General features: G+C 42.7%; 1 long non-coding RNA gene across 1 annotated transcript; it reads left to right on the top strand.

Annotated features, from left to right (window-relative positions):
- The first annotated feature begins 56,506 nt into the window (after nt 1–56,506).
- On the top strand, nt 56,507–64,916 carry LOC117046694. The gene is made up of 3 exons (XR_004426608.1): nt 56,507–56,605; nt 62,393–62,496; nt 64,527–64,916. It is a non-coding gene; the product is annotated as an uncharacterized LOC117046694 (long non-coding RNA).
- The last annotated feature ends 7,173 nt before the right edge of the window (nt 64,917–72,089 follow it).

The following is a 72,089-nucleotide window of genomic DNA, read 5'->3' as shown; positions in this document are numbered from 1 at the left end:
GAGCTGGGAACATTCAGCTCTTCATTAAACAGAGAATCAAGGAGCATAGTCAATTGAGTCCTGAGTGGGCTAAGCAAAAGAACTGGAAGAAAGATTTTTGGAGTTCACGAGCACTTGCTTGCTATGAGGCCATGAGGTCGAAACATAGTCTGAGCTAAAGTCAATAGAAGATTTAAGCATTGACTTGGTAGTTTCATTTTTAAATGTCTGAAGAATTTTATCTCAACATAATGCAAAACTGGATTGTGGTGATAGCATGCATTACATTCCTATTTTTTATTTTATTTTTTGCTTCCCACTTTGATTGTGGTGCCTTTATGATTTATGATACCAGAAGTAATTTTAAACCAGCACAACTTTCAACCTCACTAGAACTGTATTTAGAGCAGGGATGGTGGAGAAATGCATTCAATTACCATTTTAACATCAACTTGCCAAATTCACATTTCCCAAACCAATATGTGAGCAGAAACACAGCTCTGCTTCAAAATGTGCATGTCCCTCAAATTTTGTGATGCATTTCCCCAACAAAATAGTGTCTACGAACTTGCAGGTATTAGTCAGAAGTGCTTGCAAAATACATACGATAATGAAATTAATGTACCAAAAAACATTTTGTTAGGAAATGCATATACTAGAAAAATTGCACATAATGAGAAGTGTCCAGATTTCACACAGAAACTGGGGGGAGTATCACAAATGCAGCATTGGGTGAACCAAACTTAAGAGTGGAAACATGAAAAACAGAGAAACCAAAATGACAAATTCACTCCTAATTCTAAGCACCAGGTAAATACAGATTCTATAAAAAGAGATAAAACCTAGCTAGCAAATTCATATATAGCTATATTTTCCCCAAATATTTTTAAAAGTCTGTGAATTTCATCCGCTTTTTTCAAAACTATATTTTCAATTCCCCAGGATAGTGGATGGGGATAAAGAAGGCTCTTTTCTCCTTGAAGCAGATTTGGAGTTCAGTGGTGAGCTGAATTGGACAGCCTCCACATTGCTTTGAACCAAAGCAGGCAGCTTTCCAATGTGCCCAGTCAGGATGTGAACTGCATCCTGTGGTTGGTGCATGCCCCTATTTTGTATGTTAATACCAGCCAGATTAACATGTGAAAATAAACTGGAAAGTAAGTTTGAAACAACAAAAGAAGAAAATGGCTTAGAAAATAAGGTATTTATTTATCTGAGTTAAACTAGCAGCTTATCAAAATTATTCTGTACAGTATCAGTTGGAAACTCAGATTTGGAGGGCTGTTGCCAATTGCGTTTCAACAACTGCGGAAAGTATTATCCTTTGTCCACTGCTGTTTGTGTTTACCACTATGTCAGCACTCATCATCATCATCATAATGTATTACGGTCAAAGAACAGCTCGAAAAGCACAACTGGGACAGCTTTCACAAGAATAAAATATACATTTAAAGCAGTGTACAACAACAGCTTAAAGATTAAAATCTAAGATAAGCACATAAACACATAAAGGCCTAAAAATTTGGGCTACCAAACAAATTGGCTCTGACAAGGCCGACTTCAACTGTTTTCCTAGCAAACTAATTTATTTTGGGGGGTGGTCTGCGCCTGCAAATCTGCGCGCAGAACCTGGCGACCATCCAGGTCATCTTACGGTCTTTGCCTAAGAGAAGAAAATTGAGTTTAGACTCATCCGGAAGGTCAGCACTCATTCTTAGCACTGAACAATTAAACAAAGCAGGTCCAAGGCTGCTTTGTATTCTGTTCTGTGTCTGTTGTTCCTGGCTAGCATGGAATAGTGTATTATTATTGATTATAAGACCAAACAATGTTACATTGTTTCTTAGGAGCAAACTGTACTTTGTCAATAATCTAAATGTTCAGCCACCTCCTATCTCATGTTGCCGCTGCTGGAACATATACAGAACCGATCAGTCTAATTTGTCTTGACTGATGCTCCACTATTAAATTATGTACTTCTTGGGGGAAATGCTTCAGTAGATGTCTCACTGAAATGAAATTAGGTGAAGGTTTATCATTTGAGCATGATGAACAGGCTAAGGGGGAAAGTGCGCTTTCTCATGTCAATCGTCTCAAAAGGTTAGCATCTTAGAGGGAAATTATAGACTTGGAAGAGTTACACCAGAATAAATAAAAAAAAAGTGAAAGCAAAAATTCACTCCACAATTAGAACTGCCCATTTAATTTTAGGGAACAGCTGATCAGACAGGTATGATCCTATAAGCAAGGATGCCACAAAAAGGGTAAGGTCAGATACAAGTTCGATGGGTTGTACGGTTTCAGCCTGCAGGTGAGCGGGTTGGATATTTGAATGCTCTTCTACTAGGAAGGTTCTGACTATAAAGAAATGTGGGATATCAAGTTGGGGCGTTTGAATGAATTTTTTTTCTTTGAATTGCTAGCTTTTACATGCAGGAAGTTCATTAGATAGACAATTCAAACCCCCTGCAGATTGAGGAGATGGCGTCTTAGACATCTTTACTACTGTATTCTACATAAGCTGGTTCTTAATGATGCACATGTGACATGTTTTTGCAATATCAGGGACCCAAGTCTAAAATGTGCTATACTGGTTGTGCATCACCTCCAAATTGAATATTGTCAAGGGGGGGCGGGGCTTGAATCATGTCCCTCTCATGCTTAGTTAAGTAGTGTGAATCTACCAAGATACCAACCAGGAGGAATAACATTTCTAGAGACTTCTGAAACAATATTCTATTATTTTCCAGATCTACAATGCTGGCTCATGATGCCAAAAAGTAACTATTAAAAAATCAAAACTGGAAAGTACTTTTCCAATCAACAAATTAATGGTTTCCTAAAGGTTACTTGTGTACCTCGGGTTAAGCACTTAATTCGTTCTAGAGGTCCGTTCTTAACCTGAAACTGTTCTTAACCTGAAGCACCACTTTAGCTAATGGGGCCTCCCGCTGCCGCCGTGCCACCAGAGCACGATTTCTGTTCTTATCCTGAAGCAAAGTTCTTAGCCTGCAGCGTTATTTCTGGGTTAGCGGAGTTTGTAACCTGAAGCGTATGTAACCTGAACTGTATGTAACCCGAGGTACCACTGTATAGCTTAATCTCTCTCTATCTAGAAACTAATAATCCTCCACAGGATAAATCAACTTTTTTCTTCTCTTTCAGTAAGCTTACGCTCTGCTAAATTCTACAGGTTAATACAAGATTTACACACAAAAAAGGCAGATCTCAACAGCATGACCAAGAAACCCAGATTAGAATGCAACTGTGTTGACAGTTTGGTTCTAAACGAATGGGGTTGGGTGATGGGACAAGAGCACGGAGCAAAATTAACTACTCACAGGTGTGCCAAGAGCATTCCCATATTGCTGAGTGGTTTCTACCCATTCATATGGACAAAATTTAAGCTTTGCATTTGGCAACCAAGCTTTGTAATGGCAACTGGGAGCCTACAGAGGACAAGCTTTACAAATACTACCCATTATAATAATGAGCATTGTTGCAGTCCAACATGACCAAGTATTGGTGGGCAGGGGTATCCAAGCCGGCTGCTGTCTCTGAAAATTCACTGTCAGCCGCACACAAACACCCCCAATCATCTCAGCCATGTTGTCTTAGCTAAAGGATGGAATTGAGTGGGGGAAATGATCCAACCAGGACTTGAAGCTTCTGTTTACTTTCCTCACATTAACTTTAGATTTAACACCAGCTTTAAACCTACTTCTGTAAGAAAAGCATTCAGGGAAAGAATAGAAAACACTTGCCAACCTTCCTCAACCATTTAATTTCATTCACGTTCTTGCTTAGATCTCCACTTTCTTTTAATGGCACTCATCATCTCTTTCTTTCTGCAAAACTATATCTGTTGCTGTTTCGAAGCCATTTAGACATGTAAGGAAATATTCAAGCTTTATTTGGCTCCTGGAATATTCCAAAACAGAAATGTAGCTAAGGCAAAACATTCTATGCTTTTTGGAGCTTTGCTCACTCATTACATATAAAGATTTGATTACTGATTCCCTCTGATTTAGGAAAGAATATATATTCATAGATCCATCATCATAATCTAATCTTTTTTTATGTTTACATAGCCTGATTTATACTTTAAAGCCTTCTAAGTGGTGCTTTTTAATTACTGTATCATAATATATTCCATTTATTTAAATGCTGAAAAAAATAAATGTTTTCAAATGAATCTCTTGGCAAACTCCGTTTTCAGCCATTAATAATGAAGGCAGACCATAAAGCAGTAATCTTCCTTTATTGAACAGTGAATAGAAAAACAGTTCTTGAAACAATCAAAGGCAAAGCAGAAAAAACACATTTTGACCTCTTCAGATCCATTTATAGCTAACTTAACCAAGTGATACCAGATTTCTACAAACCTATCCAATTCAGGTAATGAGTTGGACTAATTTTTAGTAGTTGCAAGCTGGTTCCTGCTCATTAAGTAATTTCACTAAGCTAAGCTCTCCATTCCCCTCCTCAAAAAGACAAGCATGCTTGGAACCAGTACAAAGGTGCCATTCATTCCTTCTCCCTCTCTGTGGGTCACTCTATAATAATACGGATTGGAATTTATTTTCACTAGAGCAAGCTAAATCAATGTGAATTCTAGACCCTTCACCATGCCAAAGAGACGTTCAGGATAGGAGTGGGCAAAAAACACTAGGACATTAGTCTTCGTTCTGGGAAACTTACTTTCTGCAAAGCTTAGCAAGATCTGAAAGATACACACATCACATCCACACTGGCCAGGCCCTATGCCAGCTAGGGGTAGAAGGGTCTGTTTCTCACTCTTCCAATTTTAAATTCAGTTCTCCTGTTGAAAATTCATTGCATTTCAGCGCAAATGTCTCCAAATAAACACATTTTTGTTGCAATTCCCCCTAAAATAATGCATTTTTCCATGTTGTTTTCACTAATATGTGCATTTGATTCACAATGTCCCCTAATGTATGCATTTCTGTAAACATTACTTGGTTGGAAAACTTTGCGAAAGTCAGGCAAGTGTGCATTTTGAAGGGTAGCTGTGTTTTGGTTCACATATTGTTTCGGAAAATCTGAACTGTATATTTTTTCCTTTAAAAGCATACTGAGTTGACTTTCTCCTCCATCCCCAATGCTAGACATGGCCAAACTTGGCCCTCCAGATGTTTTGGAACTACAACTCCCATCATCCCTAGCTAACAGTACCAGTGGTCAGGGATGATGGGAATTGTAGTCCCAAAACATCTGGAGGGCCAAGTTTGGCCGTGCCTGCCTAATGCCAACTGGATATCAGGGTGGAAGCATTAGCTACTGCTATCAGTAGGTCTTTTAACAGTTAAGACAGTTGCTGTTGATGTTATCTCATTCATTTCTGGTGCCAGACATGAAGACTCCTCCACTAGGATATGAGGTCTGGATCAGAAAATCAATATGGGAGAAGACGCTACACATGGCACATAAGAGCCACATTTCTGGAAGAGAACTAAGAAGTGGGTGTTGATGACAGGAAAACCTACAGATAACTGGTAATTGTAATGTGGAGACTCAGAAGTAAGTAGACATTTGCCAAGAGAGTTTAGTAAATACCACTGACATTGCTTTAAGATTTTTTTCCTGACACTGGACTCAGATCACATTGCAAGCATAGTCTACATATATGGAGCCATCCATGCCCTGGTGTGGCTTTTCCTCACAGAGAGCCAGCAGCATTATGTGTATATTTGATTCATTACTTATCAACACCCCATACTGGCTATAGCAAATAGTGCCAGCACCCAGAGTCCAAAATAAATGCATTTTACAATTATAAAATGCAATACACACAACACTGTTACATAAGCTATAAAACTAAATTAAAGCCAATAACTTTCTTAAGCATTTCTACAGGAAATTAGCCCTTTATAACTTTCTACAGTGTTCTTAAAGTAAAACACAGCCTGCATACCGAGTCAAAAATAGTACCTTTCATTGAATACATCCATCAAAACACATCTGTACATGCATTTTTAGAGAGCACTTTAATTTGTTCAAATGTTGAATGGAATAAAAGGGGATATGGAGGCAAACATTTAAAGAGATTTTCTGTGTTTTCCTTTCTGACATTCAGCTTGGATTTTTTGCACCATGGAAAAATGCTTAATCAAGTACATGTATATTTGAAATACAGGATCCTTGCATCAAAAACAACCTGTGCAATATTTTTAAGTGTTGAAAGTTGTCCCCAAATTGCCCCCGTATTTATTTATTTTTTAAAAACTGGAGTTTTATAGCATTAAACTTTTTTCTTGCCCCATACCTTTGAGATAGGGAAACTTCCATGAACTGCATCACATCTGAATGTTGCTAATACAAAATGAGCATGGAGTGGACATGAATTTTTATACCCAATGTTCCCTGTGCTATGTGGCTCATTTCCTTTTCAGATGCCAGAAACTCAAATAATGATTTTTGGAGGAGTTTGGTATAATTTTTGGAAAGGAACACCAACCAAGAGTCAATAACTCTTTTGTTGTGTTCTTAAGATGGCATTTTTACTTATTCATACAACCGAGCTGTGTAGAAGTTGTTGGTATGCAATTGTGTCTTTCCTTACTATCCTTACAATCAGCTGCTATGGAGCTTAAACCAAGAACTGTGTGGATTCTTGTTCCTTGTGCCACCAGGACTGCTAGTCAGAGGAGGGAATGACCAACTGTTATTCCTGTGGCCTTCACACTGTGGGTGGGGGGGGGCAAGGGCCCCTAAAAATTGATAGGCTATCGCTTTAAGAAAATGCTAAGAAACTGAAAAAGCTTTGAAACTTCTGAGAAAGCTTTCGTTATGCAAGCACCCTTTGCAATGGGAAGAGAAGCTGCTCAGAGGCGGAGGAAGCCACTTGGTCACCCGGGGCGGCAAACCCGGGGGCCCGGCAGCAGCGCGTTTGCGCAGCATAGCTGCGTACGATGCACGATGCATGCACGTGTGTTGTACTTAGCGACGCATGCACCGTGCGTACCACGCACGGCACATGTGCTGCTGTGTATGGTGCACGGCACATGTGTGCTGCGCCGCTCCATAGTGGCACCGGTGGGTGGGCCCCGAGCAAGCCGTGGAGCGAGGCAGCCTCGCCCCGCAGCCTGCTCACAAACCTGCTCGGCGGCCTGCGAGCAAGCTGCAGAGCGAGGCCGCCCCACCCCGCGGCCCCGCTATGGAGCAGTGCTGCACGCATGCACAGCGTGCGACGCATGCACCATGCGTCATACGCAGCGACACATGCGCCATGCAGGCAGGCCCCGAGCAAGCCGCGGAGCGAGGCAGACTTGCCCAGCAGCCTGCTCGCGAACCTGCTCGGTGGCCTACGATCAAGCCATGGAGCGAGGCCGCTCCACCCCGTGGCCCGTCACACCCCTGGAACCTGGGGCTCCCCGCCCCCATTGTCCCCACCTCGCTACGCCACTGAAGCTGCTAACATTTTTATTGCAGAACATATGCAGCTATGCACATAGGTTCAACAAATGCACAATAGAAAATGTAACACAATGCTATAAAAATGTAACACAATGTTTCTACACTGAGGCCATATAGATGACAGCAAAACAGCTGGTGCTTATGCTAAGTTTGCACAAGTGCACTAACATGAAATGTATCCAATAACTGAATGAGGTAATGAGAAATACTTCTATGCATATGATTGGAGAAAATTGAAATGCTTTGTGTAAAAACCGCTGAATCGTGGTTGCAGTTTTTGCAGAGCAATCCGACCTATTGCTTGGAAAGTAATAAATGGCTGGACTTTATCTCCTCCCGGCTCCTGAGTTTTATTGGCCACAGACCTAGGAGTTTTTATAACCTTTGGGGGCTTGCAACACCACCACAGCTCTTCCTCTTGGTCGCCACCCCAGGACTCACTTGCTGTCTTCCTCCATTTTAAGCAAACTGCCATCAAGGAATACCACCAGATCCTCTTCGATGCCACCATACTACCTCATTTCTATCTTCCTGCTTGTCACTTCCCTAGGTACTTGCCCAGTCTCAGGCCTGAGTGCCCGACACTTATCAATTTTCTTTCAGAGAGGAAATAAAGGTCTCAATTTCAGCACAGGTTTTCTACACTTCCTCCCTCAGCTCTGCCCTCTGGCAGTTGGTTGCCCAGGCAACACCGCTATTCCCTGAGGACCACCATTCCACAGCACTCTGCTGGCATGCAAAAAGAGGGCTTGCAAAGTGACACCCCCATCTCCTGTATTGGCTTATTTAGATGGGCAGTTTGCCTGAAGAAAATTGAAGCTCAAGGGAAAGTGCAATTGTCTCATTTTTTAGAGCTTGAAAGTAGATTGATTGTGAATGCTGATGTTGAGCCAGTAGAATAAAGAATTTGTATAATTTGACTCTACTGGAGCTAGAATAAAATATTGAAGCTGATGGGCAGTTAATGTTGGAAGCTCCTCCTCCTCCTCTTCTCCTCACATGTTTCATAAGGCAAATAGCAGGCAATGAGGCATAATGGGGATGGCAAAACATACCACACAGTGATCTCACTTCTCATATTTTGTTTAACTGAATGTTATGGGGAGTGAGGAAGAGGAAATGTCAAGCCACAGCTTTGGGCAGAGACCACACATTGGCCATTGAATCCATTGAAAAAGGACTATCAAGTGGCTGTCCTGACATTTGCGCATTCAACCCTACCATGGCACATATTCTTGCTATGGATTATTTTCACTTTAGTTTTCTTAAACAACAACAACTAACTTACACACTTTATACATAAACAGATATGTAAATTAATTTGCAATATATGTTATTTACATATTCATTGATGTATAATTGCCGTTGTCCTTTGCATTTCTGTTTCCAGGAGTGTTGTTTGTTGAAGTTGGTCATTGCTTGAGACAGATTATATGCACTAAGGCTGAGAAGTCAATCTCACAGAATTCAATGGGGCTCGCTTCCCATTGTGAATTTCAAAAAGCAATAGAATGCATTGTGTGCATTATTGCTGTTTTCACATGGAGAGATATTATTTTCGCATGGAGATTACCTTGAATGTTGTATTTCAGCTGACACGCACATGGCCATCTTCTGAATAAAATACATGTTTATTAAATAAATTGTTACAATGGGGGGGAGAGACTTATTTGCAGTCAGTGGCAGAGCTTCATGCTCCAACACCGGGGCGGGGAACAGGCGAGGGCGGGGCTGGCACACATTCTGGGGGCGGGGCGCGTGTTCTGGGGGCGGGGCGCACAGCACTGGTGGGGGGGCAGCCGAGATGGAGCCCTACCGGGATTGCGCTGCCCGGGGCGCCCCACCCCCTACGCCCCGCCCTTCCTACGCCAGTGTTTGCAGTTCAGTGGCAGGAATAATTCATATAATCCAAGATACAAAATGCAAAATATCAGCAGGGTACTAAACTATCCCTCCCTGATGCCCGAGTGAGGGAAATGAAACATTATATCAAGTTAATACTGAACTCTATTCAAGCTATTGAGATAGGCTGCAGCCCTAACCCAACTTAAGATGGGAGTAAACCTCACTGGATTCAGTAGGACTTCCTTCTGGGTAGTCAAGGTTAGAACCATAGATCACTTTGTGATGGGCCACTAACCACTTCTTTAACTTTGTCTTTAATTACCATAAGACTCTGTTGTTTTATGCCTCTGGAAATTCATTAGTGTTGAAAGGGAACACACAGAAGGTAGCTAATTTGTAAATATCTGTTGATGGCTGGGATACGTGTGTCTATTGTACACTATGAGATATGGGGGGGGGGGGAAAACCAAAACATATATTTCTGCATCAGCAGCTGATGAAATGGAAGAAAGACTTGTGCAAATAAACCAATTGCTGCAGAATGGAAAATAGCAGATGAAAGCGTGACTTACTTTTGGAATGGATTGAGTCATGTTTATTCATACATCCATTGCATTGTATCTCATGTGAACCATGTTACCCAAGATCTTAGATTGTGGGCGAGCTCTGATGGGAGAGTAATGGTTTCTACCAATTAGTTTTGTGCTTCTATACGAAAGACATATGTTAAGAATGTTACAGAGAATGCTTTGATATAATTTATTCTAAAAAAAATTTTAGATTTTACTAACACACACCATACATCAGCCTATGAGTTTAAATGTTGTTTCTTTGTGTATATATATTTTAAAGTTTTTGTACGTGATTCTTGATCTTGCAATTTTATATGTAAATGCCTAATAAAGGTTTGATAAGTAAGTATAATTTATTCTTTCACTAAGCCTTTGAATATTGTAGTTAAAATGGGTCAAGAGACAGAAAATAAGGTGACCTTCCCAATGAAAGAGAAACTGTGTAATATTTTTCTCACATATCCTAGGGACAAAGGGACTCAAGGATGTGCTGGTAAACTTGACAGGTATTTTTCTCATTTTAGACCTACCTGGCTATATGTAATTCTAGGCTTTACTTGTAGGGATAATGTAAATGATGATTCAAAGGTAGACACAATGTGTATAATTCTAGGGAATTAAGGTATATTCGTACTCTACTAATAAGGATAACTTCTCTAAAGTATAGTAGCTTATAAAGTAAAGTACCTTTTTTTCTTTTTTTTTGATGAAACATTCTTTCCAGCCTGGCCAGTAGAAGGGAAAAGAATTATTACTTTAATTAGGTGGAATCACTCTTAATTCTTATTTCTTTTACAGGAATCTTAATCCTTTCTCTTGTAACTCTTTATTTCAAGATAGCACAAGCTGTTAAAACCTAATTATTTCTCTGTATCATTACTTTAATTTCAATTTATTCAGAAACCCTTTTAAAATGCTGTGTAATTTGAGCATATTGTATTTTCTATTTTATGATTTTCAGTAAAACTTGTTAAAATTCATTTCTGACCTTGCTTTATTTCCTGGGGAAGTATTTAGCTCTCTGTTCTTCTAACAATAAGAAAGTTCTGAAGACAAACAGTGCTATGGAAATTAAAAGTGCTCATGGGGGCTGCTTTGATAGCTAGGGCTCCTTAGTCACTATAACTTGGTGTTACCACAAGCCTCTCCTATGTGCTTACTCTGACCTCTAGTACCAATGATATATTCTAGAGTCTACAGAGGCATTTTGGAACATTCATCCTCCTTATGAGCAGACACAGTAGCCCATCTGGTCTGTGAGCTGAACATCACCATTCCTGTCTCTGCTCGTCCACAATATCTTTCTACCATTTGAGTTTGTGCCTACTATTCCTTCCACACAGAGAAATCTGTTTGGGGCTGATCCCATTCTGGAATTGCTTTTCCAGAACCATGGACATGGTTTTCCAGAACCTCATCCATGAGAAACATGGGATGGCAAAAGATTTTTCGTGCATGCAATGACAGAACTTCCTTGATTCACAAATGCTCGCTAAAACGTTTTAAACTCATGTAACTATTGTGTTATCTAGCATCACAGACTAGTATACCGAATGCTGTGCATCGTATATATTCATCATATGAAACTCCAGATATCTTTGGGTCTCAGTTCCCAAATCTGAATTTATCATATTATTCATTTACTGGATTTTTAAAAAAGAATATTCTCATTCATTAACCCAAAAAATGGGGTGGGGGGCATTGAGCCAAAACATACCATTTTATCAGAGGCATGTGGAATGAAAACTCTTCATGTAATCAAAAAGCATATTATGTTGTAGAATGTAGAATGCCAACTTAAATTTCAATTGTCTGGATTAAAGCAAAATACTGACAAGTATCACTCATCCTGACTGAATACCTATCACAAATTTAAGCAGATGGCAACACTCTGGATTGTAAATACAGTAAGCCCACAACTTACACTCACTTTACTAATGCGAACGCTACCTTACATGGGCAACCAACCAACCAACCAACCAACCAGCAAGCAAGCAAGCAAGCAAGCAAGCAAGCAAGCAAGCAAGCAAGCAAGCAAGCAAGCAAATAAATAAATAAATAAATAAATAAATAAATAAAGCAAGGGAAATAAGGGGAAATCAAAATATATTGTAGAAGAACAGCAGGAGACAGGAGAGCAGGAAACAACTGTTGGCAATCCCATCAGCCACTGCACTCATTAGCCATTTCACTTACTTTCCACCAATGGTTGGTGTGGTAGAGGCAAAAGTGAGTAGAGCAATAAATTAACATTCTACACTTTTGTATAGTAGGCTAGATTCTTTCCACCTTCCAGCAGGAATGCCTTGCACTCTGGCCCCCTGAGCACACCCCCTCCTGCATCACGCTGGGGGAACGTCCCGGCCATGCCACCACCAGAGGACCAATCCGGTGGCTCTTGGGGGGCATGTCTGGGATTATTTAAACTCCGACGGGAGGCTAGCTCGGCCCCTTTGCCTCGCATCACGATTCTCCCACCCCCCTCCCTTCCTTAGGCTGATCCATTGGCCTTGCTTTGGACTTTGTTCAGTCACCTGTTTTGAAATGGGGGCCAGGTAGGAATTTTTCCATTTGGCAGATTGGCTTGGCCACTTGGTTTTCACCTACCTCTCAGCAATCGTCACAACTTTGTAAGGTGGCGGTTAGGCATTGGCATAGCGGTGTGGGGGAGGGGAGGTACGGCCATCACCTGCCCCTCCATGCTTTAGGGTATTCTGCTAAAGGAATCCAGGGGTCTGGGTCCTGTCTGAAGCCCACAGAGGGGCTAGGGGCATGCCACAACCCGGGGAACCCTGAGGTGCTCAAGTCAGTTCATGGTGGCCGGGCTACCTCTTCAGGAGTTTACCCTTGCCAGACTTCCAGCAAAGCAGGCAGGAAGTCAGTTATAGTCTCGCTTGCCAGTGCCTAAGCCAATACTGCTCACATTCTGTAATCAATAAAGTTGTGGCCTACATTTAACCCACCAACATTAACTTTAATCTCTGTGTTCTTGTGTCTTTATTTCTCGGGGGTGGGCTTGGTGGGCCTCGAAGTGCAATATTTACATCCACTCACAAAACTGAGTGTTTCCAGTAGATGCTACATGCTGACTCCAAGTGCCAATGAAGCATCTGACATCAGTTGACTTCAGGTTTCTTGAGGACAGGATGTGGAAGAGCTAAAATATGGCAGCTTCTCAGTCCCTCCTCTTGTACTGCAGTGATAATTATAAACAGCTCAAGGATCACATGCAGGTAGCAGAAAGATTAAGCACACAACAGATGTGAGAAATGCGCAGGTTTTCACTGAATGTCCGTGAGCATGCTCCAAGTAAAGTTATATTCAAAGAAGCTTCCATACATCAACTAATATCGACAGGGTTATGAATGGTGATTATGAGACTCAATGTCACAGGACAGTTTAAGTGACAGGTAAAAAAGTAAGGTGAAAAGATCTGTGCTATATTTTTTAACCAAAAATGTGCAATCTCATTTATAAAGATGAGCAAGAAGTATTTCCAGCTGTAAATATATTCATTGAATACATCTTGATTTAGAACTTGAACTGCTTGGATTGCTATGTGTCAGCTCCTTGCTGTCAATCACACTGCTTTATAGAACTGTGCTATATGATTGATACAGCTTGATGCAACACATCAAAACTGTACAAAATAAATAAAACTGGGGTGCATATGTTAAAACTGAAAGAGGTGAAACATGCTTATTTTATAAAGTGAAGTGAACTTTTTCATTTAACAATAGGAAGGTTGAAGAACTAAAAGCACAAACACGAATTTGGAGCCAAGGGTGTCTGTAGAAATTACTATGTCTGATTAACCTGAAAGAGGGCTATAAGCAACAAAGAATATAGACTGCATTATGAATCAGCAACTCCTCAGTCAACTATAGCTTCCAAGAAGCCACCAATAGCTGCCTACATAGAAGCATCTGGTGAGGAAAATATGTATCCCAGAGCAAAATTTACAAGCAGGCTACTTTGAAGGGTGTCATAATCTCGCTGAGCAACAACTTGCAAAGCTCGGTGGAGGGAGAGGCCAGCCAACCAGGAGTGTCTCTGAGGTGTACTTGTCTGGAGGCAGAGTCAGCATCCGAAGTCAGATCCAGTCCTAGGGTCGGGCACACAGCAATCTCCATGCTCAGATGGCCCAGGGGTCGGGGCATCAAGGGTCAAGATGAGCAGGAAGCAGCAAGGTAGGGCCAGGAAATACAAGCGCTGTTACCGGCATCTGACTGCTGCTGGAAGCTCTGCTTAAGAAGGCTGAAGCCAGCTGGTCCTTATCCGCATCTTCTCCTCAGTGTCCTTGAAGGCTGATCAGTTGCAGGGGGGAGTCACTCCGCCTTCTCCCCCTTCAGGCAGGCAAAGCTGACTCCTGGCCCTGTGACAGAAGGCTAGATGTTGAGATGTTGGTCCACCTCTCACTTCTCAAAGTGGCCTCCAGGAACATGAATGTTCAACCAGAGAACTACACCATATGAAAGAGAGAATGCACTAGACCCAGAGAATGCCCACAGAAGGGGGCAGGGGAAAGCAAACTTTCCTTATTCCCATCTACCCCCCCCCACCATAGCCCCCTGATCCTGCCCCTTTACAAAGTCTCTCCCAAATGTTAGAGGACCTTGCAGAATAGGGAGGCATGCAGCAAAGAGGTTGTGAGAAAAGGGGATTCCTGAAAACCAGGCAATGCCAGCTTCTGCGAGCAAGGATGCTGGTCACAGAAGGTGCCTCTGCCTGAGTTGGGGGGGAGGGGTGTTGAGCATTTCAGTGTTGACAGGGATGTTTGTCCCGATGTGCATCAGCTGGTATCTGCAACAACGGCACAAGCAACAAGTCTGCTTCCATGTGTGGATGCCATTTGCCAGAGTGGGCGTCTGTGTGCTGCATTTCATATGCGTCAACTTCACGGTGAGTGTGGGTGCCTTTCAAGTCATATCTCCTACAATGCAGGTTCCTTGCTGTTAATGTATTCAGATTTTAAAGACCCTTACATATGAAGTGTAACTCTGTGCAAGCTCAAAGCCAGGTAGGATTGGTCCCAGAGGAGTGAGGAAAGTCAAATGTGTGCAATCTAGTTTCCAGCTTCAAAGCAGGTTCCAATTCTTAAGCTTCATAGAGGGCTTAATTTGCAAGGAAAAACCTGAGGCACCAGATTTATATGAGCTGATTATAAATTGCCCTTAATCTTATGCACATATATACTGGCAACACAGTGCTTGGAAGAGAAAAACAACCATGCTGTTTGTGGCTATAAACTCAAGATGGGCAGACAAGGAAAGAAAATGATATTGAGTGACCACCTGGTAATTTCACTTCAACAGTAGTTTATTTGGTCTTTAATTTATTTGCAATTTGCCAACAAAATACTTTCCCCAAAGCCACAAAATGTGCATCAGTTTTTAAAACAGATTTTTTATATACAGTGGTACCTCTTGGTTACGAACTTGATTCATTCCAGAGGTCTGTTCTTAACCTGAAACCGTTCTTAACCTGAGGTACTACTTTAGCTAATGGGGCCTCCTGCTGCCACCGCCATGCGATTTCTCATCCTGCAGCAAACTTCTTAACCCAAGGTACTACTTCCGGGTTAGCGGAGTCTGTAATCCAAGATGTTTGTAACCCGAGGTACCACTGTATTTTAACTCCCCTTTAGCTGGCCAGGCTTCTCAACTGACTTACATAAACATACATAAAACAAAAACACACAATTATTTTTTAAAACGCCCTTTGGTGGTTTTTTTTTGGTGGTTCCTCTGCCTTGTTTGTGATTAATCTACTGTTCATCCATCCCGGTTCAGAAAGTTTTCATTGCTGCTTTGTTTGCAACAATAGCATTTTGCATTGTTCTCTCATAATTTATAGTTTAATATTTGGCATTATAGTTCTGAACCAGCCCTGCAGATTAAGACTAGGATGGTCTGTCCTTTAGGCTAATGGGATCCAACTGATTCTTGAATGCCTTGGGGTTTGTTTTCCAGTAGACAGAGCATTGGAAAGAAGCATTCTATTGCAGCTTGGCTTTGATATGTGTGCTGCACAAAACTGTTTGTCTGGTTCTAGTGTGTCTAGCAAAAGGTTGGTAACCCCTGAATTTATCGGTGCTACATTGCCTTTAATCTATCATACAAACAGATGGAGCTCATTTTATCCCATTTGTTTCCTCCACAGACATGTTTACATACAAGTACATGAGCACAGGCCAGCCTTCTCCAACCTGGTGTGCTCCAGATATTGTTGGACTACAATTCCCACCATTCCTGACTGTTGGCCGTGTTTCCTGGGGCTGATGGGAGCTGTAGTCAACAATATCTGGAACATACAGGTTGGGGAAGGCTGGCATAGACAGACTCCAAAGAAAAGGGCACAAATTTATACTGCTAGATTCAAGATTCTAACTGATTTTCATGTTTGCATATTTGACTGTGCATCATTCTTTTCATGCATTTGTTTGCTTTTTGCTACAACTATTCTAATTTCATACATTGTTTGCTTGGATATTATTATTTTTTACACCTGGAAGAAAATTCATGAGCTACATTCTTATAGCTAACCAAGCTTTTCCTCTTTAGCTGCACAATTCCGAAAGGAACAATTCACCATTAAATGGGTTCATCATTTCTTTTGTGTCTTCCTATGCATCACGTTTAGATACGTTCCCCAAGATATGCAGGCATTCAGCCATGCTTTGCAATATGTCCTTGCAGCAGGGATATTTCATTTAGGCAAGAGGAAGAGAGGGAATAAAATCCTTGACTAGAATTTTGCTATTTTTTCTTTTAATGTTAAATTTAATTCCATCTCTCTCTATACTAGCTCCCATGTAATCTAAATAGTTTTCTAGCTGAAAGTATTTCTCCCCCCCCCCCCCACGAATGGCAAGATTAATAGCCCAGTAAGTTGTGTGTTGGAGCAGTAGTTTGTTTGAGTTATTTTCTTCATACACATGGGCTACAAATGCAGTGCCTCCACGTGCTTCTTTTCCAGAACAAGGGACACATTAATGTGATATATTTTAGCACTATAGTCTTGTCTCTTTCTCTCCCCTATCTCACCCCCACTCCTAAATGATCTTAAATCTGTTTGCCAAGATCAAATGGGAAGGAGAATGTTGCACTCGATTTCTTCAGCTCCTTCCCCATTCCTCCTCCTGACAAGGCAAGGCTTGGCCATGCCATGCCCACGAGCCCACAGGAGGCAGAGATGTGTCTGTCTTCTAAATGGCAATTCCTTGGAGAGACAGTATCCATTATTAGTACATGTAGAGGACAGTAATTGGAATCCCATGTGATTAGAAGAGCACTAACAGCATTTGCAAAAGATTCCCACGCAACCTCAACTGTCATGTGCATTCCTGATGGCCAGTCTCCCAACAAGAATTGCCATTTTATCTCCTATTCACCAGCCTTTTAAATGTTTCAGTATAAAACCTACAATGTTGCACACAGATTTTATTTCTGCAACGGCATATCTTTTTAGTGGTTTCCCATATTCTCTTCTCCGCTTTGTTCTTTTGCATATACAGCTTTTCTCTATATACATACTTCTACTTTTTCTCTTTTCCTTGGGTTCAGGGTGGGGGGGGGGAGACACCTGGTGTGTTATAGAATCTTGTGCCGTAATTTGAAGAACCTGCTGTGAGTGAAAATGACTAAGACCATGTGGTTCATTTTCCATCACAGCAGGTGTCGTGAGAAAAGCAAAATGGGAGCCTGGTGCTTCCCCTCACATTCCAACCTTTGGAGCCAGTTGGTAGCAGACAACCATTGTTAACAGCCTAAACCTCCCAGTGAAAAGAGAAGGTCACATCTTTTCCTAACTGACTTAAAACGTGAATCTGTGCTGGGGCAAATTGCAGACTGATGCTGCACAAACTGAGCTCAGTATACTGTTTTCAAACATTTCATTGCTAACACATCTAGATTTCTGATTATACTCCATTCAGCTCATTGTAACCCAATAACTCACGTAGGAAGGTGGAAATATCACAAGTAAGCAGCATACACAAATACTATTTTTTTACAGAAGCAACGAATCTAAGGTATATTACACTTCAAGAGACACACCAGAATGCTGGCCAATTGCTAGTTACTATATACAGCAGGGATGGGGAACCTGTGGTTATGTGGATCTTGTTGAATTCCAAGTCCAACTTCCATCAGCCCCAGCCAGCATAGTCAGGGATTATAGGAATTGTAGACATCAACAGCTGGAAGCCCACATTTCCCCCATTACTATAGAAATAATTCACATGTACCATGTTGCTTGAAGAGAAAGGGAGTTATGCAATAAACATAATTGTAATATTCTTGCATTACACGGTTCTCACGCACTTCTTACAAAATAGCCCCTTGCCCAAAGTTCTCCAGAAGAGCCCTCCCACAATCCAAGGATTTCAAACATCTATGGACTCAAAACAGAGATGAAACTAGGAAAGGCTACCTTATAGATCATAAGATTTATCAGCGCTATTCTAGGCCGTATCTTTAGAACCCATACTACTGATTAAGTGCTTGTATGATCTTTGTCCTGAAAGTCATTTAGGATTCTTTTCACCAAGTCAGAAGAGATGGCGGATACGGTTGCTGAATAGACCTACAGCACATATGCCTTTTTCAAAGTTTTCTGTTTCCCGATTAGTCAAAACCAATTCATCCAATTAGCCCCTTATCGTACAACCACATCAACGTCTATATTCATATCTCCTCGCTTCTGTGTTGACTACAGCAGTATTGAAATTAAGTCTAATTAAGCAGACTTATGGATTCTCACTAATGGCTCTGTATATGTATAAGTACATGTTCCCCATAGCTATTTGTTCAAGGAACTCTTCATATCATTTAACTCACTTCAATTATGCATATTACAGCTCGCCTACTGATGATTTTGCATAATTATTTTTTAAATATAAGTAAATGTGACCGGCAGGATGTTCAATATTAACTTAAGATTTTAAGATATTGGGTTGGCATGCAATTTGGTTTCCTTTCTTTGAGTTGGAGGTCCCCCGTGAAGTTTAATTTTAAAATTGTATGATTGGACAAGGTCAGGAAGCAGATGATATGATGATGGATCATTCTTAAATACATATTTCCAGTATATTAAATGTGCATCCAAAGGATTATGTTGTAAGCCACTTTGATAACTTATTTTACCATGAGGGCAAAAAAGTATTGAAGAAAATAAATTTTATATGTCTAAATGCAATCTTCTTATACTGAACTAATTGATGATGATGCCATGAGTCCAGTTGAAGCTTGTATGGCAGAATCAATAAGGACGCTTGCCTGCTTACTACCTACCACAAATAGAGGCAACTATGTGAAGGATAGTCCTCCTATTACTACCAGAAAAAGCCAGATGGATTCAAGGGAAATTACAGCTTGTGTTTGAAACTGTATGAAAATGCTTGGTCAGAAAACTAATCTAAGTGCCTCCTTCCAGCACCAATTAGAACTGCTTCCCACCCACTCCCACCCCATTTGTTGATAGAGGACCTTTGCTTTTAACAGCTACATGGCAGATGAAAAATTCAACAGGAGGGAACTTTGCCTACAGTTGAAACTCTGTTTAATTCTCCTATGCCACTGTAAACAGCACAGAGTCTCTATCAGGAAAAAACAGTGGCAACCATAGGACTGAAAACCACAGAAGAGAGTGATGCCATCCAAAAGCAATGTGAATAAAGATTTTATTCTCTCTTTTTCTGCAAGATATTCCCCTGAAAGGTTATATATGTGCATTGGGGATTTGAATATTTCTGTTAACTTTCTGGTGTGTGTGTGTGTGTGTGTGTGTGTGTGTGTATTAGGGCCTGCATGTGTAAGGTAAGAATCAAGAACTAAGAAGTTGCTCATCCTCTCCTTCTGATACCTGTACGAATTGCATCAGAATTACAATAGTAACATGAAAAAGAGCCACCGCTCAGGACTTTTACAGAATAGCTGCAAGGTAACATGTAGACTACAATGTACGGTACTCTTTTCAGCAATATCATGTTTCTGAAATGTAGGTCAGTGTTATTAATAAAATGGAGTACTGGAAATTAAATGTTCTGATAAAAAAAACCAGGTTGCCATAGAGCACCTAAGAAGGTTCGGCCCTTTGGTCTGCTAGTCAGTTCAGCTCTTCTATATAAGTTTTGCAACAGTAAATCTTGAAGCACAACCCTATTCTTGATTTATAAATTCTTGATGAGGATAGCGTAGCTACAGTGGTGGAGCCCAAAAGTATGATAGGATGGATCTATGCTGGCGTAATCAGGGTGAAACATTGATGCATGAGTAGCATGACAAGACTGGCACATGGGGGAACAGTTTGGAGCAGTTTCCCAAACTTGGATCCCCAGCTGATTATGGACTACAATTCCCATCACCCCTGGTCCCTGGTCCTGCTAGCTAGGGATGATGGGAGTTGGTAGTCCAAAAACAGCTGGAGACCCAAGTTTGGGAAACCCTAGTTTAGAGGGTTTAGATGAGGCAAGGAAGCAAGGGATTTAGGAGGAATCCAAAGCTCATTCAGACGTTGGGCTCCAGTCCCAATTATGACATAATGTTATTCCAGAAAACAAAACAACTTTAAGTTAAGCACACCTTTTGAAGCTAAAAATCCAGACTGATTGCCCCTTGTCTCCCCCCTCTCAAAAGCCACAACAGAAGATAGGATTCAGACCTACTCTGCACCTAGTCATGCCATACCAACAATGGAATAGATGTCTTAGCCAGAGGATACACACCTCAGGTGTCAATTCATGTGATAACAACATCCTGTCACCATGTTTAAAGAACTCAGATTGTTCAAGTAGGAAATTGGGTGAAAGCACACTTTGTCCAGGACTTTTTTTTTAAGTAGCTGTTCTGATCCAGGAGCTGACTCTAGTTGAGCAAGGTGCAACAATGTTGAAATGGTTGAAATATTCACAACAAGCGGTTCCACGTGGAGCAGGATGAAATGAAGAATGTTGCATTAGAAACAGACTATCGCTGACAAAGTCTTTAAAAAGGCTGCCACTCAATCCAGAAAGTTATCTCCAGCATGCAGCGAGTAAAGTACCTCTCTTTAACGGGGACTTGCTATATGTGCTTAGGGTGAAGACTCTGGTTTGGTGGGACTTCTGGGCTAGCTGCCTCAAGGTCAGAGAACATCAATGCAACTTTCTTAGGTCACAGATGTGCTGGCAGAATAGCCTCGTCATGTACTGCAAAGACCACTGTCTCTGAGCAGTGAGAGACTCCAGGGGTCCTAGCATGTACCCAGGGTTTGGTTTCCTTGGAATGAAGGTCAAGGGTGTATTTAGTATATATGGTTTTATTTACACACATCTACAACTTGACCATAGGATAGGGGGGCTCACAATATTCATACTCCAACAGATTTTGCCTCCCTATTAGGTCCCTAGGGGACCCTGTAAGCAATAGCCCTGTGAGCAATTCCCTCTCAGCCTTCAATTCGTCCTCCAAGCCCACGACTGCATCCCCCAAGGTCAGGATGCTGGTTAAGTAATTTGCCTTTCCTTGTGCATTGTTTGATGCTCTCTATGCATAGGTAATGAGCAGGTTTTGTGGGTGCCCTGTGCTGCTATTGGTGATAGCAGTGTTCCTATGTATGTGTGTTTTGCTATGTCATGCCTTGTTTCTAACAATGGCTTTTTTTTTTTTGCTTTTTTCATTTACATTTTGTAGGTGGCCACCATTACATTGGGAGTGTAGCATGGCACTGCTAAATCTCATCACCAAAAGTTAATTCAGCATCACAGGCAAAATTGTAAAAGTCTCCCAAAAGCTCAAGTGCCACTTAGCTCACCTTAGACACCTGAAAACCACTTGGGTGCTTTCTAATCATTAGCAGGCATCTATCTTCTAAAAATTGTGAAAGCTTAGGGTTCCACTCTTTAACCACTTAGCCCACATTAGAACTACTAGAACAGAATTACTCTACTCCGTGTTATTAAGATTACAGCTCAAAAATGCATTCCTGATGCCACAAAAGTCATGTAAAAAAAATCCAATATAATAAGAGGAAGCAGAATTTTCTAGGACTTTTTCTATAAAAGGCTAAGAAACATTTTAAAAAATGTTTTTCCATATTGTGTGTGTACCCCAGTCTCTGAGCAGTGAGAGACTCCAGGGGTCCTAGCATGTACCCAGGGTTTGGTTTCCTTGGAATGAAGGTCAAGGATGTATTTAGTATATATGGTTTTATTTACACATATCTACAACTTGACCATAGGATAGGGGGGCTCACAATATTCATACTCCAACAGATTTTGCCTCCCTATTAGGTCCCTAGGGGACCCCTGCTTACCCCAAAAGGCATATCTTTGGATTCAGCATAGCTGAGAGACTCAAGCTTCTCTCTCCAGCTCTTTCCAAAGCTCACATACCCAGTTCACAAGGTCAAATGTGGAATTAGGAATTAGGAGATAAGTGGCAGCCATATTTGTAGGGTATTGTTATAGATTTGGGGGATTCGTCTGGATCATATCTGTGGGTCCCTTCCAGGTCTATGATTCTGTGTCTGTGTCATTAGAATCAACCCTCTACAATGCAGGAATCTTTTTCTCCAATGTGGGGCTCAAACCCATGACCCTGAGATTAAGAGTCTCATGCTCCCCCAACTATATGTGTGCAGATACATATACTTCTCCACTGTTGGACAAATATGGTTGAAGGCCAACAAGAGGTTTGAGGGAATGCCAACATTCCTCTATGTACCTCAACCTTCTTGGACATTAACAACAAGAGATAGTTTATCAACATTATCAACAGGGCTTTTTCTTTAGCCAGAACTCAGTTCTGCCACCTCTCAGGTGGGTGCCATTGTCATCATAGGAGAAAAAGGGAGGTGTTCATGGTGACGTCTGGCACCTCTTTTTCTAGAAAAATAGCACTGATTGTCAACAATATGAATGACTGCTATCCCCTCATTTCTGAAACTCAATTTAAAACGCACACAATCCTACATGCATTTCCATATTATGTCCATTATTTATACCTCCCTTTCTGCTCTATCCAAGCTCTCACTTTGCCCTCAGGCAGTAAGTCCATCCATTCCTAATTACCGGTACTATGTACACCTATGGAATTGTGCTTGGATGGCATTATCAACAGAGAAGGAGATTAGAAAAATATGGGCAGAGAACCACCTGCCCTAAGACTCGTAAATCTCCCACAGCTGTTGCTCCCTGGGACGCATCTTTCCCCAATCTACCTCAGCAGCCTTGCCCAACTCTAATGCTGTGCATCGTCACTCTGCAGGTCCTTCTGCAATCACTTCAAAAGCATCCAGAAGTGAACACTGGGCTAGAAGTAGCATTAGGCGTGGGCTTTCATGACAGATACATTCTTTAAGTCTCCCTGTTGGAGATATGAAAACAGCCCTGCTGGATCAGATCAAAGGCTTGCATAGCACAGTATTCTGTTCTCACAGTGGCCAGTCCTTTTACTTCCTCGTTTCCCAAACAGAAGACTTGGCATGCAAAAGGATTTTGCTCAGCCATTTGGAGTGAACCTCCGCAATCATGCTCAGATTGGAACACAGACATGCAAATTAGAGAGCTCATCTGCAAATCTTTCCAAGCATATCTCACTCCTAATGAAAGGTTTGTTTTTTTATTAAGTGATCTGAGGACTTTCTGGCTCTTCTTTATTTTTTTAGAATCACTTCTAACTACTTGCAGCTGCTACAAAGTGTGGCACTTGCTGTGCTCACTGGAAAGTTTTGAGTGAAAAGCCCCCAGAAGTGGCAGTACATTGTGACATGCCATCACTTCCTGTGATACTGTATGGGGGGAAAAGATGGCTGCCCCATGTTTGGAGGAAGCTTTGTTCACAGCCTCCCTGTAAGGTTGACAGTGCACAGGGCTGGATTAACCATTAAGCAAAATAAGCACGTGCTTAGGGTGTCAAGGGAAGGGAGCACCAGAGACGTTTTCCATTGCTGGATTTACCATGGACCATATGGTGCAACTTAACAAAAATAAACATTATTTATACCAATATACAAAAATAAATACTATATTCCATCTTACTGTAGATTTTGTTTCATTTTCAGAAACAAAATTTTATTTTAGGGTTTATTATTGATTACATTTTGAATTAGATGTACGGTATATGAGGGCACCAAAATCTTTTAAGTGTTTAGGGCCTCTTATTGATCTTAATCCAGCCCTGCCAATTAAATATATAGATTGACCTCCTCCAGATTACAGCTCCTATTAGTCCCATCCAGCATGGTGAAGCTGACTGGGGCGGATGGGAGTTACAGGGCAAAACGTATATAGGGCAACAGGCTGGAGAAGACTGGTCTAGATTTAGGAAATTACTTGACACTCCAAAGTTATTCAAAATCTGACGTATGTATTGATGCTTCACTGGTAAGGCAAAAAGTTCAGAAAATCTGTTTGAATTGCCCGATAAATACATGAGCCTCTAAACCGCCTTAGGAGAACGCAACATTAAAATGAATTGAAAGTAAGGAACAGATGCACGTACAGAACTGGAATTAGCTTGTGTTAAAAATTAAGTAAAGGAAAGCGGAGGGGGGAGGAGAGAGGAAAGAAGGCGGTATGATGAAAACATGAGGAAAAGCAGCAAATGTGAACCAAATCACCATAAATGTCAGTCTCTCAAAGTACACACCTGTTCTCTCCACCCACCCCTGCTGAGCACATGAAAAAACCAATTTCAAAAGACTGTAGTGAATATGAAAATTACAGGCCCATCCATCACCATTATTCCCTCTATAGAAACAATGGCTGAAAAGGGAACAGAATAAACACATTAAACCTTTTTTATTATTTGAAAAGACACATTTTCTACAGACTCAGGCTTATGCTGAATCATCAAGGGCAACAATAACTTGCAACTGGCAAGTAATGTTTTAATGCTGTGAGGGCCTGCATCGGGGGGGGGGGGACAGGGCGGAGCATCTTGCATTTTATATAGCAATAGTATCTGTCTCAAACAGGTATCACCCAGTAACCTTGCTATAAGTCTCAGTGAAGACCTATCACACACAGCAATGACAAAACTCTAAGTAAATGTTGAATAAAACTACCTAGAAACACCTTAAATTAGTGTTTATTATTTTCTTTGACAAAACGTTGTTCCTGATTAAAGTACAGGAGGCAGGTTCAAAGCTAGCCTTTGTCCACCTGCATATCTGTAGCACAGAAAATGTTTCAGATGCTAAACAAGTCTAAATGGAAACACTCGATGCACCAATAAAATGGAAATAGTAAGTGGGTTGGCTGTTGAACCTAAATATTACAGTTCACATAAAGTCACAGTGTACACCCCTATTTTCATTGGAGAAATGTTGGAGGAGAAATATTTATTTTCATCGGAGAAATGTGGAGGGTATGGAATAGGATGTCCCTATTTTCATTGGAGAATTGTTGGAGGGTATGCAGTAAACCCATTCAAATCATTAAACCTAAATTAGTCGTGTTGACTAATTTCAACGGGTCTATTCTAATTAGGAATAAGACACAGCCTTATCTCCCATCTAAGAACCCCCATTTTATCACTCAAAGAGGTTTCAGAGGTGACTGCATTTTACCTTTAGATACTTAAACTAGTAGAGCTCATATGAAAAGGAAGTCATAAAGCACCTAGCGGGCCACGATGCCTAATTGTTGGCTCCTCCAACCTGGTAAATTCCAGTTGTTGCTCAACTACAACTGTCATCAGCCCCAACCAGATTAGCTAAAGGTAAGAGATGATGGGAGTTGCCGTTCGGAACATCAGGAAGGCAAAACATTTGGGGGCTGCGAAAGGTTGGCAAATACTTTGGTGGTTCCAAGTTGTGCTGACCTGTTCTAAATTATGGTTATAGATAATTTTGTCATAATAACTTAGAATCAACAGAGGGCAGATCATTTTGAAGACATATGGCAACTTCCATAGGATCAGAAGCACAGTAAAAGATGTGATTTGTACACAAACCTTTATGGGCATAAAAACCTCACAATTAATTGCCCTGTCATGGGATATGGAGAACTGCTGCAGGAATAAAATATTCACACTTAAATCAAACCAGGGAGGTTAAGGCTGACGTTATCTTTCTCCCAATGTACACTGTTAATATTTTACAGACTAATTTGTGCCCTACAGAGTATGCCTTCAGTCTTGTCAGTTTCATGAACATGCAATGAATATATAGTAACAAAAAATGAAGAAGAAAAAAAGAATTAGTTGGGGGTATAGAATGTCATTAAATATGTACAGGTACAAACTGAAATTAATCTGAAATTAATCATGCAGAGCAATGCAGGTCTGCAGTTCCCTGCTCCTAACTAAATTCTCATTTTTAAAAAAGCCATGCAGCTTGTGAAAAACAAGCCAACATTAAAAATTCAGGAAATGTTTGCCAAATCTGCTGGAGATAGTGTAGACAGCTAAAGGCTGTCAGTGGGGAATATTGTCATAACACTAAGAATAATGTGTTATCTGGTGCCTAACACTGAACACAGTGTAAACAATTAATCATGGGACAAAAACTGCTGAAAATCAATAGGGTTCTGAGTTGCATTTACAGCTTCCACTGATCAAGAAATTTCTCTGTCTAGCTGCTTATGATGAATAAATTGTGTTAACCTTTCTTGACACAATATGTCATTCTCTGAAATGTATGCATCTCACACTGGCATCTGGAAGAGCTGCATTTTAGGTGTTGCAAAATGCAAATGCCTGTGGAAGGGTGAGAACAGAACAGATGCCAGAAGCAGGAGAGGATCCAAAGAAGGTTCAGCAAACTATCAAAGCAGACTTCTTAGTAGAAGTTCAATGTTTTGCGTGTCGAGGTCCTCAAGCCACCCCCCAAGAATTAAACACAGAAACATGAATTTTGGTTTGGGTTTTTGGCAAATAATTTAGGGCCACAACTTTATTAAAATACAAATTTGGTGAGTGGTTGCGTAGGCATTGGTTCAGACTATCTGTCCAAACGGGACAGCTGCTGACTTCAGTCAGCGTCGGGAGAATGCAGCTGGGGAGAGTTAAGGAGGCTGGGGACGAAACCTCCCCCTCACCAGCGGTCCCGGGGGGCTCTGCCTATGGCCCTAGCCCCAGACCTGGGGTTCGGACAAAGCAAAAGAGCCGCCGGATTCCTTTAACGGAATTCCCTGTACCAACATAAACATGATTGTGGAGGTGGGGCCTCACCATCCGATCAATCCAAAACATAACCAATGCCTAACCGCCAACCTTACAAGTTGTGACAAGTTGCTACTGCAGTAGGCGAAAACCATAAGGCAACCACTAATCAGCCAGATGGAAAAATTCCTACTGGGCCCCTGCTACAAAGCAGACGACCCCATGACAGGCAGTTGCAAGGTCAAAACAGAGGCCTAAGAAAACAATGGGGGGGCGGGTGGGTGATCCGAAGCACGAAGCCAAGAGAGGGATCACCCTGCGTGCAGAGGATTATAAAGGACGCTGACCTGTCCATCACAAATTGCTACATCTCACTTTGCCCAGTAACTCTGCCTGACCAATCCTGACTAAGGCCAGCGTCCAGCCACTCCCTACAGGTCAATTTAGTGTCTTGCCAGGCCCCGACCGCAACACGTGCTCTTACTCAGGGTAGAACCCGATTTGCGTGTCGAGGTCCTCAAGCCACCCCCCAAGAATTAAACACAGAAACATGAATTTTGGTTTGGGTTTTTGGCAAATAATTTAGGGCCACAACTTTATTAAAATACAAATTTGGTGAGTGGTTGCGTAGGCATTGGTTCAGACTATCTGTCCAAACGGGACAGCTGCTGACTTCAGTCAGCGTCGGGAGAATGCAGCTGGGGAGAGTTAAGGAGGCTGGGGACGAAACCTCCCCCTCACCAGCGGTCCCGGGGGGCTCTGCCTATGGCCCTAGCCCCAGACCTGGGGTTCGGACAAAGCAAAAGAGCCGCCGGATTCCTTTAACGGAATTCCCTGTACCAACATAAACATGATTGTGGAGGTGGGGCCTCACCATCCGATCAATCCAAAACATAACCAAAGCCTAACCGCCACAGAGCCACCGGCTCCCGCCAAAACCACTCACAAACCAAGCCCAACCGTAAGGCCCTCAACTATTGCCGCCAACCACAAACGTTCCCCTCAGGGGAAAGGTGGACGCCATCCCTCCGAAACAGGGAGGCAGACTGAATAATGATGCCAGGGTGCGGAATGTCCCAACCTCCCAGGGCACGGACCGTTTGGACCGCTAAACCATTGACCCGCTTGCGTGCCCTCTCAACCGCTGCCGGGGATCGAGCTCCCCGCCAGGAAAAACGTTGCAAAAGGTGCGACCACACCAAAATAGTGTCGGGCAGGCAAGCCCCCAGGGTCCACAAGTTGTTGTGGATGAGCCAGCGCAAGGTGCGGCAATCCATCCTGGGCAAATCATTCCCTCCCAATTGCAAGAGCAGAACATCGGGGGGACCCAACCAAAACACCCTATTCTCAACCAGGGGAATGAGCTCATTCCATAGCGTACCCCGCTTGCCCAACCAAGTTACCCGGACCTGGGGAAAGAGTCCAAGATGATGAAAAAACCCCAACTCCCGTGCTCTGGCGCTGGCCCAGTGCATGATGCTGTGTCCAAAAATCCAGACACGGATGGGAACGGGACCTGGAAACAGAATACAAGCAGCATCAAATTCAACATTAGGGCTGAGGTCTCACATACCCATTAAAGGCTGCGGACCTCCACCTTCCGATTGGTCGCTGCCCCAATTCAACGAATGAAAGGCGTAATTGTTGGCCGGGATGCCGCAGGCGGCAATGGCCTTGCGCATGCCCCCAGAGAATAGGTGTCTGGTGAAAGGAAGGGAATTGGCAAGCACAAAAATGGGCCATCCCCCCAACGGCCGAATCGCCAAGTACTTACGTGTAACACGGACTGGGCAGGGGCCTAGGTGCCCCGCTGCAGGCAAGCGAACGAGGGTCCCCCTACCCAGCTGGTCAGTCTTAGCATATCAGATGGAAATGACTACCTCGGTTGGCGAAAGAGATACGTCAGGCAGTGCCAACCCCTATGGCCAGCTGGAGTGGCTTCCGAGACAACTTCACCTACCCTCAACGCACCAAATAACGATAAAGAAAATGCCTCTGCGAACAGCCGGGCCTCAAACCTTGACCAGCAACTGCACTTCAATGGCGAACGCATGCTGGTCAACAGGTTGAAGGAAATTGGGAGCTTCCCAGGGGCCCTTGGTGGGCCCATCCTACCCCAACCCTTGTGGGCCTGTCGTACCAAAGTGGACGCACAGGAGTCCACCTCAAAAAAGGATTTTGCAAAAGGAAATGGCTGCCGCCTGAATTCGAAGAGTCTTAGGGGCCCTACCCTGCTAAAAAGGAAAGCCAGGTACAGGAGGACCTGCGCTGCTGTGGCAAAGTTCCAATGGCCCAGCAGTGACTGGAGGTGCCACAGAATTAATGTGGGAAGTGGAAGGACATCCTCTATCACCTCACTGCTGGTGGCGATTTTCTCCGCTGGCAGGCTAGACGTCTGGGCGACTGTGTCTAGCAAAATGCCCATTAGACCAGCCGGGTAGTCGGGCCCTCGGTCTTAGCCGCTGCCAACGGTACGCCCAGCTGATCAATCAGGGTAAAGGGACAACCAACGGGGGGGGGGAAATTAGAAGGGGGGGGGCTGAAGGCGAACCGTGGTGGACGCCAATTCAGGGAGGGCATCAATTGGAGGCGGCGGGCAGGGGCTGCGGGGTGGACTTAGCGGCCTGCTGGGCGCCTCCTTTCCCCCCCCGGGAGGGCCGCCCGCCCCGAAAGCACGAGTTTATCGGGTGCGGCCCCGCGCACCTTTCACAAATGTGAGGGAAGGTGCAGGCAGGACGCTGGCACGTCCCTTTGTTGAATGCCCAGCAGCAAAACCTTCGGCCCGACTGAATTGTGGGCTGCTGAGTCTTGCCCTGCTCGGGGGCCTTCTCAAGAATATGGGGCGCTACATAGGTGGACCAGATGTCTATGTCCCTGCGATCCCAGCGGGCCGACGGGATCCGATGAGCCCTGGTCCTGAATTTCTTGTCATAAGTGATGGCCGCCGTCTCGCCCGCCATCGCGTACGCCATGCGCACGATGGACTGGTAGACTAGAAGATGGAGTGCTCTCCGCGGATAAGAGGCCGAAACAATCCCCGCAAAGACTTGGAAGCAGTCAAGCCAGCGCTCAAAAGTCCGCTCTGTCCTGGCCGCCCCCGCCTGTTTTCTGGATGGAACAACTGTTCTCTCCAGATCCGGGCGCCCATCTTCGGGTGGGTCCAACTTGAAGATGTCGACATATCGACCCTCAAGAATCCTATTCCTGATTTTTGATGACAGGTGACTGCCAGGAATTATGTCCTTTGCCCTATTGGTTGATCCGATGGGATCCGGTACTGGGACGCCTCCCTGGTACTCCAATGGGGCCCCATACTTCGCCCTATGAGAATTGGCCCGCCTCTGCAGGGCCCAGCTGGGGAGGCCTGGGGTCGACTCGCCAAAGCCCCAGTAAAGCCTGCTGTCCACCCCCTGTTCCCCATCGGAACTGGAAGAGGTCGTACCTGAAGTAGACGAGGAATCCGCATCCCGTCTCTTCTTACCACGGTGCCCGCAACAGCGCTTGCGTCGACGCTTCCCCCCGGCCGATGTCTTAGACCGCATTGGAAGGCTGTCTTCCACTGAGGAGTCGGAGGCTGGCTCTAGTTGAGGAACTCCCACGACCGCAGGTACTGGAACGAATTGGACTGGGGCTGCCGAATCCGGCCCTGGCAGAAGGGGATTGCGCTGGCTCCTCCCGGCACGCCTGCCAGCAACCGATTTTTGTCGACACTTTCTGGCCGGTGCCACCCTCTGTTGCGACGTCTGGATGACCGCTGTGGAGTCCACCGGCTGCGAAACCTGGGTAGCTGGACCTGCAACAACTGAACCAACAGAAAGGCGTGAGGTAGCAGATGCTCCCTTTTTTCCCATTCTGGGCTGCTTACCCCGCTTCTGAGTGGGCTGTGAACCGCCCGCCAACTCTTGGCTGGGGACCACTGTGTCCTGAGCGTGAACCTGTGCCGTGGACGAGGCCACGGCCACGGGGGGCATGGCTATCCCTGACACCACCCCCGATGGGGGGACAAAGTCATCATCGTCACTAGAAGCAGACGTGGTTTGGGACTGCCGCTCATCAGGCGGGGGGCTAAGGCCCCCCTGGGAGGTACCCTGCGGGGTTGAGCTACGCATGAGACCTTCCATACCCGATTCGAAGCGAGCCAACGCCGCAGGATCACTGGCCAAAGTGGCCATAAATGCTTCTACACGACCTAAGGTAGCGCTAGGCGTGGAGGAACGCAAGGCCTGAGACGGTCCACGAATCTTACGTTTTGACGTCACCTCGACCTCTACTTGGGTAGAAGCCTCCCTTTGCGCCATTGTGCCTGATGGTCAAAAGACTGCTGGGTGCTGCTGCAATTCCACTGGAGCACCCGAGCAATTATTTTCTTAAAGCAGTGTAATACCAACAGGCCACTAGGGGCACCAGCAAGATGCAGCAAAAAAAAAAAATAAAAAATAAAAAAGCAAAAAAGCAAAAAAGCAAAAAATAAAAATAAAAAATAAAAATAAAATTAAAAATAAAATAATAATAATAATAATAACAATTAGGCTGTGGCTGCAGTAACCTACTGCAGCCACCAGGTGGCAGTGCACCGGTATCAGCTAGACCTAAGGAACACTTAACTGCTGTAGTGCATCAATCGGCCACTAGAGGCCAGCCGAGAGCACCGAGAAGCAAAGAGGAAGGGGGAGGAGGGGGAGCGCACTCACAAAATGGCGCTCTCTCAGGAAAGGCAGCCCCGCAACACAGATCGCGGGGCTGGGAATTGCCGGGCAGGGCCTCTCCGCAAACTCCTGCCGGGCTCAGGAAGGGCTTTCAGGCCGGGAGGCAGGAGGAGCGGCGGCTGCAACTCCGGGAGAAGCCCAGGGAGCCGCCGATCAGCTGTAGCGCGGGCCAGGCCTTTCCGGCGCCGCGCTCACTGCAAGATGCCCAGGCAGGCGGCAGGAGCTAAGTTCGGGCCGTGCAAACGGCCCGAGACCCCCAGAGACCGAGAGGGCCGCCGCGCTGATCAGCGGCGGCCGACAGCAGCCACCGCAGGGGCCTGCAGCTCCCCCGACCCAGGTAATAGAGCGAGGGGGAGGGAAGGGACGAGCAGCAAGCGTGCAACCGGGCGCGTGGTGCCCTGAACGCCGGTGCACAATTGCAGGAACGGGGGGGGGGGGGGATTCGCCGCGGCTCAGCGCAGCTCGGCGGCGGCGGAGCGCTGGCGGGGTGTGTGCCAAGGGAAAGGCCTCCTCGCGAGGAGGCCGCGCGGCTTCTCGCCACCGGCGAGAAGGCCGGGCCTCTAAACAACCCACACAGGCAAGCCCCAGCGAAAGGGGTAATTAACGCTGCACTGTATGGCCAAACAAAAGCCGCAACCCCAAAGGGCTTGCAGAATTATTACTAAATAAACTGGGGGGGGGAGGGAAGGAAAGGGCGGGTGGGGGGGGCGACGGGGGAAATTAAGATATCTCTAAACAAAGGGGGAATTAACTGGATAAGGCAACCAAATAGTGAAGGCAAGGAAGGATCTATAAACAAGCTAGCAATAGCAGTAAGGAACAATACAACCGTTATCAAACAGTCCCAGCTCAGCGACCGGTGTGATCCGAAGCACGAAGCCAAGAGAGGGATCACCCTGCGTGCAGAGGATTATAAAGGACGCTGACCTGTCCATCACAAATTGCTACATCTCACTTTGCCCAGTAACTCTGCCTGACCAATCCTGACTAAGGCCAGCGTCCAGCCACTCCCTACAGGTCAATTTAGTGTCTTGCCAGGCCCCGACCGCAACACGTGCTCTTACTCAGGGTAGAACCCGATTTGCAGTAGAACAGAACAGAAGCAACACATTCCTTGTATAATCAGTTTACAGCAAGGCCAGGCCTGCTCAATTTGTGGAGACACGAGGCAGGGAATGGCTAACCTTTCTTTGCAATGAGGGTTGGCCAAACATTGCTGGTACATGCCAGCAGTGCACATGGTCAAAGTGGCCATTAGTCAGTCACTTCATGCACGCATGCTCCCCACATATACAGACCATATGCTCCTCACATATACATTCAGCCAGGCATTCCACCCCCTGAAAAGGTAGATCACTTTGCATAATTTTCTGCAAATATTGGCTATCCCTTTTTTGTAGCAGCCACCATTGCTGCCACCCAGGCATGGGGGTGAAGCACTTGGGTTTGTTTTTGTATGAGTCAGAAGAGGAAGCCACCTCTGGTTGTTAGGCAGCAGTGCCAGCCTGAACAAAGATGCTGGTACTCCAATTCATCCTTAAAAAGATGAAAGCAAACCAAACCTGTGATGTAAGAAAATCAAAAGCCAATTAATAGCAATAGAAGGAGCATCCCTGTGTGCTGCGTAATATAAGACCCGCACACCCAGTTACAGTTTTTGTGTAAGCACAGGACCTTGTAAGCATCTGTCCATCTTATCACATAAGTGATCAGGTAAACAACTCCACTACAACTTAAGGAACTGAAGCTGAAGACAGAAATAAACCAATTTTAGTTTGGACTGAAACATTCTTCAAAGTAGGAAAGATAAGTCTCCAATTAACACTAGCTTTCAGCTGCTTCAGAAATACATTTGTCAGCTTCTGGCAAATTAATTAATCCTGAAGGGGGTGATCTAATGTTCTCACCATTCTTCCTTCTGTCACTTCTTCTTCAGCAAGGACCCAGGTTCTTCTTGTATGTCACTGCATTTTAATTGCAAACTACTGATGTGATGTGTTTAAATGCAATGACCTTCTTGGCTTGATGGAACTATTGTTTAAGACACGTTTTCCTAAGAAAGAGTGGCTGTTTGGCTATAGAAGCTATTTTAAACATGCTGCTTTAGGAAGTATTGCTTCTCATACCGAACAGATTTATGGAACAGCAGGTACTACTGATGTGGACTGATGGGCGGCATAGTTAGCAAAAGAGTATGTTTAACTTCCAACTTAGTTGGTCTCTAAGGTGCTACTGGAAGGATTTTTGTTTGTTTGTTTCCATTTCTCTGTATTTCATTACAGGACACCTGGTGACTGTCATCTGAATACCGGTATATGAACTGACATCATTTAATAGCACAGTACTTTATGTGATATAAATATTTTGTCTGTGGGGTTTGATCTGTGATTTTTTCCCTAAGACTCTGCATAAAAAGTCCATGAAAATGCATTTTAGAAAACCATTCTAGAATCATTTTCAGGTCAGGTAAACTGCTTCTAAGCAGAGGTTCCCTCGCATGATCAAGACCATTTCTGGTCTAATCTGCAGATTTGCAGACATACTCAGACCATGGTATTCTATTCTTAAGCATAGCATATTGGTACAAAGCTAACTTGGTTGCCTTAAAAAAAAAATACATTTCTGGAGCAGCAGCTCCACATCTTCTCTGCCATGCTCTGACAAGATTTAATTTCCTTTTTTGCTGAGAAAATGTAACTATTTTGGAAGGTTGAATTGGAGCCATCTCTTCAGTGCCAGATAAATTGGATCTACTTGTTGTCAAGCTGCTTTGGGTGCTGATGCACTAGGAGTTAGCAACTGTTGGACAACTGTTGTTGAGAATGCAAATGCTGGGACTTCTCAAGAGTCTTGCAGCAGCTCCCCAAACCACTTCAGCAAAGTCGAGGGCTTTCCCTGCCATAGATGCACAGCAGTGGGGTTTTTGCAAAAAGGATGTATTTAAGTACAGCTCACAAGTAAGCTGCCTTCAGGACCAGGCTGTTTGCTTTCGTTCTCTAAATCTGCAGGCTTCTTGTAGTGCATGCTCAAAAAGAAGTGCCGGCTTTATTGTTTAAGGTTTTATTAGTATTCCTGCTGCTCTCTCCTGCAACAGCTGCAGACCACGCATTCAGCAAAGACATCTCTCTAAGCTTCAAAGTCCAGGAGCTGTGCACACAGAAATGTCTGCGGCTGTAACTGGCATCAGAGATCAGCACAGTCAACAGAGACTAAGTGCTGTCCCATTTGACAGCCTCTGTTACCCACTGTGGGGCAAGCACTTGCCTCATTTTAAAGTGATGGTTTAACAGGTAGATTGAACAAGCAACCACAGCTGCTGCAGCATAGTAGCAAGAGCAGGAGAAGAAGGGAATTTAGAGGTAATCTGAAATTTTTCAGAAGAGAGTTTTTGGGAGATGTTTTAGATATTTTCTCCCCACCCCCCAAAGACGTCAATTTTGCAAAAAGAAAAATCTGTGCTGTTTTTTGTGGCAGCCACCATTTCTACCTCCCCACACCAATGCTCTGGAAAGTTAGGAGAATTATGTGCAGGGTGGGCAGAGTGATGGTCAGGCTGCCTGTCCAGGAATGCTGCTGCCATTTGCATGAGTAGCAACAAAATAACAACAGGGGAAATAAATTGTGTTGGTGAGCTCCACTCCCAAGAAACAGGATTTTGCTCCCCTCCTTGTTGAATATTCAATGAAATCCCATTCACCCAATTTTACCACTCATGAATACAGCAGAGAATTTTCTCTTGGCTCTTTTCACTTAAAGTTAACTACGGATGGGGAACTTGTGAACTTCCTGATGTTCTGGAACTCCACCATTCCTGTTGGCCTTTCTGAAGGCACTATTATTTTGTCCCAAAAAGAAACATTTTAACTGTATGCCCTTCAAACATCCTGTATGCCCTTCAAACATCAGCCCTGTTCTCTGGTGATTTTCCTAGACATATCAGTGTCTATAACAGTTTATAACAGGACATCCCAAACAGACTCCTCAAATAGCAAAATGAGTCTGTTTGGGATGTCCTGTTATAAACTGTATTAGTTTTTGCATAAGTGGACCAGGGTTGCCATTCTTGGTATTTCCATTATCATCCCTGGGTCTCCAAAAGTAAAACTTCTGCATGGGGACAGATTGATTCCAGAGCACATGCACGTGCATGCAGTGCATATACATGAACATGGCAGTCCCATGCCCTCTGATTCTTGAGTAAGGCACACTGAAATCAGTGGGATTTACTGCTGAATAAACATGCTGATTAAAATATGCAGCATCCTTTAGAAGAAAGCATTATATTCCCTATGCTGCAGGGAAGTTGAGCTTGAAATGTTGAGCTATAATGTATTAGAGACAATAACAGTTTTTGGTTTTTTTAGCATACAGAGGTACCTTGGTTTAAGAACAGCCCTGTTAACGAACTATTCAATATACAAACTCCGCAGAAAATGCATTCTTTATACCATTCAGCAATGAATATTACTTCTAGAATTTTAGTTACCTATGGAACTTCCTGATACAGATATAAAACAGCCTTATTGTAATTTGAATGGCATCTGTATTCAAAAAAAAAAAAATCCTATCTTTCATCTATTGCATTTTGGTGGCAATCATCATGATGACTTGCTGAGTTTTTGAGTAAAAAAAAACAACCCACATTCCATTGGGGGATATGGCTTGCAAACCATGTGCACACTGTATTAGGAAAAACTGCACACCAAGCTGCAAAACATGCTCAAATTTTCATTTAAAAAAACCCCGCAAACTGACATGGATATGGAACTGAATTCAGAAACATGAGAAATGGAGAAAAGCTGGAAATGGCAGATTTATTTATCTTCATCCCTAGGCAAGAACAGATGATCACAAAGAGGAAAAACAACTGTCTTCATTAGCTATCCAGATTACAGTGAGCGTCACAAGGAAGAGCAGCTTTGCAAAAAAAAACGCTCAGCAACTTTTGTGCCCAGACTTTCACTTTTTGAAATATGGCAACCCTAATCTTGCACTCTTGGTATAGTATGCAAGACAATCAACAGCCTGGAAGGCAGTTTTGGGGTGAAATGCCCTGCTTCTGTTGCAATGCCCTAGCCTTTGGAATGAGGAGAAGACGTTGTTAGCAGCATTCTAAGGCAGTTAGAATCCGTTTGATTCACTTGAGGGCGGGCAATGAAAGGTGAGGAGTGATAGAGAATTTGTGATATAGCAAGTTTACTTGGAGTAGGAAAGGAATAGTAGTTAATGGCGACGCCAAGAAGTGCCACTGCCATCACAGAAATCAGAGCTGCTGAGGGTATAAGCATATGAAGCTAGGAGAAGGTTGGAGATGCTTAAGAGATGATTGAAGTGGCTTCCAGCTGTGATTTCCTATTTGTCGAGGACTAGATCTGGGAATACTGAACTATGGACGCTCCTCTTAAGAATCAACACGGCCTTCTTCTAAGGTAAAACCTGCATTTTAGGCTAGCTTTTTTTTGGGGGGGGGGTACATTATTGATGCCTGTGGCATGTGGTGACATTTTCCATAGGTGAACAGTTAGGGTCAGAGGCGCCAGTGATTGCAGGGAGGAAATGTATGTGAACATCATGCCTCCTTCTCAAAGCTGGGCTTTTGGGAAAGTGACAGGAGGGCTCCTGGACCCCCTTGGAGAATCATACCTCCCTCCCTACTCTAATTTACTGGGAACCTTTAGGAGACTAGCCTAGTCCCCCTAGCCCACTGACCACAAGCCACTGATCAATGCTGATGTACCGGTAATAGTTTATCAGAAGAACACTTCCACATGTCTTGAAGAAGTCCTTTCTCTTTCGGGTGGGGATCACATATGGTTTGCTACATATGTTAACCAGCCCAAGTGAACACCCCCACCACCAACTCTGTGCATTTGTAATGATGTGGATTTCAGAGAGTAAGAGACGGAGAGGTGGTGAAACAACACCTGTTACTGGTTCAATTCCTTGTTAGCTGAGTTGTTGCGAATTAGCCACAGTCTAGAGAAGAAAGACTGCAATTATGGCAGATCTATGCAGTGCTTTTTTTTCTTCTTAAAAAACATTTAGGGGTAGTCTCATTTTAACTCAAGAAAATCACCATTTTATTGTTCAAATCGGGAAAAATAAATACAGTAAATGGACAAAAATACGAAGATTCACAAAATGTTTAGGGGTATGCGTACCCCTGCGTATCCCCAGAAAAAAGCACTGGATCTATGTATTGTATTTCTAGATTTCAACATCCTTTATAATGTAATAGTATTGTTTAGCTTCATTCATTCAAAGCACTTTTAGCTCACTCTTCAGTTAAAAAGTCTCCCAGAGCAGTTCACAAAGGTGAAAAATAAGATAGTGCCTACCCTCGGTCCTACAATCCAAAAGATGCAACACAAAAAGGAAAGTGAACTGGAAGGGCAGAGGGGAAAGAACATACTCAGGCAAGTTCTTAGTGACAATATGACACTGCCACTCCCAGAGCAAATGGACTTGCTGTGAACAGAAGCTTCATTCCTTATATACTTAAATCCTTGTGGTATAGGTGACCAGCAAGACAAGGTCAAACAAATTCATTGCCAAGGTGGAGGAGGGGAAGTGCTCACTTTATAAAATTAAACTTATAAAGTGATAAGATCTATCTGTACCATTTTCAAAATTAAATATAAAATATTTCATTATATAGTGTGTGTCCATGACAAATGGGACCTGTTTTGTGAACTTGTCCTGGGTCTGGTGTGTGGCTCGGAAAATGATGAAAGATACGATGTCACCTATTCTCTGTGCAATAATAGATCTGTCGGAGTATGACACATAGAATTAGACTTTCTGCTGTGATTAATCAAGTCCACTCAAAGTAAAAATGCTACCATCTCACACTATTGCATAAAACCAGTGGGATGCAATATATTCATGAAAAAGGCACTTGGAAAACTGCAGTGGAAGCCATTATCTTCTGCACTGTAAGGCATTTTGCCTCCAGAAAATGTCTTACTACTGCTACCAACATTTAAATTGAAATTAAGAAACAAAACTCTGTGTTGACCTGAGTACAATTCTATATAACTTTCTGCAGATTAAGAGAGACATAAGAGCCAATAGTACTTTCCAGATTTGGCTTTCTTTTCAACCTTCTTCCTTCCATTTCTTAAGATATTTCAAAGCTATTTCAATAAGATCATCTTCATCATCATCGTAATAATAAGCGTAATTCTACCAGACTTTTGGAGAAGGCTTGGAGGAATGAGCCATTTATCTTCACTATAAAACACATAGATGGTCACTATGATCCAACTAATTGTTCATCGAAAAAATAAATATGTAATTGTTGTTGTTGTTGCTGCTGTTGCTGCTGCTGCTGCTGCTTTTTTTCAGCTGGCACTCACCAGAACTCAGTTCTGGCACCTCTCAAGTGTGTGCCGTTGTCATTCTAAGAGAACAAGGGTGGCTTTTATGGTGAGTTGTGACACCTCTTGATAATTAATTCTTTTCAATCTGTATTAATCCTAGGAGCTTAGAGAGTCTTACAAGTTTCTCCCCCCTCTTATTATCACAACAACTCCTGCAAGCCAAATTGTGGGGATAAAGACTGACTGACCCAAGATGTCCTAGTGAGGTTCAAAGCTGAATGGGATTTGATCCAGGATGTTTGTTCCCAGTCTTAAATTGGGCACTCTGATCACTGACATATGTGGGAATGGGGATGTACATTTAAAAGTGCCAGCAAACTGGTGTTAGGAAGCTCAAAGGGCAACAATCCATGCCACCTTATTGGCCTCTACTGTCCTGTCTTATACACACACATACATGGTAGCCACTTAAAAACAGCATGGTGTCATCGTATCAGGAAAAATCCTTGTGTGAAGTTGCAGCTATATACACATATGCTGGCTTCAGCCATAAAGCATCTTTTCCCAAGCATTGCGGAAAGTATGAAAATCTTCTCAGAGCATATGCTACAATGCAGGCTAATGAAAATGTTCACTCAAGTACCACCAGCCCACCTGCTTTCAAGATAAAACTGATTCTGTAATACATGGGAGCCAAACTCCACCGCAGGTTTAGGCATGGTGAAATAGTTTCAGACAATAGTTCGGCTTATTTCTTAGAAAAAGTACATGTGCTCTTGTGGGGATTTGGCAGGAATAAATTTAGAAGAGAAGCTGCTCTGTATTTAAAACCTGTGGAAAAGAAAAGAGGACAAGAGGATAGACTCAAATAAGCCAAACACAAAACAGGCAGGTGTCAACAATGATTGTATTTCTTGCGGCCTTCCATAAGGACTCCAACTGCTATCAACCCCAACCAGCATGGGCTCCAACTCACATCAATCTCAGTCAGGGATGATGGTAGTTGGAGAGTCCAACAGCACCTGGAGAGCTGCAGGTTTCCCATCCTTTCCTTTACAACTTGTGATGCATTTTTTTAAAAAAAAACACCCCACAGCTCGCTCGTCACCAGAAGTGGTTGGTGGGAAGAGGTGGGGTGCACATCTGCACTCCCTGCAGCTGTGACATTGCTACCACTTAGCAGGAGGGAGGGGTGCAGTGGAGAGGTCAGCAATGTGTGGGCCCACTAGTGGTCAATCTGGAACTCCAGCTGCTGCACCTGCACAGCACTGATCTACCTACCACCTTGTTCTTCTCGTTTTGCAGCCCACCTGGGACAGTAAAAACAAGGAGGGGCGACAGATCATGACTGAATGACTGGCTGTGATTACAAATTGTGCAGAGCTGCTTTAATGTTTACATCAAGAATGCATTCTAACGAAATGGGGATATTAGAAGCAAGGATACAGGGAGTGATGGTATCAGTACTACAACGTCCTATTGATTAAAATGTCCTATGAGGGCAAGTTGCTATATAAATTATTTTAAAAGTTCATCATATTCAGTGAATAACATACTGAAGCCGAGTTACATGATCACTAACCCTTATGAGATGTAAGCCATTATCAGCATAGGGCCTCAAAAAAGATGACATCGGGCTAGATCCACAATTTTCTGCCTATTTTCCAGCAACAGGACAGCCTGCATTTGGACTGTACACCCCCTCCTTCTCTCAAGCAATCTCTTTCTGTGCTTCAGTGTTCCTTGCAGTCTTGTGCTCACCTGAACCTGGCTGTGTCATTGCCTAGTTAGCACACTCTTCAGGGTGAATTACTAAGCCAAATGACATAATGGATGAGATACGATGACGCCAAGGAAAGTTATCGATTTATGAGCATCTTTGCCAAAGCACTGTGGCCTTCCTTCTAAGTTTTATTTTGGAATGTGCCATCAGGAGTGTAAACAGTGGGAAATGACTGAGGGAAGGGAAGAACAAGTGCTTCAAGTCTCCATATTGGGGTGTGTGGACTGTCCTCTCCCCAACAGCAGTACTTTCTTTTGCTACTCAGACTCTTGGCTTTCATTTTATATGCAACCAATATAAATAATTATAAAGCTCAGAAAGGTCCAGTTGACTCATTCAGCCTTGAGGAGTAGTGACACCAGTGAGAAGGGTATATCAGCATGACAAACTTCTGTTGGTTTTGTACCAATCTGTCATGGCTTCCTCCCCTCATGCCCACTTAACTGAAACTTCTGTTGCCAAGGAACCTGGGGTATATGCATTTTGTTGGACAATTTGCAAGGACTTGGTCATCTTCTGCAATCTCATAATGATTCCATGAGCTGTCAAATGCTCTATTCTTCCTGTTCGGAATGGAGAGGTAGTGGGACTGCAACTTTCATACTCGTGCATATATTATTGACCCAATGTTAAGCACATGTTGTTTTCAAGGAGAGAAGGCCCCAAAATGTGCTTCATTCTCCCATCAATATCAATGGGATTTTAATGGACATCAGTGGCATTCAAAATAAATTGCTGTAGATAGGCTGCATGAAAATGACTCATTACATGAATTGACTCTTCACTGTTTGGTTTGCTGGAATGTTAACAAAGTTGTTGTGAACACCGTGAATTTTTTAAATTATTATTAAGGAGACCATTTGGCCATAAAGCATGATGATTCACTGAAATAAATTGTACTTTCACAAAAGGTTTAGAAATATACATATTTGCATACAGTACTTTTCTTCTAGGAAAAAAAGGTACTGGTACTGCGTACCCTTGAATACCCCTCAGAAAAAACACTTCTTGAATAAATAAATATGTTAAAATGCAATAAAACTCAGAGCATCACCTTTATCGCATTGTCAAGGGCAGCATTAAAGCCCATTGCTTTCACAAAACAACAACAACAGGAGGACTTTGTCCTTACCATATATACCGAAAAAGCACATTAGCCACATTCAGGAAAAATAGGAAAAGGGAAGGTATTGCATTTGTCTGAAATTATTTGATGTAATTAGTCAAAACTGAAACTCATCCATTTCTGTCTTTCATTTTTCTTTTAAAAAACACTGAACAACCACATTGATAGCTTGGCATTTGAATGTGCTTTGATGTTTCCAAGCTTTGAAATATATGTTCACATTTTTATGCAAATTTCTGCTCCCAATTACATACCCATTAGTTCCTCTACAACATCATCTTAATATTCTCAAAACGATTCTATGCTTCCCTAAGGCTGCAATCCTATAGCAGTTTACCTAGGAGAAGCCCCAGTTGAACTCAATGGGGCTTGCTTCTGAGTAAGGCTTTCACTGTAAGGCTACCTACAGTCAGTCAAAGGCCAGCCACGAGGCTGTAGGAAGTTAAAACAGAAAACTGAAAAGGAATCCAGAAAGTAAGTAAACTAAACTGATTTCCTTTATTAAAACAACATGATAAATTTAGTAGGTTTGCACTATTTCTGATGCTCCGAGCGCATTGCATCTCACCAGCCATGGATTGTGGCTAGGTGCTTCCTGTCACCCACCACCCACTTTTTCAGTCCTTGATGTACCCCATATATGGTTGGTGGGTTGCACTCATCTTGGTAGGCCACAAGCTCTGCACATGTAGTGACTACTGAGTGCAATTAATTTGTTCCAAATTCCTTCTGCACTAATATGCCATCTCAGAACATTAAGCAACATTCTCTTTCAGAGCATCTGACAGATCAAGATAATTTAAATAGCAAGAAAATGTAACATGTACTGAGTAAGAAGTTTCATGCAAAAAGGAACAAATTGGTAGCTTCAAGCCTAAGGCAAAGTCAAGATCCATTAATAGTTTCACTGCACCAGTTTGTGGGGGAAACATAATTGGCTTGAATGAAGTTCAAATATATCTGATCTTTTACCCATTAAACATTGGATGAGCTTAATTGGTGACTTATGCATGATTTCATGGTTTATCAGACTCAAGGGATAACAGGAATTCTAAATGCTTTGCACATCACCCCAACTTAGCTAATTAGTTTTCAAAACATTTCTGAAAGCAACTAGGGCTATCTGCATTTAGAACAAGGCTTTGAAAGAGCACGTAAAGTGAATGGGCAAACTTTCTGATGGGTTGCTCAGTCTTTGTTGCACATAAACTAAATGAAAAAGACATAAGCAGCAATGGAGGAATAATTCCCAGTGAAAGAGCTTGGAATAGCAAGCCTGTACCACATTTCTTTCTTCCTGCAGTGGGTATCATGTTTTTATTTATTTATCTAAAATATTTATATCCTGCCCTTCTGTCTATAAAAAATTCAGGCACAACTTACAAAAATCTTATCAAGTACAATAAAATTAGGAGAACCACAGAGACACAACAGAGAGATAAAACCATCAGTTAAAGCCACCTTCAATGACATGCTGGAAGAACCCAAGCACATACAAATATATTTGCCTGGGGACAAAGGGGAGCCTCCCTAGGGAGGGCATTCCATAGAAAGGGCATCACAACTGAAGAGGACCTCTTTTCACCTCCCATCTAAGGAGGACTTGAAGGAGGGCATTTGATTAAGATCATAAAGTTTTGACAGGCACTATTAAAAGATGTTGGCATAGAATGGTGTTCTGAGATCCATTGAGGTCTCCTTGGTGGCAAAGCTATCCAATGTAAAATGCTGACTTCATCCCAGGGGCATCCATCTGTTCTCCAAGGAAACAGTTTTCCAGGTGGTGAACTGAACAGCCAGCTCATGTGTGCATGGAATCAAGCAACCATCCACTGGGACTGGACAACAGACAGACAAAGAAAGCTGTCTCCTAGCAGTGAGCCATTTAGCTGGAGATGGCATGGATGGATCCTCTGCTACTGGTGAGATTATTCATGCTGCACCAGCTTTAATGTGGGGTAGGGGCAGAAGACATTTGGTTGCATGTGTCCTTTGTTGCATGTATATATACTCTCAATAAATAACTCTTATAAAGTCCATGGTTCTAATATTTAAGATAAAGGCGTCCTTTAAAGTATGACAATTCAACCGATTTTTCTGAAGTAGGCCCATTGTGGCCAAGGGCTTTCTGTAGCTTCTTAGCCAAACGTAAGGAAATTGAAGAGCATGGAGTGATCTCTTAAATGTATCATTTGTAAGCCCAGTAAAAAATACCTGTGCTTAAGGTCACGCAACCCATTATTGCCTGCTTTGTTTGGAAGTGCCTCTACAGAGCCTCAGGTATTAAATATGTTGAGGGTTGAACTACATGCAAAACATGTACTCTGATATTGATCAATGACCACCAAAAGGACAATGGAAAGGGTACAACTGTCCCAGGTCCAGTCTCCATGAGCGCCTGCCAATGCCTTATAGCTTCCACCAAGCCCAGCCTACTGCCACCATTAGCATGGCAGATGGCTAACAAATGCAAATGAAGTTTGTGACTTCATCGCCATGACAGAATCATCACAATCTCACCCTGCCCTGCTGATGCCACTGGAGGGAGGCTATTCTGCAGCTCCGCCACACAGGTGAGCTGTTCTTATATGGACATCAGCAGAAGTTTTTGCTGGTAGGTTGCAGGAAAGTGAGATCAATATATAGCAGGCACACCCAACTCCCAAGAGACTGCAAACTACTCCTAGTATAAAAAAATGGCAGTGATCTACCCCCATTGTCATTGGAGGGAGGAGGAGCGTGGGTGGGTGGGTGGGTGGGTGGAAGCGAGGGAAGATTGCCCAGAGTTGTTGAGCTTTGTTTGGAAGGATCAACCAGAGTTGTTGAGCTTTTTGGGGGGGGGGGGTTCTTTACCTACACTGCCACTCAAATGCGTTGCGCTTACTAGTGCTTGCTGCAAACGCCAGGGGTGGGGAGCTGTGACATTCATTATTCATTAACGCGATTGACCAGGAGCACCCCAGGGATCTACCTGTCGATCGCGGTTGAACAGATCTGATATATAGTGTACAGGGCCCAGAAAATCTTGTCACCGTCCTTAGCTCTTCCCCTTATGCTTTCTGACCAAGGCTAAGTGAGGAATTGAATCCAGATCCTTAAATCCAGTTCTGGGAAATCACTAGAATACCTCAGAGAACAGCAAAGCAGACATTAATCAATACTGTTTGAATCAGCTCCTGCTGAAATCTCTCTCTACTTATTGGAGCATTTGCAGGAGCCAAGGCACACAAAATTAAAGCATTGTGCAAATGATCCTGCTTCATCCAACTGTTGCACTTCTAGAAAACAATTTATATACACTAAAGTGACAGCAGTGCCTTTTGCAAACACAAAAAAGGGGAAGATTCACAAAACAGAGATTGGATTGGTAGTCTATTCCAGGTAAATCTTTATCCATATGTGCATTCCTCCTATTTTCTTTTTGAAAAGATCCACATGAAATTTCGTGTTTATCACAAAACCCACATTTAAATATTTATGTTAATCTCAATGTATACATTTCTAAACACATCTTATCCTTTAACATGCATTTCAATGCATTTTGGTTCATTACTGAGCCAAGAACCGTATCACAAAATCGAAAAGATAATTACATTCTGCTCCACACATTTGTCTGGGAGGTCAGATCAGGTCAGTTTGCATCGGTATTCACAGAAATTGAACTCCTCACGCATTCCTAGCACCGAGCCATTGCAGTGAGCATAAAGCTATCCCATGCCTTACAGAGGTACCTATCCATCTTCAGGGCCCTTTGCTTGTTGCAAGAATCACGTGTGCATCAGGTGCCAGGTGAAAAGTGGGCTAATGGATTTTCATGTTAGGTAATAGCTAAAAACATTGTAGTGCACCCAGGACAATCAAGTGTTAGCAGGAGAGGGAGAGAGACGGGGGGAGAGAGAGAGAGAGAGATAGAGAACACAATAACTGAGGGCCAGTGGGGAGGTTAAGGAGGGAGGGCTAATTAGAGACCTCTTAAAACTCCCTTCCACAGCTGGAGAGCTGCATGCAAGAGAGGGAGGATGAGTAATGGCTAAAAATACAAGTATTGTGTCATAGGGTCAAAGTATACATTACGCTAAATGTGCAGCTTGGGGCTATGTGGTTTTTTCCTCCATTTAATTACAGCTGCGGGGTGTGGGTGTTTCTCATCAGGACAGTTGTGCACAGGGAAAGAAGGTTTAACTGTGATCTGGGCATCAGTGGATTCCCCCCCCCCCAGGCTTCAAAGAATGGAAATTATACTTGCAGTACTCTACTCTACAGCATATCATAAAATATAATAACCAGTTTGTGGGGGGGGGTTATAAGAAAAATCAAGTGGTATATAAATGTTATGAAATTTATGTTATGAAATAAAATGAAGCATAGGACAAGTGACTCCAAAACAGGCATTTCCCACTGTTGTCCCTGTACTTGTAGCATGCTCCTCCATCGGCTATATGTAAAGCAGGAGCCATGCGTTGCCCTGTTTTTATGCTTTTATATTGCTGGTTTTGTGTTATTGGGGTTTTTGTTTTGCTTTAATGATATTATTTATTGATTCTATTTCTTACTTTGTCCATGGAGTTTTCTTGGCAGGGATACTGGAGTGGCTTGCCAGTTCCTTCTCCAGGTGGATCACATTTAGTCTAAACTCTCCGCTATGACCTGTCCATCTTGGGTGGCCCTGCATGGCATAGCTCATAGCTTCCCTGAGTTATTCAAGCCCCTTCGCCATGACAAGGCAGTGATCCATGAAGAAGACTGTTCGCCAAAGAATTGATGCTTTTGAATTATGGTGCTGGGGGAGACTCTTGAGAGTCCCATGGACTGCAAAAAGATCAAACTTATCCATCCTTAAAGAAATCAGCCCTGAGTGCTCACTGGAAGGACAGATCCTGAAACTGAGTCTCCAGTACTTTGGCCACCTCATGAGAAGAGAAGACTCCCTAGAAAAGACCCTGATGTTGGGAAAGATGGAGGGCACAAGGAGAAGGGGACGACAGAGGATGAGATGGTTGGACAGTGTTCTCGAAGCGACTGGCATGAGTTTGGCCAAACTGCGGGAGGCAGTGGAGGATAGGGGTGCCTGGCATGCTCTGGTCCATGGGGTCACGAAGAGTCGGACATGACTGAACAACTGAACAACAACAACAACGTCTTACTTACTTTGCCAAACCTTTATTAGGCATTACAAATACAGGCCATCATAAAACTTCCATTTATAAAATCTTAAAATATATACAAATAAACAGCGATGTAAAAATATGCAATAACGAGGATTTTCATTTGAGTTTCTTCCCACTAAATAGTGTCATTCACCACTCTAAGAAATACTATTGATAAAAACTCAGCCACCCTTGCAGTTACTTCCGGGTTAATGTCAGACAGACAGAATCTGATATTTTCATTGTGCCGTGATATTAGAGTACCCCAAAAAGGGGATAGAACATGTTTGCGTAGCTGGTTGTACAATGGACAGATGAAAATAATACGTTCTTTTCTACTGTTCTAGACCTCTTAGAGATTTGCTCACTATGCAATTAAAATCATGTCTGCATTGGCACTGACTTTGGTATCTCTGAAGCCAATGGCAACACCCCTCACCCCCCCCCCCCAAAAAAACAACAACAACAGGAGAAGCAGCTGCAAGCTCAATAATGTAGCTCGATTTAGCTATCAGGTCTGCTTAGCGTCAGAGTTCTGCTTTTGTTTCTCTTATTTAAAATGTTAGCTACCCTGCTTCCCATCTATACTTAAAGAGCAATAAAAACTGAGGCTAAGCTATGCCGCTGACTGAACAACATGGAGGAAATTTCCATTTGGATAGAAATATAGATTAACTTTGTATTTAAAAAGCAACCAGTCCAACCTGTTTATTTAATTAAATATTGACCTAATGAGAAGCAGACAACTTCCTTTCTATGAGATATTGAAAATGTGGAAGGTAGAGGAGAGTTGCAAGCTAACATTTTTCACATAGAAAGGGTAATGTTAGAATATCACATAAGCCTCTTTCACAGATTAATCATGTGAAAAGGGGGTCCACATGAGCTGAAGGGGCAACAGGGCTACATTGCTGACCCCAAGGTTGCATAGCTCCCCATCCCCCATGTTCACAAATTACGCATGGGTGTCTATGGGGTAGGCCTGCATGCCCAGGCACAGAAAGTGTGTCACCCACCAGGGGTCAGTCCAAGGTAAAAAATAAGACATAGGAAATCAGGACTGGGTTGAAATAGGCCACAGCTTTATTGATTACAGATGTGAGCTGGTTTTGGTGAAGGCATTGGGTATGTATCAGATATCAAGCAACCCTCCTGCTGCTTGATCAGTAAGGTGTGTCAACCCTAGGTAGCAGGTTACCCCTCAACATACATCAAGTGGGACGTTCCCAACAGGGCCACCACTTGGGAAGCTGCTATGGCCCATGGTCCCTATCTGGAATTCCAGATAAAGGGGTCCAGGAAAGGTTTGTTTTATCGGGGTAACTGATATCTAATGACCCAACCCAATGTCATAGCCGCCAAAAGTGTGTATAGGTTTCCACAGATGGGACCCTACACAATCAGGAATCCAGCTGGTGCTGTGTCAAAACATGTTCTCTGTTTTCTCAGAGGTTTTCTTCCCCCACCTGTTTCCCCGCACTTTAGAATTTTGGTAGGTGTGGTCTTATTGTTGCAAAGTGGCCAGTGGTGGTCTGTGTAGTTTCCCCTCTGTGTTGGGAATTTCATTCCTCCGTGCTGCAGATGTGTGATTGTTACATGTCACGTGTCTGTGTTTACATTCCACAGTGTTGGGTGTCATGGGAACGGAAGTTCAGATACGCTGTTCCATTCTGTATTGCTTTTGCTTTTCCCTTCTCTCCAATGAAGTAAGAGAGGAGCCATGTTTTCTTCACTCTGTTATGTTTGAATTTGTACATAATAAATTAGGCTTAGATGTCACACCTCAGCTTCTGTTTGGACTGTGTGCTCATGTCCTTGGATATGGGCCACATCAGCACATCAATCCGCATGGTGAAAATACATTTTCAGCAATGCACTAGTTCTAGCATCTGAGGAACATACAGGCTTTCCCTCTGCAGACATCCACACTCAATGCATGGATGTTTGGTGGGGGTGGGGCAGGGGAGGCAAGGAAGCTGCGTGACCTCCTGAGTGTGGACAGCAGCACAGCTCATCTTCTCATTTGATTGTGTGGACCACCTACAAGCGGTTGACACAGGAAGGAGGGTTATAGATTCTTTCCCTCATCTATATCTGCATCTAGTTAACATCCTCATCTCAGATGAACCAGTTTGGCGGCTGTTGTACTCCCCCTTTCCCCCAGTAATATCCTTAATCAGATTTTCCTCAGAGTACTTTTTCATCTTGAATGTTGTGGGTAATGCCTGTTTTTACATTCTTTTTAAAATTTGCTAGAAATATGTGATTTTAAATATAAAAAATAAAGAGAGAGACCTTTTTATTAATATGTCAAGAAGTATCATTGAAATATTCCCACTAGGGACAAGTATTTCCAAATAATATTAGATTATTCAGGGACAGAAATGGATTCCAACTTACCCTGCTGAGATTTTATAGGTTCTTTGCAGTTATATTATTTTGCCGTTAAATGTTAATTCAGCAGAACTTTTCCAGATCTTCCCCCCCAAAAAAAAAATGTGATACAAGCTTATTGCAAATCATATTTAATCCATGGTTTTACATTTCATTACTCTGATTTAAACAAAAGCAGTAATAATAAACCGCTTGGAAACTAACAGCATTAGAGAGCGCTTTAGGATATATTTATGCTTTTCTCTGATTTGAAAGTGTCTGTCATACTTAAAACAAAACAAAAACAGAATACTGTTGCCTGGAAAGCCAGAAAGCTTTGTTTTGCTTCTCATGCTTAGGATGAATTCTAGCTTTAATAGTGGAAGTGATACAGTGGTACCTCAGGTTACAGACGCTTCAGGTTACAGACTCTGCTAACTCAGAAATAGTACCTCGGGTTAAGAACTTCAGGATGAGAACAGAAATTGCGCAGCGGCAGCGGGAGGCCCCAATAGCTAAAGTGGTACCTCAGGTCAAAAACAGTTTCAGGTTAAGAACGGACCTCCAGAACGAATTAAGTTCTTAACCTGAGGTACCACTGTACAGCATTTAATGAGCTCCAAAGAGATACTCAAAGTGTGTCTAGCAGCTTGGGCATACATATTGAGATTGTGGGATGGGGAGGACTTTGAATAGTACACCCACTCCTGCCCCATCACAAATTGCTTTTGCATTCTGCCTTAGATTCAAATGTGGCATTGGCAGATGGGACTACTATTTGTGAAATCAAAGTTTAAAGCTGCCTTGTGTTCACGGAACTAGTTGGAGGTTCTTTGGATCCTGGCCATAGCTGTCAACTTTTCCCTTTTCTTGCGAGGAATCCTATTCGGAATAAGGGAATTTCACTTAAAAAAAGAGAAAAGTTGACAACTATGATCCTGGCTTACCTTTCAGGAAGGGCTGTAGCTCAGCAGTAGAGCATCTGCTTAGCATACCCTCCAAAGTGTCCTGATTTTCTAGGGCCGGTCCAAGATTTATGAAAGCCACCCAGGCTTCTGACTGATTTGATCCTGGAATGTCCCTTTCCCCCTCACAAGCACCACCAGTGGCGTGCTCAAAGAGGAGGATGGGCTGGTGCTTGTCCCAAGCGACAGCAGCTGTGAGGAAGCATCTCGTTGCCTCTCCATGGGCGCTGGTGCCAGCCTCCTCCCCTGGGCAGCTCATAGCGGCTGCTGGAGAGCAAGTGAGGAGGAGAGTCTGTGGCTGCCGAGGCCCAGCCCCGTGTGACATGCAGACTCTGAGGGGCAGGCAGAGGGCAGGGCTGCTTGGGACAGGAATGTGGTGGCAGCACTCACCCTTCTTCTGACAGGAAATGTTCTGTGTGAGGGAGACAAAGAATGGGGGGTCGGAGAGAGTCAGTTGCGGGACAGTGAGAAATGTCCCTATTTTCATCTGAGGAATGGGGGGGGGGTTGGCTTGGCATGCAAAAGTTCCCCGTTTCAGTCTCCAGGTAGGGTTGGAAATGCCCCTTGTCTGAAACCCTGGGAAGCAGCTGCCAATCAGTAAATAGACAACTGAGAGAGACGCCCCAATGGCCGGTTGTGGTCATAAGCAGCTTCCTATGCTTCCATCGATGCCCTCAATCATCAACAGACAATGACTGTTTAAACTGCTGTGTTTGGCAATCAAGAAATTGTTGTGATTCTTAATAAAACTTCATCCACTGAAGAAATGAATTGCATGGGGTTGGACTAGATGACTAGGTATTTTCCAACTCTACAATTCTAGGATTTTATGAAAACCCTTGCCTGCAAAACTTTCATTGATTTCGGTGATCATTTTTCATTCATCAAATTCCCTGTGCTACTAAGTATTTAAACACATACCTAAATTTAAACATGTGCTTAATCCCACTAAAGTAATTAATTGCTCCTTTGCTTAAAGACCTCCTGAACTAAGCCTTTGGGGACACAATATTATTTATGAGTTCTCTCATTGGTAGCATTCATTAGAGAAATCACATCCAGGGTTATTTCTTTCTTGCTACATGTCAAAGGAAATTTCCCTTCAGCTCAGATTTATAAAGAGCATTAAAACAAAGCTTCAAAGCAAGCATTTGCATTAAAGTACTCAATTATTTATTTAGATGTGGTGTGCACATCTATCTCTTTTTTTTTCCTGAGAACAACATAATGTCAAGAGCTGTGGAAATTAAAATTACAACCGTACACTTAAACTGTGAGGCTGTAGACATAGTGAGCTGGTGAAAAATTGCACAATTCATATTCTTTTCATCAAGCTGTATTTATGATCAAATGGAAGGCATCTTTGGAGACCTGAGTGGTATGGCTTTTTAGTCTTTTCATGCCAAAATAGCCACCCATCCTCTACCTTTTCCTCCTCCCTCCTCCAGCCCATCTATTCATAGACTTTATGAGCAGTTGGAGACCTTTTGAACCGAAATCTGAGCTCTGAGGGTTTCTTCAGTTTTGCGTAATTCTAGCTATTACCAAAAGTTAAGAGTAAGAGTTGCTTATCCCAGTGCCATCCCAATTCCCCCTGCAATTTTCTTTCTTTCCTCCAAAATAATTTCCCTTTCTGTTTCTTTGAGCCTTAGCTGTTCACAGAGGCATTAAAGCAGTGGGGAAATAGCTGGCTCTGTCATGCACTGATCTATTATGAATCCTTTCAAAAAAAAAATCCCATTTGAGCGCTCGCTAAAACAATAAAAAGCAAATCACAAAGATCAAAAACAGCCTTGCAACAGTGACAAAAGACAGCCGGCTCCATGCTCCCGTTGTGCTTGTGTGTGTGACATTTTTACATGTTACAGAACTAACAAGGTCAACTTTTTGAACCTTATCACAAGGATGCACATTCATTTGAATGAATTAAAATGGAAAACAATTATTCCTTCCTTTGTTTGTTTTTAACCACTTTCAAAAGTGGTAATTGTTATGCATGGAATAAATGGGCTTGAACTCTTTGTATGGGGAAAGCAGGAGGGCTGGTGAAATTCATAAAGCTGGAATCTCTTTTTAGTACAGGTAGCATTTAGGTTGTGTCTGTACACCTTCCTTAATTACCTATAAAATGGTATCCCTGTGTCCTAACTATCTGAAATCTGGCAGATCTGGTGCTAGGGGCTTTGTGGGAAGTACACCTAAAGATTTCGTGCCAGTAGGATCAAAAATTCCACTTATAAGCAGGATAAATGCAGCTGGGTTCTCCTGTTGAAAGTAACTGAATATCATAAGAGCAGCCTATAAAATGTATGACCCTTGTCTTATCTGTCTGAAAGTTGACAGGTCTGATGGCCTGGGGAAAGTCAGTGCATGCTATTTGGATGGAATGTGCCAACATTACATGCAGCAAAATACCAATGGGGTTTTCCATATATATATCAATAGGAAAATGAATGAACTAGTAAAATAAAGCTATTTAAATGAATGGGAAATGAAATAATAACAAACTGGTTAGGGAAACGAATACACAACACTACTTACAGCATCACCATTATGAGGCCCCACCATATCATGAGAACTGTTCTTCTACGCTGTATAAACAGGTGAAACAAACAAACAAACACAGATGGGCCAGTTCTTCTCTTTTTGTATAGAAGACAGGTTATGAAGGGTCCCTTCATGCCAAATGTGCAGCAATGAGCAGTGCCAGCATCAGTGTCAATTTCCAGTGAGATCTCCTGAAATCTTAAAAGATCTTGCCAGAAATCGGCTGGTGTTGCTTCACTCCACCTCCAAGAGGGCCAGCACTGCTGCTAGATGTTTAAAAAAAAAACAAAAAAACAAAGCAAAGAGGAGCAAACAAATGGCTGGCTAGACTTGGCAAAGGGGCATGCGGCCTTAATAATTGAAAATCATGCAACAAAGTAGAGCCAAACAATGCCCTAGACACCTCCACTGACTGAAACGCATCAACCATGGCATCCAGGTCATTACAAATGTGAGCAATTTTATGCTTCGAGTACCTAGCAAACATGGCAGAGTGTGATACCAAGGATATCTTTGCCCAGCTTTGGCTGGTATGCCCAAAGTATACATTAGTCAAAACTTCATATAAAAACAAGTATATTAGGAGAAATAATATGACAAATTCCCATGTCACAATCTACCATTATCTGAGTAAATATGGTGGCGAATCTACTCAGCAGTGTTGCCAATGTCATTTGGTTCTACAGATATACCTTACTGTTTTTTTTAAAGATACAGTAGAGTCCAAAATATCATTTAATCTTCTCATGCATACTGATCTAGGATACTTTTTTCTAATATAGATTCTTCTTCCCCACCCTCAGAGATTCACAAAGAAACAGCACTTATTTATATACATCAGAAACATATATCTGCTTTGAACTAGATAATCAGTATTTCCCTCCCATGATCTTCCCCATGGAGATAAAAAAAAAATACCATTTTAGGAAATATGGCTTTATATTCTGCTAAAACTAGATCAAAATGATTCATAAATAAAAATAACATTTCTAGGGGCTTTCTGTTTTGCGCCTTTGTTGCCAGATGCTGCATGAAGAATTAATAGAAAACCTGTCTAAAAGAAGTTTTCAGAAGTTTTCGTGGAGTGGGCTTTTTTTCTTCTCTGAACAATTTATGATTTATTTATTTTCCTTTCTTGGAGTGGGGGAAACCACCAACATTTTCCTGCTGTAGGATCCATCTAATGAAGTCAAAAAACTGTTTTCAGAACTCTCATTTCAGAAAAACTTATGAGGAAGAAACATATGCTCTCATCAGGCTCCCTGAAGCTTTCCTTCCTGTGTGGAAAGATTTCTTCATATCCGAAGTAAAATGGGGAAGGCTGAAACAGGGCCTAGCACTGGGATTGCGCCAAGAAACAAAACAGAAGAAACAGCGTAACAAAAGTTACCTGTAGTTTTTTCCCTTTAAGAAGTACCGGTAACCCACAGCCATATTGCCATCACATTCTTCCCTATCTGTAGTTTCCAGACTCTTTTCAAGGGCAGTCCTATGCAGAACACATTACAATAGTCTAACTGAGAGGTTACCAGAGCAAGTATTATTGTAGCTAAGCCAGTGTCAGTGGTCATCGGGCTTTCTTTGTGCAAACAAATGCACTGGAGATGGTCAGAGAAGAGACCCACATCTCTAATGTTTTCAAGATTTCGAAGCATCCAAATTATATGGATGCCAATTTATTTTTTAAAAAAATGGGGGGGGGGATAGTAATTATTGACACTCAACAAAAAATAATAATAGTTCTGTCCAAAAGAGGTTCTGTGCATTGCTTTGAGGGGGCAGGGCAGAGTCTGTGGATGGAAAAGAGGTTGTACACATTCATGCATATAATAGATCTAGGAGAGTATCAGTGTTTTATTTTCCCCAGAAAAGGTTTTACTAAAAATCATGTTTTCCCTCAGTCGATGAGACAACAAAATAAAATTAAGAAAACTTTGTTCTCAAAAACAGTGCCTGGGGCTGAATTTCTGTGCTACAGAAGGTTGTAGGAGATCAAGACATTGAAAAGAAATTGCTTTTTTTCACCTGCAGAAGCTGGTAAAATCTATGGCAAAAACTGCTTTTATAGTTAACCTGTAATTACTTCCAAGCAGTAACACAGACCTGAGTAAGTGCTCTGGTTCAAATCACCCAGACAAAGCCCTCCAGCAATTGCTGGCAAGGCTCTGCGCTTCCTTTTCACAGATTATTTGGGGCCATTTCTTAAGGGGTCTTTAGACCAAGGCTGATACCAGGTTTAAGGAGACATAAGGGCAGGTGCCATCTGGTGGGCACCACACATCACCCTTGTGCCCTTCCAAACTTGCTTTAGAAGAAGATGAATGTGGACAGGTGGAGGTGGCAGAAACAGGGACAGGTGGCAATGCTGGAATCAGTGCAGTTCTAGCCTTGCAGTGCTCCCTCGGCAGTGAAAAGAAGCATCAGCTGCTGTCATCTTCATCAACCCCAGTGCCCCTGGACTCTGCCCTAATGTAGAGTACATTGAGGGCAGAGCCTCAAGGCATTGGGGATAATGACGGCAGCAGCTGCAGCCATCTGTCCCGGTGTGTCTCATCACAGTTCTTAGGCAATTGAATGATAATAATTAAGGGGTGGTGTCAGTGACAGTAGGCCATTCCAGGCCCTAGGGGTCCCAACATTTGCCCCACCGTGCCAGGTACTGATGCCAAGCCTGCGTCAGGCATGCATCTACCATCGCATCAGTGGGCATGATGAGATTGTGATTATGGGTGGGCATTGGACACATGCTGTGAAGTATAGGCACAGCTAGGATGGGGTTGAATCCTCAGAGGTTCTTCTGATGACCCTGGGTCAGTTATCTAAGTGTTGGCTCCATCAGCTGCCCCAATGTCTGGCACTTTTCTAGCTGAGGGGAGGAGAAAGGTGTTATGTACTGAGTTGAATAGGATCCAAAATGCAGCAGTCTGATTGGTCCTAGAACAATAGGATTGAGATTGCAGCAGTCTGATTGGTCCCAGAACAATAGGATTGAGATTGCAGCAGTCTGATTGGTCCGCAGGAGCCACCCAATCCAGCTCCAGGTGGAAGTGAATCCGCACTCCGATTGGCATACAGGAGTATCCCAGAATTAGCCAATCACGTGGGGCCCATTGTGTAAATAGTGTATATAAAGCAAACGTTTTGGGGAAACTGCATTCCTCACTACTATGAGCTGAATAAAGAGCATGAAATTCACACTTGACTCCGAGTATATTTCAAAAGGATTAGCTCATTGTTTCTCCTCAGGCTACTTCTTCCTAGTGTCTATCAAGCAGGGAGGACAGCTTTCTTATTGGCTCTCACCCCCATTTTTTTTAAAATGAAATCATTAGCAGGCTTACAAGTAAATACCATAAAATAATACATGCAAGGTAGTCAATTTCTGAGCAGGCTTAATCTGCTTTTGCCTCCTTTTTTAGTTATGTATCTGTTCTTAACGTTTCTCAAGGGAAGATGAATCTTGAGGAATTTTGTTGTGGTGTGACAGATCCCTCATTAAGTTTTTTGAAATGCTTTTTTAAAAAATAAAACAATATTTAAGGGTTGTTGGAGTTTTTTTCCCCCCCTTGGGGCACAGTAAAAGGAAAGCTAATGGGGTCCTTTTTGTCTTTGTTTTTAATTAGGAAATATTGATCGTGGGAGATTTGAGGGGGAAAAGTGCAGCAACCTATGAATTTTAGGAAACTGCTATTCCCAGGGCTTGGGCCTGGAATCTTGTAAGTATTTAGCTGGAAAGTTTTGTAAGTGTGCACACTTCCTCTGGTTTCCAGTAACATGCTAAAAGTAACAAAACAGCAGTGCCATTTGGGGGGGGGGGCAAACACCTGTACAGGCTCCCTTCTTTCAGAGATGATTTGAATTGCAGCTGAGATTTGGGGTCAGGGGGTCCACACAGAGTGTCCCCCATGGAAGCAGCTGTATAAAAGAAGTCATGGCTGGCCTGGCTTGACAGGGATAGCAATTAATTCCTAGAGGCAATTTGTGTGCCTAAACACTCATAAAGACTTCTCCCACACTGTCTGGGAAGCCATCATGGGCACAAAGGATCAGATATTATTTCCTCCTTTGGCCCTTGTTCTCCACACAGATCAGCCGCTGAAAGGGATCGTAGAAGAAGATTATTTGGGCTTGTTCTAATTTTTAAAATAAAAACCTGGAGTATCTTGGTTACATCTGCCACCATGACCTTGCGAAAGCTGAGCTATAGAGGAAACAGCATCTTGAAACTTAGGGCCGCCAATGAAGGGGGGAAAATACATTATCATTAAAGCCGGAAGCATATTTGCTAGTATTTAACAAATCATGTGCTTCATTTAAATACAGTTGCCAGTAGCCAAATATATTAAATCCACCTCATTAGTCATTAAATCAATGGAGTTAAAAATTAAATGACAGGGGCTTGTTTTAGTTTATGTCAAGGTATATTTCTACAAGCACAGTTAAGTACCAAAGTCTCCCCATTTTAGATCATTACAGAAATGACAAGGCACTTGGGTAGCCTGGAGGAACAAAGCTGAAATTCCAACTAGGGATTGGAGAAATTCAATTCAGTTCACTTTCCTCAATAATATACAAATTAAAATGCACCCAGCATTCAAATTTCTACAAACTTTACTTGGCTGGGGAACAGTGTTACAATGTGTTCAAAAAGGCATATACTGGAGCCCAGTGTGTATAAAAATGCATATATAAGTGAAAATAATGTACAAAGTAACATTAGGAAAAATTGGTTTGCAAAATGTGTAATTTGGGAGAAAATTGCATAAAAATGCTGGTAAATTCTCATTAGGACTGATGTGGAAATATGGAGAACTGAACTTAGACACAGCTAGACTGGTAAAGAAAAAGCGATTTATATGCGTTGTATGTGCAATATAACATTGTGCCACTGGATGGGGACATGGAGTCCTGTTTTTCTCTACCTGTTTTCCCCCATTTAAATTTACAACGCTTTAAACTGAAATGCTTCTTTGGTGTTTCTAGATCCAGCCTAAGACTCCTCTGAGAGAAACCAAAATTGACAGCTTTGCCCACCACTAGTTCTATGAGAAAGTTAGCAGAAATGTCAGGAAGGTGAGGGACAGAAGGCTTGTCTACCCCAATAAAGGTCCACAAGGAACTCCAAAGAGGGTCCCTTCATAGGCTTCCCTAGTGGCATGGGAGCCACTTTCCTGAAGTAAGATTGCGTACCCCACAAGTATCCCAGAGAAACTGGGACATCCTGTTTTCTCACACGAAGGTGTGGCGGTCATTTTGGCTGCCACAATTTGCACCAAGATCTTGCCCTGAAAAAAGTGCTCCCCCCAACAAAAAGTGGTTTTTCAGGGCCACGATCTCATGCAGAACCCCAAAGCACAAGTGCACATTTGGGGTTCCATGATCTCCTGTGGGTCATGTGACTCATGCAGGTGCACGGGCAGGAAGATGCAGGTCCCCGTTGGGGGACTCAAGAAGTTGGAGGGTGAGATCTCATAATGCTATGGTGTAGTGTGTGTGTGTGCGTGCGCGCGCCATGAGCCCCCGCCTCATGCATTTGCCTGAATACATGAGGGTTACAAGTGTGTAGAGGGGCAGCAGATGCATGGAGGCCCTGCTCCAAATGTATTCAGGCATGCAGTCTTCTCTCAGACCATCGTGCTTCTGAAGGAGACTTTGACATGTATGTTTCTGAATGTTTGATTGAATATGCTTAGAAGCCTCCCTTGTGATCTGGAAACCCAATATGCAAAAAAACCTCAAACAGGATTAACAAAAGAATTAAACCATAAAAGTATTAGTAAAAACAGTGGAAAACAACTAATTAAAACATTTAAATAATAATTTAAATCACCAATGAGCTAAAACCAGAATGAAATGCATATAAACATTCCACAAATCTGGGTAGGCTTGTCTAAATAAAAACATTTCTAAGTAGGTGCTGAAAGTGCAGGCCCAATGTCAAGATCAAAGTTGTGGGGTGGGTTAAGGCAACCTCACAAGTCAACTGGTCCCAAGTTTTAAGGCCTTTATTTGCCAATAATAAAATCTTGAGCTTGGCATGGAAGGGAACAGGTGCCCTTCAAACTTATGGAGGCAGCTGAAGACCACTATTAGGTATAGTTCCTCTCCTCTCTTCACCTCGCCTTCCCAAGTGCTGCTCACCCTGCCTCAAGGCTAGTTGCTGGCTACCATAGAAGCAAATAGCCTTCTGTGTATCTCAACATCTGATTATTTTCTTATCATCTGTATCCATGAAGTCATTCTAAAAAAGGAAGGCAGTAAAGCAATGTAATACCAGCCCCTGCTGTTAATGGGTTAGTGGCCTAGAGAGCAACTGCCAGTCAGCACTAGACTAGATAGCCTGATTCAGTATAAGGCAGCTTTTTATATGTCAAAGGTAAAGGTAAAGGGACCCCTGACCATTAGGTCCAGTCGCAGATGACTCTGGGGTTGCAGCGTTCATCTCTCTTTATTGGCCGAGGGAGCCGGTGTACAGCTTCTGGGTCATGTGGCCAGCATGACTAAGCCACTTCTGGTGAACCAGAGCAGCGCACAGAAATGCCGTTTACCTTCCCGCCGGAGTGGTACCTATTTATCTACTTGCATTTTGATGTGCTTTTGAACTGCTAGGTTGGCAGGAGCGGGAACGAGCAACGGGAGCTCACCCCGTCGCTGGAATGCGAACCGCCGACCTTCTGATCGGCAAGCCCTAGGCTCTGTGGTTTAACCCACAGCGCCACCCGCATCCCATATAGAAATTCAGAGGAGGTCTATCCTGCCTCTTTGCTACTTAAGGGATCTAGAGCTGGTACACCCAAAATACATACACATGCACTGAAGCAAAGGAGGGAGAAGTGACAATTTATATAGAAGAAATACCTGCTTGAAATAAACAGCTTGCTCAGCACATTGGGGGTTTCGTTCCACAGAATAGGGCTCTAGGTTTTTGGTGTGTTTTTTTTTCCTTTTGACAAACTATTGCCACATTTTGCTGACGCTCGAGGACTTCAGTCCTTGCAGGTCAGTACTACTCAAGAGGGTATATAACTAACTTTGATTGCCCTTGACGTGTTTGGCATGTCATCCATCACTGAGCTTAAAGGGTGCAATACAACATAATACAGGCTTTCAGCCTTCAGTGGAAACAGCAGCAGCAAGGAAAGCATGCAACAAGCTTTAAATATAAAATATGCCTAATGTCACATGAATTTTAAAACATGATTAGCAGTCAGACTGGGTGACATACAATGATGTGGAATAGAAATCCGCACATGCAATTAGACTTCTCTCACTTCTCTTCCATCCTGCCCCACCGTGTTGCCCCAATATCTGTTCCAGAGGGTTACCCAACCAGGGATAGGCAAATCTGTTAATTTTGGCTTTTCCCTGTTTCTTAATTTTTCTTTAGCCTTAAATTCAATTCTCCCACATTTTCACATCGGTTTGTTCTTTTTTTAAAAAAAAAAATCCTCATGAAAATTCATCAACATTTTATTTTTACTGTTAATTAATATGACGCCTTTGGACTAAGAAAGCTCATAAGGCATCTCACAAATAACAACCCACAGAAACAAAATTCAAGTGCAAAAAACACAACTTCCAAATTTCCAAGACAACAAAATCTTAACATTTCAAAAGAAGTGCCAATTTCTCCTAATAAACATGTTTGTGTGCAGTTTTGTGATCTTCACTAATATATGCATCTCTCTGCACATTTTGCCCTAGTATATACTGTGCAGTTCTGTACAGATTACTTGGCAGGAGAACAGTACTGCAAAATTCAGAGAAGTGTCTTTCAAAAGATGGCTGTTGTTTTGGTCTGTGTATTGTTTTCAATGCAAACTGAATCAGAATTCTCCTCCATCTCAACCCCTAACCATACAAATCAGATTTTGGGGCTACACAGGAGGGAGGGAGGCGAACCCTCATTGCACAAGTGAGCACCTGCATGCACTATGTTGACTCTCACCAATGGTGTGTTCATAATCAAATGGACAGGTGGACTATTATCAGTATTACGGTACAATCTCCACAAAATTCCTGCTCCACGCAGCTATTAAGGGGGGAAAGCTTCCTTTGGTGCCAGTGTGATTTCCACCCTCATGCTAACTGGCACATTATGGTTGGGATTTCCATGCAGAAGGAATGCTCAAAACCTCCCTCCTTGTTGCGGCTATCCTGATAACCATCGCCCCCTGACAACCTGGTATTTGATTTTAAAAAAACACACACCACATATGCTGTGATTGCTAATCAGATTATTAACATCCTGTTAGGTTTACAGATGACACCTCCATACAAGTTTGATTCTCAAGGCTTGCTGGTGATTTAACACAGCTAGTATTCCTACCATGGATAGATGCTCAACATCTGGGCCTGCACACCAACTCCTTAGGTAAAGGTAAATGGACCCCTGACCATTAGGTCCAGTCGTGGACGACTCTGGGGTTGTGGTGCTCATCTCGCTTTATTGGCCGAGGGAGCTGGCGTACAGCTTCTGGGCCATGTGGCCAGCATGACTAAGCCGCTTCTGGCGAACCAGAGCAGTGCACAGAAATGCCGTTTACCTTCCTGCCGGACCTATTTATCTACTTGCACTTTGACGTGCTTTTGAACTGCTAGGTTGGCAGGAGCAGGGACCGAGCAATGGGAGTTCACCCCATCACGGGGATTCAAACCACCGACCTTCTGATCGGCAAGCCCTAGGCTCTGTGGTTTAACCCACAGCGCCACCCGCATCCCAACTCCTTAGTGGAACCTTATCTAGTTTGACCTTCAGCCAACTATTCTTCCAAGCTCTGCTATCTTTCTTACAGCAAAATCCTAAGCAGGTTTACTCAGAAGTTAGTCTCTCAGAATTCAGTGGAACTTACTCTTGAATAACCATGTTCCGGAATTCAGCCTTATTCTTCTCACACAAGAAGCACAGAACATATTAAAGTTCCTTATTCTGAATCCATCTAGCCCAATGCCATCTATGCTCCCTGCAAGGATGTCTCCACAGAGTAAGGGAGCCATCTTAAGCTGCTATATATTCATTTGAAAAAACAACAACTGAGATACTGGGAATTGAAGCAAAGACCTAATAAGGAGTTCGCAAGGATTTTCTGCTGAGTTCCCCTCATGTATGAAATAACTTTAAGTCTGATTCAACAGCTCCAAAGGTTAACAAACTCAATGTATGCATAGATGGAAGAGACAACGCAGGTAGAGAGACAGGATAAAAAAAGGTTAACATTGTATTTCCTACATAGAACAAATGCTTAATTTCAATATTCTTCAAAAGGGCACAATTGAATTGATCTTACATCATTCCCTAATTGAAATAAGGATGGTAGTACCAAATAGATATTTCAACGCATTAGCATTTTTGTCGGTTGATGAGAAAGCGTTTCATACAAAAACTCATATGATCAGCAAAACATGAACACTGCTAACTTATTGCCTGTCTTGATTTTCATTTTCCATTCAAAGCTCTGAATTATTAATCTCCTTCTAAGTCAACTGATGTAATTTCTTTTCAGAGGAAAACAAAATGCTTTGCAGAAAAAATTCTGAAAGACTTTCATCAGAGATCTAAAGCACCAAATCGGCTAATCACTCCCGTTAAGGAGGAGAGAGGGGAAAGGTTAGCAAAGTAACAACACGATACACCCTTGTCAAAATCAAGCTGTGGCTCAAAGCCTCTAGAGGGCCAAAGGTTCCCATTCATGTAGACAAGCATTATGTTTCAAACAATGGCTGAGCATGTTATGGCATCAATACCCCTCACCTGTCTCCAGCATTTGGTATTCAGAGGTAAACTTGGTAAGGCCCTTCTCTGAACTCAGAGGTTTCACTGACAAAAACTATCCTCCACAAATTTGTCAAATCCTTTTTATAAAAGCTGTCTTCATTAGCCAGTGTCTGATGAAGAAATATCTGAACATATGAAAACAGACCAACAATCCATTAAGGATAGTGAGACAGGTTTTACCGGTACCTTTGCAGAAGCTTTGTTTGATTCTTTTTCAGCAAGACTTATTTGTCTACCAGCTTAATATTTTTCCCTTTAATAATGTTTCTTCTAAATTACAAGCAACAGGCATTAAACTTATACTTTTCTGGATTCCACGCACCAAATGTTTTTTTTTAAAATGTGGTCTACATTGGCCGCTTTCCAGTCCAGGTACTGAGGCCAGTCTTTAGGACAAGCTTTTGTCAAAATAACAATAATTGCATATTTGAGTTGTTTAAGAACTCTCAACCTCCATCTTACCTGCTTGCTCCCAGCTCCCTTCTATTTCTCTTTGTACCACCAACTCTTTGTTGCTCTGAGCTTCGTTCCTCCCCTCTGGCTTTGCTACTTGCTTTTCACTGTTCTTTCTCCCTCTTTCTCTACTCTATGCTTCCTGGCCAGTCTCACATGTGCCAGCTCCTGAGGTCCTCCAACAGCTGTCTGTAATCCCCTCCAGGTGCTGAGAGCCCTTCATCAGCAAGGATGAAGAGACAAGCCATTGCAATGGCCACAGCTTTGTACTCCAAGTGAGGTCTGCAACAAAATGTCGCAGTGTGGAGTGCTCTGGGTTTCAGTCAGTAAGCATCCTTCTTGTGTGTGGATGTTGAAGTTTCAGGTAAGGAAGGATGCCCACACTGAGAATGAGTTTGCTATTATATAGGGTTTCATATAACAATTTGCAAAGAACAGGAGGAAATAGAATGGCATTATATAGGATTTCACACACTGCTTTAGAAGAAAAGAGAATGTATTTCTTGTTTACTGCTAAATGCTAATTATTCCATGGAAATAACAGCTGTGCCAACAGCCAAATTGCTTTAAAAATGCAGGGTTGAGTTCTGCATTCCAATTAATGTTTAGATTAGACAACATGTGAGAACTTCCTCTGCAAAATTAACTTTCACATATTAGAATTATTTTACCTTCCCCTAAAATGCTTTACTTGAGCAGAACTGTCCAAATACAATATTTAAGCAATAACTAGTTATAAACTCGCACACAAAGACGCACAACATTTGAGAATTTTTAGTTATCCTTTGGAAATTACATTACCCCTTAGATTTGCTACAGCTGTTTTGCCTTTGCCCTATGAATGTAGCTTGGATTTTCCTTTAGATGAGAAGGGAGGGCAACTCAAGTTCAGATGCACTCATCTGATTGTAGACTCATGAAGAGGTACAACAAAGCTAGTAAGCAGGTGAAGGACTCCTGCTAGGGTGGAGTGATTTAAAACTGTGTTTAGAACTGAGTTGGCGATTTATTTTTAGGAAAATGCTCATTTCTCTGATGGGGGTGTGTGTGGAGAGAGTGACTATACATCCAGAAACCCCAAATGGGTTTGCATACTGTGCAAACTGAACTATTCAGGTCAGGGGTGTAGGATAGATTTTCCTGCCATGCTGCAAAAGTTATTCCAAGTGCTTTTGCCCATAGGAGGCCATTAACTTGGTTGAGGGGAATGAAAGAACACTTTGGGGTGCCATTAAAACTGGGAGTTCCCTAGAGAACTCAACTTTTGAAAATCTAGACTTCTAAGCAGGCATTTGCCCTGTTGCTCTTTGAGCCACTCTCTATCTAGATTAAACTGTTAATTTTGAAAGAAAATAGGAGGAAATGAGATCACACTGTAAATTTACATAACCTCTTACCTTCATTTGCAGAGTCCCATCTTGGAGTCTTTTTATGATCACACTAGACTGCAGTAGACTGTTGGGAGCCAGCTTGAATATATCTCTATCTCTATCTGTCTATAATGTTTATTCCCCACCCTTCCTCTGAGGAGATCCAGTACAATATTCATACAGTTCATAGGCAGTCTCCCATCCAGGCAGAACAGCTTAGCTTCAGCAGCAGAACTGCCTTGTGTGTCACCAAACTATACTCTGCTCTTTTCCTCTCAATGCCCCATAACCAGATCCCCAAATGCCCCATCCTCACCCAACTATATTAGGACATTAAAAGGTGTTGCCTTTAATAGAGTAATGGAAATGGAGGCAAATTATTTCATCTCACAGGAGGAAATTATACAATTCCAAAAAACAAACAAACGTGAAGTGTAATTTAAAAAAACACATGCAGAATATGAAGCATGCCCTTTAAATACCAATTCCTAATTGCAGTGATGTGAATATGAAAATCAATGATGTATGTTTATGAATTAGGCATTTCATTAAAATTGCCTTGATGTAAATAGCACAATCAGGTCTCTTATAAAGACTGATCGTCAATTTCCATTCTGGTATTTGTTAATAATAGCTGACAAAATACCAGAGACCTTTTTTGGCTGTAAGCATCATGGTAATGATGACTTTTTGGCAGATACTCAGATGCTAAACCCCAGATCGTTGGTGATAGATTAATGTTGGATGTGATGAGAATAAAAGGAAGTCATTTGATAAGCAGCAGAGAACATAATATGTATTACGTCCAATCACAGCTAAATATAACTTGCTATCGAAAATGGTTTTGCCCTATTGCCTTCCTAGCCATCCCCTATCTACATCATACTATTAATTTAATAGTATACTGTATTGTAGTATACTATCAGGAAGAATGAATATCATTATTGTTTGGGTGAGCTAGAATTGCTGCAGTTTCTGAAAGCTCAGGTATCAATATCTTAAATAAGCCAGGAATTTCATTTTATGTATGTATGGCATTGGGCAGGATCTCAAACATGGGGCCCTAAGGTGATGCATCACCCCCTGGCCACGGCTCAAGTGGGGCCAGGCCTCACAGCTCTCACCTCAAGTTGGCTGCAAGATCCCTAATGCATGAGCTACACCATGTTGGTCCTTCCCTCTGGTTAACTCTCATGGGCAGCATACCTCAGCAGGCATACTTGAAGGGGTTTTTCTTCAAACAGAATTTCGAAGTGGAAAACATAGCTGTGCCACAGTGCAAAGTAAATCCCTGCTGTTGTTGTTGTTCAGTCGTTCAGTCGTGTCCGACTCTTCGTGACCCCAAGGACCAGAGCACACCAGGCACGCCTATCCTTCACTGCCTCCCGCAGTTTGGCCAAACTCATGTTAGTAGCTTCGAGAACACTGTCCAACCATCTCATCCTCTGTCGTCCCCTTCTCCTTGTGCCCTCCATCTTTCCCAACATCAGGGTCTTTTCCAGGGAGTCTTCTCTTCTCATGAGGTGGCCAAAATCCCTGCTACCTTGCTGTAATCAATAACACTGTGGCCTTTTCACACACACACACACACACACACACACACACACACACACACAGACCATGTTCTGGTCTTACTCTGAACCAACCCTTGCCTTTTGGAGCAGCCTAATGCACCTGCCCCTGAGCGGCTCTGCCATCTCCTTTGCACAGGAAATTTGCCATTTCATTTTCCCAGCAGATGTTCAGTATCAGCAGTATTGGGATTCCTTCCTATGTCACCAGCAGCATCGGAAATGCTGCAGCCTGGGCTTCTTCTAGGGCTGCTTTGGCAAGATCAGAAGACCAAGCTCTCATGGTGTCATACACTGGACACATATCGTAGCTTTGCCAACATACATTTTAGATTGTCAATACTGCATTCGCTGTATTCACTGTAACATCTTAGCAGAATCCTTTCAGCCACCTGCAAAAGGGCGTTCCTTTATGCTTTTTGGAGGATCTGACACTATTGAGCCATTTCCACCAACTTTTTGCTTTGTCGCAGTGAAACAGCAAGCACTGAGCATTCTATTGATTAAAGAAGACAGGAGGAGTACAAAGCACAATGAGAAACATTCATTGTCTTTTATTCAAGATTGGGGATTTCTCTTTTGTTTCTTCAGTGCAAAGACCCATAAGTAGCAAACTTGAAGGAACAAAACGCTACTGAAGAAAAACATATGTACCTTTAGCAGTTAACCTTTAGTAGGTTCTCAGCACCAGTATTGGTCAGTGAGAGGAGCATAATCATGAACTCTATGCGCCAAAAATTTGTGGCCAGAATAAAGAGATGATATCTGGGCATGTCCAAAGCACTTTTGTATGCACATAGGAAAGGTGGCCAATTATTCATTCCAGCAGCTTTGTGGTTCAACTAAGCCTTTTTGGCCACAATGGCTAATATACAGTTTTATAGAACAAGGTTCCATTTTTAAAGAGACAAAACTACATTGAGGATGGAAAGCTCAACCATTTTGTTTCGAATCCCAAACAAGCCCATTCCCTCCTAAAAAGCTTGTTGTTGTTCAGTCGTTCAGTCGTGTCCAACTCTTCGTGACCCCATGGACCAGAGCACGCCAGACACGCCTATCCTTCACTGCCTCTCGCAGTTTGGCCAAACTCATGTTAGTAGCTTCGAGAACACTGTCCAACCATCTCATCCTCTGTCGTCCCCTTCTCCTTGTGCCCTCTATCTTTCCCAACATCAGGGTCTTTTCTAGGGAGTCTTCTCTTCTCATGAGGTGGCCAAAGTACTGGAGCCTCAACTTCAGGATCTGTCCCTCTAGTGAGCACTCAGGGCCGATTTCCTTGAGAATGGATAGGTTTGATCTTTTTGCAGTCCATGGGACTCTCAAGAGTCTCCTCCAGCACCATAATTCAAAAGCATCAATTCTTCGGCGATGCTTACTATAAAAAGCTTACTATACAAAATGAATGATGGATTTGAACCTCTTCAACCTATTTATGTTCTCCTGTGCCATGTGCTACTAGTAATGGGATTGCGTGAGTTTTATATTAGAAATTAAGAAACGCATCCACACAGCAGTGACTGGCAGGTACCTTTTGAAAGTACATATTTTCAAAGTACAATGCAGAAAGAATCAAACACAAAAACAAAACAGTACAATCTGGTAGAATTCAACCACAAAGGGGATAAGAAAAGAGGGAGATCAATTTTTGTGAGCTAAAAAAAGTTTGGTATATTCCCTGTTTGGCCCTTAGATATCCCACAAAGAGCTCTTTGGAAGGTGCAAGGGGCTGCAACCAGAGAAGACTTGCTCATTAAGTGGTTAAGATCCTCATCTGTGTGGAGAACAACATAGTAGAATGTGGTTGTCACCTTAACGGTCTCCCCATTTATGGTGTACTTAATGGCAATTCACATACCCTTTCTTTGTTGTTGCCAACCTTTGCATTTCACCTTTAAGGTGTTCACAGTCTTTGCACATGAGGGAGAATGATTAATAGCTGCTATTGATTTCCCCCCCACAACCAGAATGAGGAAATATAGTAACATGAAGCAGAAAAGAGCAAAGCGAAGTGCCTCAGAATGCTTTTCCTTCGGGAAGGGGGTAGCTGGAGGGGGGGGCTCTTTCGGAATGTCAGTGAGTTTGCAAATATTAACAATCTCTGCACACATTTCTCTCTAAAGGTGACAAATGTTTCCATTTCCATTTCTGCTTGCTACACAAGTTTGAGCACATTTACTTGGAAATTGATCAAATCCAGCAGAAAGATGGGAAGTAACAGTTCATTTTACTTCTGTACTTTCCCTTATCTATATAGATCATGATATGAGACATGCCATCAAATTGTAAGGAATAATAGTACAGGTACACAGGTAATTTTTCAAAGCCATGTGATAATTAGAAGGCAATTCCTATTCTGCCAGTGGGGCATTTTTCACTAAACATGTCCCCGTAAAGCTCTAAATGGCCATTAATTAATGTTTAACTGGTTCTTAATGGCAATGAAGTCTTCTCTCGCTGATGCTTCCACATTAAAATTAGACTGAGACTTGCTCTGTGGAATGGAAAGGAGCATCATTGTTGATCTGGCAGCAGCATTAATTATTCTGATGTCTTAATTCAACGATATTGGAGAGCAGCGAAGTGAGATACCATCATCAGTTTGAGGAAGATATACGTCAATATATTAGATGTGCACCAGAACGAAAGTCAGATAGAGATTAAAATCAAGAAGCATCGGAATTCATTTTGGATTTGAATCAAACTGCATTTGCAGAATTACCAACAAGAGGCAGCTGAAATGTGCTCTCTAACCAGAGGCAAATCATCTTAGGCTAGGCAGAAGAACCATCATTGCTCAGACATCTACCACACAAGGTACTGTTCAAGGAGACAGCATTTCACCTAATAAACACATTTACACATTGCATCTCGCGAACAAGAATCTAGGTTTAGCAGTGTGGCTCAGTAGCTAAATATTGGTTTTGATAACTATATGAACACATGACGTCCTACTTTTAACATTCATAATGCATTATTAAAATGTGACACCAGAGGGCGCTGCAGAGCACCCAGAAGTAGGGAGACAGCATTTAATTTACAAGTATGCCCTGTGGCGTTTTAGAACAATATATCTAATATCGTTCTAATAACGTTAAACATGTCAGTGTAGATCCAGCCTAGAATTACACAGGCTATTTAGGTTTGAGGATGTTGCTGATTTGCTTTGTAATAGATTTCCGAAGAGAAGCCTGTACGCCAGCATACTTTCATTTTACAGTCGATTGCCAAAGCTTAGCCTGTGTGACGACATATAGTTCATGAGCCTTAGTCATTGCCACGGTTCAAAGAAGCTTTGATTTGGGATCTGCATCTTTGATGCAGTGAATGGGCACCATTTTGCCCTGGTGAAGGATCTGATTCTTCTAGAACACAATGCATCTCAGATAACCTTGCAACAAAGTAACTAGAACACTGTTAAATCTCCCAACTTGTGTGATTTACACCCCCCCCCAAAAAAACCTGACATTCAACATGAAACATGGCACGCAGGGAAGATTGACAGTGTTTGCCACTCATAACCTTCAGTTCTTTACAATAGTTTTGTGACTGAACATCAGTTGCATTTTCACTGTATCTGCCATTTCGAAAGATACTGACAGTATGAATTTGTTCAATCTAACACAAAAACCATGCCTTAGTCAAAGAAAATAGCATCACTTTAGAGATTTATTCCTCTCAGTGCTGGTACATCAGCCAGTTCTATCTAGTAGATCAGGATTAGTCAATGTGGTGCTCCCCATGTGTTATTCAACTCTAACTCCCATCCTGTCCCAGTCAGGGATGATAGGAGTTGTAGTCTCACTTGGAAGTACACCACTTGGTTGGATACCAGCTTTTGCTCAGGCACCGCCTTGTGGTACCGTAGTTTTCGCTCCATAGGACGCACTGGACCATAGGGCGCACCTCATTTTTAGAGGAGGAAACAAGGGAAAAAATATTTTTCTGGTTTTTCTCCTCTAAAAGCCCTGGGTTTTTTCTGAGGATCAGCTAAAAGTTTTGCAGCTTTTTTTGCAAAGGGAAAAGCCCTATTTTTTTGAGGATCAGCTAAAAGTTTTGCAGCTTTTTTGCAAAGGGTAAAGCCCTGTTTTTTTGAGGATCAGCTAAATGTTTTGCAGCTTTTTTTGTAAAGGGAAAAGCCCTGGTTTTTTTGAGGATCATCTAAAAGTTTTGCAGCTTTTTTTGCAAAGGGGGAAAAGCAAAGCTCCTTTTGCAAAGGGGGGAAAGCAAAGAGGAAAAGCCCCATTTTTATGGGGTTCAACTCACATTTCTGAAAAATCTTCAGGAAAGGGAGCAGTTTCTACTGTTTCCAGACAGATAATCTAATCAGCCAGTCCCATGTCGCTGGGGAAACAAACAACCTCCCTCTGCAGCACATTCAACAAGAGAACATTCGATCTCTTGCTGATCAGCTGCTGAGCGGGGTCCTTTCAACACCCCCTTTTCTCTTTGTAAAATAAAAAAACCAATCTGCTTTTGGCCCCTGGGTGATTCAGCTCCAGGGGCCACCATTCACTCCATAAGACGCACAGGTATTTCCCCTTACTTTTTAGGAGGGAAAAAGTGCGTCTTATGGAGCGAAAAATACGGTACTTTGCACGTTAAAGAACATAGCAAATTCACTTCTGGATGCATCCCCCTTCCCTCCACTACTGAAGTGAAAACACACCACAGGGAAGCTGAAGCTGCAACATAGCTCAGTCAGCAGAGCATGAGGCTCTTAACCAGGGTTGTGGGTTCGAGCCCGATGTTAGGCAAAGGATTCTTGCATTGCAGTGGGTTGGACTAGATGACCATCATAGTCCCTTCCAATTCTACAATTCTATGTAAGCCAAAATGTAGGCTTAATGTTTTTGTTTTAAGTTGCTTTCACTGTAATGCTGATTCTTTACAGTCTACCCTGAGAATTCGTTGAAGGGCAAGGCATAAATCTTTAAAATAAATTAATAAATAAACGAATGCCAGTATGCTCTCCACAGCATATTTTGACAGTGAGCACACAATGGAATTAATGCACGTAGCTGCTTAACACATTTCAAGGTTAACTTCAGAAACAAAAAAACAGCTTCCCTGATCTGGCTTGTAGGCAAACAACACATTACAGTAGACATGGAGTGGGTACCAGCAGGCCCTTCCTATTTTGCTTTTTCAATTCCATCTCCATATTGGGAAGCTTCACTTTCTATGATGCAACTAGTTATGCCATGAATTTCCCTGTTTTTCACCCACCCACCCACAACTAATGGCAGTCAGTTAGTGGCCTTGCACTCACGGAAGGACTTTTGAAGTAGGTGAGGCCTCTGCTAATGGAAGAGGCCATTTTTGGCAATTCCCCCATCCCTGCTGCTAAATCCCAGCAGCACCCCCAAGAAATCTGCTCCAGAGAGTTGGGTAATCTTCCCAAACAGGGAGGGAGGTGGAGTCTACAAGGTGGAATCAGGGGAGGGAGGGTGAAAGAGAAAAAATGGCCTCCCTTCCTCTTCCATCAGTGGAACCATCTGTTGGTTCAAAAGCCCTTCTCAATTAGTGAAAAGGACCCAGCTGGATTCACCCCAAATGTACAGTGCTACACCACATCCCAGATATGAGAAAATACACATTATGAGAAGGAAGCAGTGAGTACATTTCAGGAAGGCTCTGTTCACTTGCAGCTACATGTCTGCTGTAGTTTGGTTTGCTAAAACATACGTACCTTGAAGGCCACATTTAGCAGAAGGGCATGGTTGGAATATTAAAATAAAGAATGTTTCAACATCTGGGGGAGGAAATGATTTTCAAAAGTTGCTGTTTGGGCCTTACTGGAAAACCTTTCAAGGCATAACTAGACAAAGCCTGCCCTCTAGAGAGCATTGCCTTTTCCAAGCTCTCTCACATTCAGTGGCTAGCTAAGAACTAAGGAGCTTGTTCTTCAATAAACTGCAGAAGCAGACCTTCAGTTCAAAGTCTCAGAGGTTAAAGGAAAAATGAATTAGCATGTTTGTATAAAGAGTAATCAATAAGCCAATAGCTAATATTAAGCACAGGACACACTAAC

The sequence above is a fragment of the Lacerta agilis genome, chromosome 5 (genome assembly GCF_009819535.1).
Source record: "Lacerta agilis isolate rLacAgi1 chromosome 5, rLacAgi1.pri, whole genome shotgun sequence".
NCBI lineage: Eukaryota > Metazoa > Chordata > Lepidosauria > Squamata > Lacertidae > Lacerta > Lacerta agilis.
This window is presented reverse-complemented; position numbering and strand designations above follow the sequence as displayed.